The 72,089-nt window shown below is 40.3% G+C and overlaps 1 protein-coding gene and 4 pseudogenes across 1 annotated transcript; 2 read left to right on the plus strand and 3 right to left on the minus strand.

Annotated features, from left to right (window-relative positions):
- Positions 1 to 13,959: 13,959 nt before the first annotated feature.
- On the minus strand, positions 13,960 to 14,736 carry Rhoay-ps2 (ras homolog A translocated to the Y, pseudogene 2; annotated as a pseudogene).
- Gm2316 (predicted gene 2316) lies at positions 33,378 to 34,222 on the plus strand (annotated as a pseudogene).
- On the plus strand, positions 38,599 to 50,197 carry Gm3376 (predicted gene 3376). The gene is made up of 9 exons (NM_001270512.1): positions 38,599 to 38,670; positions 41,727 to 41,839; positions 42,287 to 42,393; positions 43,507 to 43,684; positions 45,304 to 45,456; positions 46,262 to 46,370; positions 47,739 to 47,819; positions 49,250 to 49,338; positions 49,520 to 50,197. The coding sequence occupies exons 2-9, from the start codon at positions 41,731 to 41,733 to the stop codon at positions 49,834 to 49,836; spliced, it is 1,143 nt and encodes a 380-aa protein (NP_001257441.1). The 5' UTR covers positions 38,599 to 38,670; positions 41,727 to 41,730; the 3' UTR covers positions 49,837 to 50,197.
- Positions 50,198 to 70,849: 20,652 nt separating this feature from the next.
- On the minus strand, positions 70,850 to 71,706 carry Gm2325 (predicted gene 2325; annotated as a pseudogene).
- Gm28649 overlaps positions 71,797 to 72,089 on the minus strand; it is a 48,404-nt pseudogene continuing 48,111 nt past the window's right edge.

Here is a 72,089-nt window from a genome sequence, read left to right on the forward strand (position 1 = left end):
GGATGGATGGATAGATGGTTGGATGGATGGATGCACACACATGTGTGAAGTTGTTGATGCTTGCTTTGCTTCATCCACTCTGTTTGTGTGTGTTTGTGGGGGTGTGTGTGCGGGGTGTGGGTGTTTATGAATTTTCTCTTTCCATTACTTTTTTGATGACCCCTAATAGTTAAAGGAATTTAGAGTTTCTTGCTGGCCACTGACTGGGAGTGCCTAGTCCCAATGAATCAAGGTTTGCTTCCTAGCAGGAAAGTCTGCTGAGTGATTTCTCTAATCACTAGCTGCCAGCAGCAGCAGGTTGCTATTCCAACAGTGATTTCTCTAATCACTGCTGTCTATCAGCCCCAAACCCCAGCCAGCTGACTCAGTGAGCTCTGATCAGCACTGACTGTGATCACAAACCCCATACCTTGCTGCCTGCCTCAGTTTATCCTGTGGTGTCAAAGCTGGTCTTTGACATCCTTAACAGATTTTATACCAGGAGGTAGGGAGTATGGGGTTTTAAAAAGACAGATAATTTTTCTAAGAGAACTGATGCATCAAGGGCTATATTTCACCAGCATATATGGACAGCATTGATTGGGACCTCTCTAACACTTAATGTGTCAAGAATGGGCAGTGAGCCTAGACTGGTTGTTACCAGGTCACCTACTACATACGACAAACTCTCATTAATTTCTTAAGTGGCTCATCAGCCATCTTAGGCAATTTTTTTCTGCCTGGATCCACATATATTTTCTAATATTTACCTTTTCTCTTACACCATGTGTCTTAGTCAGGGTTTCTATTCCTGCACAAACATCATGACCAAGAAGCAAGTTGGGGAGGAAAAAGTTTATTCGGCTTACACTTCCATGCTGCTGTTCATCACCAAAGGAAGTCAGGACTGGAACTCAAGCAGGTCAGGGAGCAGGAGCTGATGCAGAGGCCATGGAGGGATGTTCTTTACTGGCTTGCCTCACCTGGCTTGCTCAGCCTGCTTTCTTATAGAACCAAGACTACCAGCACAGAGATGGTCCCACCCACAAGGGGCCTTTCCCCCTTGATCACTAATTGAGAAAATGCCTTACAATTGCATCTCATGGAGGCATTTCCTCAACTGAAGCTCCTTTCTCTGTGATAACTCCAGCTGTGTCAAGTTGACACAAAACTAGCCAGTACAATTGACCCCTTGTCAACTTGACACACAAAAACATCACTAGTAAGCCTCAACCCTTACAATCTTATTCATCCCCATTCTAAATAACTTTAAAAGTCCCACAGTCTTTACATATTCTTAAAATTTCAATCTCTTTAAAATATCCATCTCTTTTAAAATTCAAAGTCTTTTTACAATTAAAAGTCTCTTAACTGTGGGCTCCACTAAAACAGTTTCTTCCTTCAAGAGGGAAAATATCAGGGCACAGTCACAATCAAAAGCAAAAGTCAATCTCCAACTGTCCAATGTCTGGGATCCAACTCACGATCTTCTGGGCTCCTCCAAGGGCTTGGGTCACTTCTCCAGCCAGGCCCTTTGTAGCACACACATCATCCTCTAGGCTCCAGATGCCTGTACTCCACTGCTGCTGCTGCTCTTGGTGGTCATCTCATGGTACTGGCATCTCCAAAACACTGCATGACCCCTTCAGTCCTGGGCCATCAATTGCAAATGAGGCTGGACTTTCACCAATGGCCTTCCATGGCCTCTCACAGTGCCAAGCCTCAGCTGCTCTGCTCAACTCCTTCATGCCTTCAAAAACAGTACCACCTGGGTGACTCTTACACATTACCAAGTCCAGCCACAGCACAAGGTACAACTTTGGCTATATCTGGAACACAGCCACTGTGCTCTCAGAAAACACTTCCCAGAAGATGTCACCTCAATGATGCTGGTCTGTTCTTAATCACCGCTAATTTCTTAGCTCCAGCTAACCAGCATCAATAGTCCCAGTAATGCAAAGTTTTTGCTTTAGTAGTTCTGGTATCTTGTTAATCACAGCTGATTCTTCAGCCCCAGCTAACCAGAACTACAGAATCTTCACAATCAAAACAGCAATGGCCCTGAAAAGAGTCTTTAATTTTCCCTCTGAAATTTCACAAGCCAGGCCTCCATCTTCTGCACTGTTCTCAACATTATCTTCCAAGCTCCTACCACAACATCCCACAGAGCTCTTAACAACAAATGGATCTTCAAGACCAAAGTTCCAAAGTCCTTCCACAGACCTCCCCAAAACATGGTCAGGTTGTCACATGAATACCCCACTCCTGGTACCAATTTGTCTTAGTCAGGGTTTCTATTCCTGCACAAACATCATGACCAAGAAGCAAGTTGGGGAGGAAAAAGTTTATTCGGCTTACACTTCCATACTGCTGTTCATCACCAAGGAAGTCAGGACTGGAACTCAAGCAGGTCAGAAAGCAGGAGCCAATGCAGAGGCCATGGAGGGATGTTCTTTACTGGCTTGCCTCACCTGGCTTGCTCAGCCTGCTTTCTTATAGAACCAAGACTACCAGCACAGAGATGGTCCCACCCACAAGGGGCCTTTCCCCCTTGATCACTAATTGAGAAAATGCCTTACAATTGCATCTCATGGAGGCATTTCCTCAACTGAAGCTCCTTTCTCTGTGATAACTCCAGCTGTGTCAAGTTGACACAAAACTAGCCAGTACACCATGGATCTTGGAAACTGACCCAGAGATTGGTACACCATAATACCATAGGCAGATAGTTTATTTTCCTTCCTTAGGTGACTAGTGATTGCACAGGCTTGTAGTTACTGCCTCTGGTACATATTTCTTGATACCACAAGCCTCCCCCTTTGAGAAAATGTCATTAGTTGGGTATATATACGTCAGGAAAAGAGGCTTTCTGTGTATACAGAACAACCAGACTTTCAGTAGCTGGGAGGATTAAGTAGATGTGTTATGAATTTTCTCTTTTCTATGAACAAATACCTGACAGCAAGCAACAAAAAAAAGAAAGCAATCAATTCCACATCATGGAGTTCCAATATATGTCCATATAGACATGTTCCACATCTATGTGTTCCAATATAGAGGGACTATACTTAATATAGTCCTTCATGGTGGAGATGTCTGTGTGGCTAAAGAGGGATGTGTAGTTAAGATTATTCATCTCAGCTTAACAGGGATCAGAGTATTTTTATAATAGTCTATGTTACAGGTGCTATAAAATTTGACAGGCATGAAATAGTGATTGACATACTTCATAAGTTATCAGTATATGAGTATAAATCCTGAGCGCCAGAAATGTGCCACAGCTGAGGAGATGGCTCACTTGTTATTTACTAACACCCAGGTATCTTCGCCTTTCTTCCACTCCCAGTTTAATATCTGTCAAAGGTCTCATTCTTGCTATTTGCACTTCCTTTTCTTTTGTCAACACACTTTGTCATAGCCCTTTCTCGTTTTGGCTGACGATAATCTCTTTGTTACAATGAGAGACGACGATGTATGGTAAATGATAAAAACTCTTTCCTATTTGTACAAGTCACAGTCCAAGGCCCATGTCCTCACCCCCATGGGGATACATGACCAGACAAGATTAGTCATAAGATCCAATATAGTCCAGTCAATCAGCAATGTCCCATTTCTGAAGTGAGTCAGGAACCTTTGCTTGCAATATAAACAGAGGTCTGGTAGAATGGTTTTATATCATGTAAGGTAAATTGTTTAACCTTATATAATAATGCTAATAATGATCTCATATGAGAGAATAACATTATAAAATTCAAGTTGATATACTAGTCAATAGACAAAGTGTTACTTGGGGCTAGAAAATCAGAGATACAGCTCCTAAGGTGTAAACAATCTAGCTGGAGATGTCAGGCTGTATGTATACTTACTGTATACATCTTAAATAGTTGGGGAAAAAACACATGAAAGAAACCACTCTTTGCCCTGATCTGGGCAGCAATACACTTCCCTAGTATTAATTACCTCCCTAAACCTTTCTGCAGGTACCTGCCTAAAAGACCTGTGGCTTCAGGGTGTTTATGTACTCAGAGAATACATTCCATCTCATTTTACTATCTTCCAACGCATTCTTATAGTTTGTATTACAAACCTCAAAGATTCAGGCTCTTTTCATTTCCTTTAACAAGGACTGGGGCTCTCCTCAACTTGAGCTGTGGACTGTGAGACATATATACCCTTCAAGGGTTTAATTATAGACAAATAAATAAGACAACTTTAGAAATATTCACAAATAACAAAATACAGATGTTTATGCCCTGCTATGAACTCAGGTCTATAGCTTATAGTTTCTTACTTCTTTTAAGAACTGCTATACTTCTTTCCCCACAATTTTTCACAGCCACATATCTTACCCCCTTTCTTCAAGTATGTGGGCAAAATTTTGAGAAGAATTTCAGGAAGCTACACATGATCTTTTCATTATAATGTCCACTGAAAAACCTTCCTCTCTATACCTTTCTTCTTCAGTACATCATGACACTCTCAATAGCTGTGTCGCTAACCTAGAGCAGAAACCAAAGTTTCAAACAAGAGTCCTAATTTTAAATGTGTGTGGGCTCCTCTATAAGAAGCTGTGGGAATATGAGTTTCTCCTTTAACATAGCTATTCTTTTCAGATCTCTGATTGAAAACTGTTCTGACTTCCTGTTCCATGCCCTAAGTTACAGGTTAATACCCAGGTAGGGAGCATCTCCAGTACTGATTTTCTTTCAAGTCTAGTTATGGTTACCATACCAGGGCATATCTCTCCTTAGCATTCTTTCAACTGTAACATCTGATTCCAATAAATGATTCACATAATAGATTTCAGATAGGAAATCACAATGGCTTGAGAAGTATAGTGAAGTTCTACTTAGCCAACTAATGGCAAGTGTGTACTACCAACACACATTTCTGGATAGGGAAATGGCAATGCCTCTTTCCTACTTACTTGGTCTCATGGGATACATACCAGGAGACTCTGGGCCCCAGGGCAGGGTAGTGGTGGAGTCACAGAGTAGGACTCTGGAGATGGCTTTAAAGTCTGAGGGTCTCCTGGCTTTCTAGCTCTCTAATTGTACTGAAATGCTGAGGATAACACCTAAAAAGCCCTAAAAACTTTCTTGCTCTTTCTTATGGTAAAAGACTGCTGTTTTAGGCGATTCACACCTGTAGCCTAACAGCAGAGGATTAAGCAACACAGCCTTTGTTCTATCTCAGCCTGAACTGCTGGGCTCTAACTAGTCAGAGGTCACAGGAAGAGAAGACACATAGAAAAGTGATTATATAATTTATTACTAAGTTGTAAAAGTACCCTATAAAAGCTACCTAAGGGGAAATGTGAAAAGACCCTAAGTAGGGAAAAGGAAAAATTCTCTTAGTGAGGAAAAGGAAAAGATTCTAGCCTAAGTGGGGAAAGGCAACAACAACAAAAAAAAGTCTCATCTATTGATCTTTCTCATCTCTTTGTCCTCCATACTTGTACATCTTTCAGAACATATGGTCACAGGTTACAAAGTTCATGACAAATTCACACAGAAAATCAAATCACAAATTGAAATAGACGTTTACAACAGAGAAGCTTTACATGCATAATGCATATCGATCAGGAGTAATTAGCTAAACATCCACCACCTGTCTCAGCTGCACAGGTTCACTGAAGGTGTAAAACCCTAAATTATTAGTGAAGTTTTGTATAGATAAATGTAACTTCCTTCCAGCCTAGCCAGGCTGGCTCAGACCATCTGCCACTGGGGCAGAGCCACCTGCTGTGCTGCTTCTCATCCCTCTCCTTTGATGTGCCACTACCTGCTACCTGCCTGAGGCTGAACTCTTTCTCCAAGATCTTCCGGAGTTAACACTGAATGGTGATTTCCCTGCTAAAAGCCAATTCTGACAACTTCACAAGAACCTTGGCGTGACTAAGGATGGGCTTCCCTCTTTATAAAGTACAGATTATCATTAAACATTTGAGTCTTGATCAGAATACAGTCTTGACTCCATTTCTCTCTCTACCCACCTAGATTCTCTCCTTTCTTTCAGTTCCAAGATGCATCCCAGGCTCAAACCCAGACATGAGAGCCGTAGGCAGGCCCCAACAGATAAACACAGTCAATACTTTTTCTTCTGTCCTAACACCTCTAATAAATCATTAGTTCCCTTTTAATGACCTTTGGTTAATTGTTTTACAAACTCTTAGAATGTGCTCTGAGTAGGAGAAGGTCTGGTTACCATCTAAGAGCAATTAACTGGTGACCCTTGGGAGACTGACAGAGTTCTCATTGCAGCTTTGATTACCAGAAAAGGACTTACTAGCAGTACCATTAATTTAAAAAGTTTAATAATCACAGATATAATTTTAGGAATTCTTATAGGATCATCATTAAGACTTGAGTCTATGTAGCATTACTACAATATAGTACATATTCGTGGATGTGTGTGCTATTACTTAGTGATTGTTATATATGTACAATAATAACAGGAAAATCATATTAATAGCAGGAACCTTTCCTAAAATGAGTCCCTCACAGCCTTGCTTAATGAGGGCTCACCTGTCACAGATTATATTATATTCCGAGGCAGGCCACTTCAGGATGATCACCTGTTGGTTATTAGCTTGTCCCATTATGGCTCCTGACATCTTTTTCCTTCGAATAACATAAATGAAGCGTATATATCTCCCTTTGAGCAGCATATCCTAAGCGCTTGAAGATGACTGGAAGAAGAAACAGAAGCAGAATAACCAATCCTATAATAATTCCCAAAGTTATAAGAAAATTCCATAAAGAATTATTTTTAACAAAGTTTATGATTGAATTTGAAAAACAATTAGCCAATTCTGCTACTGAAGAACTCTTCAGTCTGGAGTGACTGATGGCACTGATCTGGGAATGTAAAGTATCCATATCAAGAGCAAGCTGTGAAATGTTCCACACACCATGAAGATGTGCTTGTATCTGTTCTGTTCCCAGAACATTTCTGACCTATAGTAGGGCAGACGGGTGATACAAATCCATTTAAAATTGGCATGACATGAGATAGTTAAATGGGTTTTTAAATTATGAACCTGAGTTCCTATGTAAAGGATGGCAAGCATTTTCTATCTGTCAAACCCCTATCAATTCTATCCTGAGTAAACAGTGCTAAAGAAGTATTTTTTGTCAAGGAATAAACATGATTAGCAGTATGTACCTGTTGGACTAGAGAGGCAGCAGAAGCTGCAACTGACCACAAGATAGAAATTAAGGTTGTAATGTCTAAGATAACTTCAGCTTAGGCAAATCTCTTAGGTCATCAAAGAGAATTAACAGTCTGTACCAAGGCAAACAAAACAAAAGCATTACATCAGGACTGAGAAAGTAATTGCTGACAAAGCATAAGGTAGCTAGGATACAATGAGAAAAAGCGTTAAGACACATGGTGAAGTTATATAATTGGTCAAATAGCATTCTGGTAGGAAATGATACGTATAGATTTATATTTAACAATTTTATATCCCCTTTATCTGTGGGTATAGCGTTTATAGTCCAATCAGATGCAACCAGGACACACATCTTTGGTGTCTTCTTTTTATTTTTTATTTTTTGGGGTTTTTTTTGAGACAGTGTTTCTCTGTATAGCTCTGGCTGTCTGGAACTCACTTTGTAGAACAGGCTAGCCTTGAACTCAGAAATCGGCCTGCCTCTACCTTCCATGTTCTGGGATTAAAAGTGTGCAACACCACTGCCCAGCCTTCAGTGTCTTCTTTTGCTGGGGTCTCTGGCATGGTGGAGAGTCTGCAAATGATGATAGATTTCAGATAGGAAAATTTTAGTTCAACCTCTGAAGTAGGCTTGAAGGAAATGCTCTGAAGTAGACTTGAAGGAAGGGGCAAGTGTAGAAGTCTCTGTCCATGGAGAAGGACTGGCACAGTCAGCTGGTCAGGCAATCTACAGGTTCCTGTAAATATATAAACAGAGCTTCTCCGGGAAAAACATCCAATCTTTTTATTATTCAGTTAGTATGTCTTTATTTTCTTGAGGTTAGGAAATTTGAAAATATATACTTATTTATTCTATAAAGTGTCATAAGGAGATGATAAATTATAATTTTACTTTGTAATTTAGATGTCTATATCTTTTAAGTTCTGATGAGCTCACTGTACAATAGTATGACCTTGTGAATTATAGGGGATGTCAGTGAGAAACTAAGAGTCAGTCAAACACCAATTTTTAAGGGCTTTTTAAGTTTAGGCAAGGGCATTGCCTGATTTTTAAGCCCTTGGTATTATAAACTATTGAAACAAATACTGTATCATATCTTTGATACAGTAAAAGTTTTCCCAAGTTAGTAAAAGACATAAATAGCAATGAGAATTAAGTGTACATACCTACAGGAGTAAAGGCTACATTGGACACGCAAACTTTATATGCCCCAGTACAGGGGAACGCCAGGGCCAAAAAGTGGGAATGGGTGGGTAGGGGAGTGGGGTGGGGGGGTATGGGGGACTTTTGGGATAGCATTGGAAATGTATTTGAGGAAAATACGTAATAAAAAAATATTAAAAAAAAAAGAGGAGTAAAGGCTAACTTTCCAAAAGACAGGACATATGTAACTTTTGTCTGCTTTAAATCACAATGATATAGGCTCATCAGGGGTTAATTTTCAAGCTTAGCTGACAGCTCTGCAGGAATGCAGGAGCAATTTCTCTGAGCTCAATGGTGATTTGTAATGTAAGATCATGCTAAGGTACCTTCTCAGGAAAAGCAACAAGCTTTTGTTAAGAAATTAAATTAATCCTTAACTCCTCTTATAGGACCAGGAAGCATAGAATGAACTTGAACGTGTCCAATAGAGAAAAGGTAATTTCTAAATAGAAGCAAGACTTGTAATTCTGAAAGTCGGGGCTAAAATTGTAAAATAGCTGTAAAACAGTTACACGTTTTTTAAAAGGGGGATTGTCCTTCATATTTAAAGGAAAAATGGCTATTGTCATTAGCACAACAATCTTTGGTTGTACAAAGATTTCTGGTGTAAGGAAAATTTCTTTTAAGATCTTAAAAGTTGTAGAGGCAGTGGTGGCACATGCCTTTAATCCCAGCACTTGGGAAGCAGAGGCAGGCAGATTTCTGAGTTCAAGGCTAGCCTGGTCTACAGAGTGAGTTCCAGGACAGCCAGTGCTATACAGAGAAAGCCTGTCTTGAAACTGCCAGCCTCCTCAAAAAAAAAAAAAAAAATTATTTTTTTAATTTTTTTACTAGATATTTTCTTCATTTGCATTTCAAATGCTATCCTGAAAGTCCCCTATACCCTCCCCGCTCCCTGCTCCCCTACCTACCCACTCCCTCCTCTTGGCCCTGGCCTTCCCCTGTACTGGGGCATATAAAGTTTGCAAGACCAAGGGGCCTCTCTTCCCAGTGATGGCCGACCAGGCCATCTTCTGCTACATATACATGAGCTCTGGGGGTACTGGTTAGTTCATATTGTTGTTCTTCCTATAGGGTTGCAGATCCCTTCAGATCCTTGGGTACTTTCTCTAGCTCCTCCATTGGGAGCTATCCAATTAATTCTATCCAATTAAAGAGAGAGAGAGAGAGAGAGAGAGAGAGAGAGAGAGAGAGAGAGAGAGAGAGAGAGAGAGAAAGAGAGAGATCTTAAAAGTTACTGTTCTACTACTTAAAAGAGGAACACATCTGTTTGAGCAGAAGTCTTGAGTAAATATTTTGTGGAAGAGGTACAGTCCTGTGCTACCTGCAGCTGTTGGAGAGTCTTTCTTTGATAAATGGCTTGGTCACCTGAGGCTGTTGAATTACCTCTATTGTTTGAGGGGCCAGAGGTAGGTCCCTCACAGTTTCCCTGGTTTGATAAAATTTCTGTATTATTAAGGATTATAGTAGCACCAGATAAGGCAGTACCATTTTTATGAAAGTTAGTTTGGCATTCCTTATGCCAGTGGTAGTCTTTCAGACAACTATGACACCCCGTTGGATTTTTGCTTTGAGTGGGGCCAGGAACGTTAAAATTTATGGCACCTCCTGCTTTACCAGGACATTGTTTGCTGATAAGTCCAGGCTTCTTATTTGAATAACTTTTGTGAGCCAAGTCTGATTTATTAAATGTTTTCTGTCCTTGATTAGTACGATTTTGGATAGTGCCCTAACCTTGTGAGGTTGTTGTAATGGGTACACTTTGAAAATATGAAGTAGCAACCTCAATGCTTTAAATAAATTTCCAGATGTTTTTAATTGTCTTTAGAAGAGATAGAAAAGTGGGTGCAGCATTCTCAAAGGCCAGTTGTTTTAAAACAATATCTTTTGCTTCAGAGCTAAGAACTATGATATTCTCTACTGCCTCCATTGAGAGAGCAACCTTTGTCAGAGAATCAACCATACAGTTACCCTCATGAGTAGGACCAGGAAGCATTGTATAAACTTGAACATGTCCTACCAAAAAAAGGACACTCTCTAGATTGAGTTAACACCTGTAGTTTTGAAAGTAGAGCGAAGATTGTGGAGTGGCTAGATGGCAGTGGAGCTGTCTCGATATACGGAAATAATCTGACAATATACTGAGAGTCTGTATATAAGTTAAAGGACTTGTTTTTAAGTATTTTAAAGGCAATGATTGTTGTTTTTAATTGCACTTGCTCAGCAGAAGTTTCTTGCCTAGGGAAAGATTCTTTGTTGCTATCAATAATCAAAGCAGCCTGCCCTGAACCTGAGCCTTCAGTAAACACCATTGCTGCTTGGGGGAGGCATGGAGGTTGACTCAGTTCTGAGAGGAAAGATGACTTGATGTCCTATAATGAAATATAATAAGGGGTGATTAGGCAAGTGATTAGAATAGGTCCCTGTATATCCTAATTGTGCAATCTGCCATTGCTCAGATTCATAAGACAAAATGTTATGTTGGTCTGCAGTATAAGGAGTAACCATATCTCTCTTTACCCCTTTTCTCCCTTTACCTAATAATGTGGCTACCAGGGAGGAATAAGCAATGACTATTCCTTTTTGTGCCACTGGCAAATATAACCATTCTAATATACCCTACTGCCATAAACGAGGATTGGCATAGCCGTTGGTCCTGAAAAGGAAACAAAAGGGCAAACCCACAAAGGAGCACCAGTGACCAGATCTTTCCACATTATGATATATGGGATCTGGTCGGTGTGCCTCTTAGAGCCAGAGCCAAAAATGTGCCTCTTGACAGCCAATATAAGAGGCAGTGAGAATGAACAATCAGGAGGCTATCCAATATGAAAGGTAGGCCACTCTGAGAAGCAAAAAGTAATCTATTTATTTTTCTTTACATCTACTGAAAGATTGTGAGCTCTAGTCTCAACCTCCTTCCAGTGTTGTAAGTAAAGCTAAGAGGGGTGGAAGGTCCATGTCCCAATCTGTCCAAAAATAACGTCAGTCCTAGTCCACACACAAAAAGAGAAATGAAAAATAAAATACCAGTGTGCTCCTGCCATGAGTACCACAGAAGACACACTGAATAACTTGGTAGTGGTCTCTTTGCCACTAACCCCAGATGAAGTCGAACTCTCTTGGATCCGACTTCCCACTGAGAGTCTGGAGCATCCTCCAGGACTCTCCTTGCCACGGCCTTATGGCAAGTCTCCCAACCACTTCTGGCAACTCCTGACAGACAACTCCTTCATGGAGTCTTCAGAACCAAAACCAAGCTGATCAGCAGCTGATTAGAGTCAGAGAAAGTAGAGAGGCACACACAAGACAAACATGGTAACTGCTCAAGCGGTCCTCTGATCTCCAGTCACTGGTCCTGGAGAAGGACAGCCCTTTTCTCTTCCTGTCTCCCAGCCATCTGAATAGTCTCCATACTCTGACTTAAAACATTTATTAATATTCTCCGCTCTACTCCTTAGCACTGTTCTCATTCTGTTGTATAAAATCTTTTAAATCCTTTCCCAAGCCTCCTGGGTTTTTCCCCAGGGCACTGTTTTCTGTGTTGTTGTTGTTGTTTTGTGAAGACATAGCAAATGAAGATACAAATGAAACTTAAGATAGTAGTAATGATATCTTGCAAAATGCACATTTTCCTTTAAATCCACCCTTTGCAAATATTCAAAATAACATCACATACAATCCAAGAGCAGTTTGCCATCTTTTGCTGTCTTTTATTTTCTTCTCTAGAAAACTGCCTATATACTATTAGTTGGAGAAATTAACTGGTTCAGAAAGAAGTATAGTCAGATGGAGAGGAGAGGTCCCTCTAGCCCCACCCAAAGCAACCCATAAGAACTGGTGGCTCCTCTGGGAGGCAACTTGGATATAGTGCGGAGAAAGGAGCACTGTGACTTAGAGCTAGACCCTGAAATCCACCTTAGAAGGGCTATGCCACCTCCAAAGTATAAATGCTTCAGGGGTCAAATTCCTATTTATTTAGTCCAGTCTGGAAAGGAGTACTGGAATGATATATACGGTTGAAGTGGGGAGGTGTGGCCATATTTTATCAGGGAAATTGACAAAATGAGAATTTTAAAACTAAACTTTCCATCTGACTTTTTTTTCCAAATGCCCTTGAAAGAAAGAAAGACAGAAAGACAGAAAGACAGAAAGAGAAGAAGCAGCAATACAGTTTCTGTGGGGATCACAAATAGCAGTATTAGGAAATCCAATTATAAAAATAAACTGCATCTAGTCTGGGGCAGATATACTTATTTTTTGGTAACATACATTAAGTGGCACAATTACACAGTAACTATAAGGTAAGTAACAAAAGACTACAGAACTGTGTAACTCTGCTACAGCTGCAGTGGTCTTGGGCATTTCTGGCTGAGCAAGTTTTCAAAAACTGGATGCCCACCCCAGAGCTCTGCCGGTGGAGACTGTTCAGAAGTAAAGTAAAGTAAAGTAAAGTAAAGTAAAGTAAAGTAAAGTAAAGTAAAGTAAAGTAAAGTAAAGTAAAGTAAAGTAAAGTAAAGTAAGTAAAGTGAAGTGAAGTGAAGTGAAGTGAAGTGAAGTGAAGTGAAGTAAAGTAAAGTAAAGTAAAGTAAAGTAAAGTAAAGTAAAGTAAAGTAAAGTAGTGACTCACCAGAGTTCTTGCAGCTGACAGAAAATAGGCAGAATATGTTGAGTATAAAGCAGTTACAGCCCAGTTCACAAAACTTACCAACTGTTTCTCTTTCTAGAAAGAAGCAAGAAGTTAAGAAATTCTTTGAACACATGAACCTCAAGAAGAAGGAAGACCAAAGTGTGGACACTTTGATCCTTCTTAGAAGGGGGAACAAAATACCCATGAAAGGAGTTACAAAGACAAAATTTGGAGCAGAGACTGAAGGAATGACCATCCAGAGATTGCACCACCTGGGGATCCATTCCACAAACAACCACCAAACCCAGACACTAGGCAGATGCCAACAAGTGCTTTCTGTCATTAGCCAGATATAGCTGTCTCCTGAGAGGCTCTGCCAGTGCCTGACAAATACAGAGGCAGATGCTCACAGGCATCCATTGGACAGAACACAGGGTCTCCAGTGAAGGAGCTAGAGAAAGTACCCAAAAGCTGAAGGGGTTTCTGTCCCATAGGAAGAACAACAATATGAACTAACGAGTAACCCAAGAGTTCCCAGGGACTAAACCAAGAACCAAAGAGTACTCATGGTGGGACTCATGGCTCCAGTTGCATATGTAGCAGAGGATGGCCTAGACGGTCATCAATGGGAGGACCTGTGAAGATTCTATGCCCCAGTATAGGGGAATGCCAGGGCCAGGAAGTGGGAGTGGGTGGTTGGGTGAGCAGGGTGGGGGATGGGGAATGGGATAGGGTAGATTTCAGAAGGAAAATGAGGAAAGGGGATAAAATTTGAAATGTAAATAAGGAAAATATCTAATAAAACAGAAAACTTAAAAAAAAAACAGAAAGGAAATTTTTTCAATTAGCGTCTAATGTTAGGTGGAGTACAGAGAGGGCAGTTAAAGCAGTGTCAGAAGGACCCTGTCTAGTCAGACAGGTTGGACATCATTAATAATCATGCTTGGCCTGTAAATACTGGTAGCCAGATGACTTCTGATTTGCAATCTTAGGTAAATTATAGATAAATGAAAAGACCAGTAAGCAGACACCAAGATTAATAACCAGCACTTGCAATTAACTGCAAGAAGCTGTGCTTCCAAGGATTCAGACGATGAGGCACCCAGACTTATTCTTCTCACGTCTAGCTTGCAGAGGAGCTCTCCTGGCTATCTGCAAAACCTCTCTCCCTCCATCACTGGGTGTTCTTGTTGAACACACCATGTACCCGAAAGTGCCAATCCTGCTTGCCATATCTCTGCCTTTGTTAGGTTTTACCAGCTCCTGCTTCAATTTGACTAACTCCTGTCTTGTGTGTTCTTCATTCCAAAGATCCTTCCTGTTCGCAACTAGGATGATGGTAACATTTGGACAGAAATGCTTGACTTCTGGAGTCCATTTTTCTGGGATGTTTTCTAAAGTATCAGTGCTGTCAATGGAAAAACACATCAGTATAACATCAGTGTCTGCATAGGAGAGAGGCCTCAGGCAGTCATAATCTCCCTGTCCAGCTGTGTCCCATAAAGCCAACTCTACCTGCTTTCCATCCACTTCAATATCTGCCACGTAGTTTTCATACACTGTGGGTACATAAACTTCTGGAAACTGGTCCTTGCTGAGGACTATGAGCAAGCATGTCTTATTCCACAAGCTCCATCACCAACAATAGTCGTCCAGATGGCAGCCATCACTTATGAAGGTGCTGAAAACACACAGCTTCTGGGATGCAGTTGTACAAACTACCTGGAACGTCTCAGATGCAAGGCTCAAGGCGACTACTCTGAGTCCAGCCTCTTTGAGCTGAGGACGCCTGTCCTAGAGTCCGGGATTCTGCCAGTCAGCCAGTCCACAGGTAAGCTAGTCCGCCGGTCCGCCACGGGTCAGCGAGTCCACCAGTTCTCGATTCCGCCAGTTCTCCAGTCCACAAGTACTGAGACAAGGACTAGCACCTCTTTGGCAGACAGATGACTAAAGAGAGAATCGCTGTTGGGGTAGCGGGGTGAGAGCACGAGTGGTCGTCCTTTTATTTTTTATCATTATTTTCATTTCAAGTGTTAACCCCTTTCCCGGTTTCCCTTCTGGAAGCCCCTATCCCATCCTCCCTCCCCCTGCTTCTGTGAGGGTGTTCTTCCACCCACTTACCCACTCCCTCCTTCCTGCCCTATCAATGTGGAATTCTTATTCTTGGACCTGGAGCTTCTTGTTCCTTTGTCTGCCTCCCTCTGGTGTTTGATTGAGGACATTGCAGTCCTTTCCGATTCTTTTTATGCTAAGCCAGAGGCTGACTGTTGAAAGACCCTTGGCTTCTGTACATCTGAGCTTTAGCGTGTCTTTTGTCTGGGCTGCTGCCTGCAGCTTGTGTACCACCGATCTCAGGCAGCCTACAAGAAAAGAAGTAGTCGGGAGAAGGGGTCTGGCTGCACAGTGTCCTACACAAACTTGGGGATAAGGAAAATGAGCAAGAGAAGCCTGAAGCCTGACTAGGGGCAGAGATGCCCAGATCAGACCCCTATGCCTGTGAGAAGGATTGGAAATTTAGCTGCATATTTTACAGCTGTTGATCCTCAGCTGTGAAGGCTGCATCTCAGGCAGCCGGCCCCAGTGTCCCTGGTCTTTCTCTCAGCCCCAGGCAACCCCAGACTGTGTTTGTGGCACTGGCACCACCTCATGTCTTGGTCCTGCCTCCTATTGGAGCATAGGCAGTGGGGAGGGAGCCTCACAGTTATCTCTCTGTACACCTCTTAGACCCACTCCACACTTTATTTCCACCGTCTGCAGCTTTAGAGCACAACCCTAGTTGTTTATATTCAGGAGTGTGGGAGGCTTTTATCTCAGGTTAGCTCAGTTCTAAGCCAGACATTTAGTGTGCCAATTTGTTACAGACCTTTGTCATCCTACTAAGATTGCATACAAGACACACAATCTAGATACTTTCATTGTAAACCATATGCTTAGACTGAGCAGATCTAGGACTATACTAGCTTATTCCACTGCTCTATTTATTTGCTGTTTTTATTTGCTGTTTCTCCTGACCACGTGTTTCTGTTCCATGGGGGCTTCCCCCTACTCTGTCTTCTTCTTCTTCTTCTCTTCCATATCTCTCTCTATCTGCAAGCCTCTTTGGAGCCTCCAATCCCTCCTTTCCATTCCACTGCCCAAGCATAGGCTCTATCTAGTATTCCGTTGTCCAGTTAAAATGGGGAGAAATGGTAACACTTGAGTACTAGATGGTCTGCTCTTGGGGTGGGGGTGAGGGAACTACCTCTTATAGAATCAGTAGAGGTGTTAGAATACAAGTAGAATCAGGCCAACCCACTACAGCCAACACTTAATAAACAGGACCTCATCGAACAGAAAAGCTTCAATAAGTCTAAGGACACCTTTAATAGGACAAAATTACATGCTACAGATTGGGAAACTATCTTCACTAACGCTATATCTGACAGAGCCAATATCCAATTGTATAAAGAACTCAGGAAGTTAGGTACCAACTAATCAAATAACCCAATTTAAAAATGGGTACAGAGCTAAACAGAGAAATCCCAAGTGGTGAGCAATCTCGAATGGACGAGAAGCACTTAAAGAAATGTTCAGTGACCTTAGTCATCAGGGGAATGCAAATCAAAACTACCCAGATTCCCCCTTACGCTCATCAGAATGGCTAACATCAAAAACTCAGTGTGTCAGGGTCCGAATATCACTGAAAGAAGACCCCAAACTCAGATGGTATGCAAAGACAGAGTGTTTCCTGCAGAAACAACCAGCAGGCAGGAGTCAACCATCTTTTATATGGCAACTCTAGATGCAGGCCTTCTTAAATGGGTTAGTGGAATTTTGTAGAAGGACTAGGTAATCTAACATTTCACTGGTGGGTGTTACAGGAGTCACACGGGATGGCTTCTGACTGGCTTGTGCCAGGTGAATCCAGTGGTCTGCATTCAAATGTCATGAACATTTAGACCACTGAATGAGATAGCGCTGCCAAGCAGAGATGGCCCATGCTTGAGATAAGATATTTTTCAATTCTGGTGGTTATGCCCAGGCTGTCCTTTGGGAGGAGGTTTTATGAACTTCTTCCTGGATTTTATCACCTGTTCCTGGAGCTGGTGCCTTGTGATCTCCTTTTTGAAACAGGACTGGTCCTTAAATGGAGGCAGATAGGGTTTATATCAGCCTTTCAAAGTAACAGCACAGGCTGTGTTTGTAGGGTAAGGAAAACACACCTACACTCCTGGTGAGAGTACCAACTTGTACAACCTCTGTGGAAATAAAGTTGCCACTTCCTCAAAATATTGGGAATAATTCTCTCCTGGGCATATACCCAAAAGTTGCTCCACCATTCCAAAAGGACACGTACTCTACTATGATCATAGCAGCTTTATTCATAATAACCAGAAACTGAAAACAACCTAGATAACCTTCAACTGAGGAACACATGAAGAAAACGTGGCTCATTGACACAATTGAAGGCTACTCAGCTATTAAAAACAAGGAAATCAGGGGTTTCACAGGCACAGAAGATATCATCCTGAGTGAGGTAACCCCCAGACTCAATAGCACAGGCATGTTATATAACTAAAAAATAAGTATATATTAGCAATAAAGTATAGGATAACTACATTATAATCAACTATCCCAAAGAAGCCAAGTAACAAGGTGAGCCCAAGTAAGGATGTTTGAATCTTCCTCAGGAGAAGAAACAAGAGAGATATAGGAGGCAGAGGAACTGAGGGAACTGGTCAGGAGAGGGGCTGGGGACAGGAGTGTAGGAGGTCAGGGGTAGATCAGACATAAGGAGATTAGGGGAGAGAGAAGACAAATCTGCGCCCTCTCTCTCTCTCTCTCTCTCTCTCTCTCTCTGTCTCTCTCTCTCTCTCTCTCTCTCTCTCTCTTTGTGTGTGTGTGTGTGTCTGTAGGTGTGTGTGTCTGTGTGTCTGTGGGTGTCTCTGTGTGTATGTGTGTGTCTGTGTATGGAGGGAGTGAGCAACCTTGAGGATATAGGAATGACCTGGGATGGGTGGAGACCCCAGGGAGTCTATGGGGGCAACTAGCTGAGACTCCTAGCAGTGGGGAATATGGACCCAGAAGTGGACACTTCCACTAGAGGCAGTAGAGGGAAAAGGACAATTTCCCACACACAAAAGCTTGGACCCCAAATTCCTCCCAACGACAACAAGTGTAGAAACAAATACATAGAGACTTAGGGAATTGCCAAAGAATGACTGGCCCAACTTGAAATCTATCCTATGAACAAGAACCAATCCCTGAGTAGTAATGATTATCTGTTACATTTGCAGATAGGAACCTAGCAAAACTCTCCCCTGGAGGTTAATCCTAAGAGCTCACTGGAACAGATGTAGGGGACCCATAGCCAAACATTAGATGGAGTTTGGGAAGTGTGGAAAAATTGGTGGAAGGGCTGAGGGACCCTTAGAGGGCAGGGACCCCAACAGGAAGACCAACAGAGTCAATTCATGTAGACCCTGGGCTTGGGGTGTTGGTTCCCAATGCCAAACAAACAAACAAACAAACAAACAACAAAATAAACAAACAAAACCAAAAGGCAAACAAAAAAACAATAGGTGAGCATGGCCTGGACATAGAATGCCTGCATACTTAGCAAATGAGCAGTCAAGGCTTCATGCAGGTCTCCCAACAACTGGAGCAGGGGCTGTCTTTCAGTCTGCTAGATGCGCATCTGTGGTTCCTGTTCCCCTAAATGGTGTGAGTTGTCTGGCTTAAGAAGGAGAAGATGTGCCTAGTCCTACAGAGACTTGATCTGATTCAGGTGGGAGGGTACTCTGGGGAGCACCCAGAGGTCGGTTTTTCCTTGGGAAAGGAGAAGGGGAGGGGAAATGGGCAGAAAATCTCATGAGGGGCACTCGAGGAGCAGGGAAGCTGATATTGCACTATAAAGTGAATGAATAGATAAATAAATTAATTAACAACAACAACAACAATAATAAAAAGGAATGTAAGTTGGTGCATGTTCTGGATTGCCCTGGTGCTGTTGGTATTTTGTTGCTAATTCTGTTTCCTCAAGATAGGTTGCCCCAAGGAAGAGTGGATAACACACTCAGGTGACTTCATATGAAGTTTCTCCCCATTTTAACTGGTCAAATAAAAGCTAGAGCCTGTGGAAGGGAAACGTGGGGCTGGAGGTTTTGGAGAAGGAGAAGAAAGGAAGGAGGAGAGGGGATGAAGAGACAGAGCAGTCAGAGGAAGACTGAGAAAGATCAGCAGAACCACATGGCCTAGAGAAGCTACAAGTAGCAAGAGATCTCATAGCTGGGAAATAGAGTAGTGGTAAATCTGTTTAACTTAGCTGTGCAGCTTATATGTATTATAACTGAGATGTGTGTTCTTCACATGGCCTGATTTGGGTTGGAGATTTATTTACTGCAACAAGTAGGTGCCCAACATCTCGATTAGAACAAAACTAAGAGTTGGGCAGTGGCGGTGCATGCCTTTAATCTCAGCAATTGGGAGGCAGAGGCAGGCAGATTTCTGCATTTGAGGCCAGCCTGGTCTACAGAGTGAGTCCCAGGACAGCCAAAGCTACACAGAGCAACCCTGTCTAGAAAAAGAAAAACCAGGTATCTGTCTAGGAAACTGTCCATTTCATCTAGGTTTTCCAGTTTTGTTGAGTATAGCCTTTTGTAGTAGGGTCTGATGATGTTTTGGATTTCCTCAGGTTCAGTTGTTATGTCTCCTTTTCCTTTTTTGATTTTGTAAATTAGGATACTGTCCCTGTGCCCTCCAGTTCGTCTGGCTAAAGGTTTATCTATCTTGTTGATTTTTCTCAAAGAACCAGCTCCTGATTTCGTTGATTATTTGAATAGTTCTTTTTGTTTCCACTTGGTTGGTTTCAGCCCTAAGATTGATTATTTCCAGTCTTCTACTCTTCTTGGGTAAATTTGCTTCCTTTCATTCTAGAGCTTCTAGGTGTGCTGTGTATGCTCAGGCTGCTAGTGTATGCTCTCTCTAGTTTCTTTTTGGAGGCACTCAGGGCTATGAGTTTTCCTCTTAGGACTGCCTTCATTGTGTCCCATAAGTTTGGGTATGTTGTGGCTTCATTTTCATTAAACTCTAAAAAGTCTTTAATATCTTTTTTTATTTCTTCCTTGACCAAGGTATCATTGAGTAGAGTGTTGTTCAGTTTCCACGTAAATGTTGCCTTTCTATTATTTATGCTGTTATTGAAGATCAGCCTTAGTTCATGGTGATCTGATAGGATGCATGGGATAATTTTAATAATTTTGTATCTGTTGAGGCCTGTTTTGTGATCGATTATATGGTCAATTTTGGCAGAGGTACCATGAGGTACTAAGAAGAAAGTATATCCTTTTGTTTTAGGATAAAATGTTTTGTAGATATCTGCTAAATCCATTTGGTTCATAACTTCTGTTAGTTTCCCATGTGTAACTGTTTAGTTTCTGTTTCCAGGATCTCTCCATTGGTGAGAGTGGGGTGTTGAAGTCTCCCACTATTATTGTGTGAGGTGCAGATGATATGATAGTATATATAAGTGACCCCCAAAATTCTATCAGAGAACTCCTAAACCTGATAAACAGCTTCAGTGCAGTAGCTGGATATGGAATTAACTCAAACATATCACTGGCCTTTCTCTACACAAAGGATTGTCAGGATGAGAGAGAAATTAGGGAAACAAGACCCTTCACTATAGTCACAAATAACATAAAATACCTTGGTGTGAGTCTAACTAAGGAAGTGAAAGATCTGTATGATAAGAACTTCAAGTCTCTGAAGAAAGAAATTGAAGAAGATCTCAGAAGATGGAAAGATCTCCAGTACTCATGGTTTGGCAGGACTAATATAGTCAAAATGGCTATCCTGCCAAAAGCAATCTACAGATTCAATGCAATCCCCATCAAAATTCCAACTCAATTCTTCATACAGTTAGAAAGGGCAATTTGCAAATTCATCTGGAATAACAAAAAACCTAAGATTGCAAAAACTATTCTCAACAATAAAAAAACCTCTGGTGGAATCACCATGCCTAACATTAAGCTGTACTACAGAGCAATTGTGATAACAACTGCATGGAACTGGTACAGCGCGAGACAAGTAGATCAATGGAATAGAATTCAAGACCCAGAAATGAACTCACACACCTATGGTCACTTGATCTTTGACAAGGGAGCTAAAACCATGCAGTGGAAAAAAAAATGACAGCATTTTCAACAATTGGTGCTGGTACAACAGGCAGTTATCACGTAGACAAATGCGAATTGATCCATTCTTATCTCTTTGTACAAAGCTGAAGTCTAAGTGGATCAAAGAACTCCACATAAAACCAGAGACACTCAAATTTATAGAGGAGAAAGTGGGGGAAAGTCTTGAAGATATGGCCACAGGGGAAACATTACTGAACAGAACATCAATGGCTTGTGTTGTAAGATCAAGAATCAACAAATGGGACCTCATAAAATTGCAAAGCTTCTGTAATGCAAAACATACTGTCAATAAGACAAAAGGGCCATCAACAGATTGGGAAAGGATTTTTACCAATTTTTATCAGATTTTACCTAAATCTGATAGGGAACTAATATCCAATATATACAAAGAGCTCAAGAAGCTGGACTCCAGAAATTTGAATAACCCCATTGAAATATGGGGTACATAGCTAAACAAAGAATTCTCAACTGAGGAATACCAAAGGGCTGAGAAGCACCTGAAAAAATGTTCAACATCCTTAATCTTCAGGGAAATGCAAATCAAAACAACCCTGAGATACCACCACCTCAGTCAAAATGGCTAAGATCAAAAATTCAGGTGAGAGCAGGTGCTGGCAAGGATGTGGAGAAAGAGGAAAACTCCTCCATTGCTGGTGGGATTGCAAGCTTGTACAACCACTCTGGAAATCATTCTGGCGGTTCCTCAGAAAATTGGACATAGTACTACTGGAAGATTCAGCCATACTGCTACTGGGCATATACCCAGAAGATGTTACAACTGGTAATAAAGACACATGTTCATATTTATAATAGCCATAAACTGGAAAGAACCCAGATGTCCCTCAACAGAGGAATGGATACAGAAAATGTGGTACTCCATTTACACAATGGAGTACTACTCAGCTGTTACAAAAAATGAATTTATGAAATTCTTAGGCAAATGGGTGTATATGGAAGATATCATCCCAAGTGAGTTAACCCAAATACAAAAGAACTCACTTGATATGCACTCACTGATAAGTGGATATTAGCCCAGAAACTTAGAATACCCAAGATGGAATGTGCAAAATACAAGATAGTCAAGAGGAAGGAAGATGAACACATGGATAGCTCATCCCTCTTTAGAACAGGGAACAAAATACCAATGGAAGTAGCTACAGAGACAATGTTTGGAGCTATGACAAAAGGATGGACTGCCCCACCTGGGATCCATCCCATAATCAGTGACCAATGCAGACACTATGGCATATGCCAGCAATGAGCTCTTGTAGGGGTCTGCAACCCTCTAGGTTGAACAACAAAGTCCAATTGGGCCAAAGACCTCATAAAAAAACTGGATACACTTTGTCTGATAGAAGAGAAAGCAGGGAAGAGCCTTGAACACATTGGTACATGAAACAACTTTCTGAACAGAACACCAACAGCTCAGGCATGAAGATCAACAATTGATAAATGAGACTGAAAAGCTCATGAAACTGAAAAGCTTCTATAAGGAAAAGGACACCATTGATAGGACAAAACTACAGCCTACAGATTGGGAAAGAATCTTCACCAACCTTACATCTGACAGAGGGGTCATATATAATACATAAAGAATTCAAGAATTAGATACCAACAAATAAAATAACCCAATTACATTATGAGGTATAGAGCTAAACAGAGAATTCACCACAGGGGAATCTTGAATGACCAAGAAGCACTTAAAGAAGTGTTCAAAGTCGATAGTCATCAGGGACATACAAATCAAAGCTACTCTTGGATTTCACCTTACACCCATTACAATTGCTAACATGAAATACTCAAGGGAACAGCACATGATGTTGAGGATGTGGAGCAAGGGGAAAACTCTCTCATTCTTGCTGCAAATGCAAAGAGGTGTAAACACTCTAGAAATCAATTTGATCATTTCTCAGAAAATCTGAAATTCTACCTCACATCCCAGCTATACCACTGCAGGGAATACATATACCCAAAAGATCCCCCACCATACCACAAGAGTCTACCTGCTCCAATATGATTATAGCAGTTTTATTCAAAGTAGACAGAAACTGGAAATAACTTAGATGTCCTCAAATGGACAATGTACACACACACACACACACACACACACACACACACACACACACACACACACACACAGGCACATAGGCATGTACCCATGGGAGGGAGTTCATGTATCCCTGTGTGTGTACATGCATGGTATTTACTTACAATAAAGTACAGAATATTCATGTTATAATCCACAGGCACATAGAAGCTAAATAATAGGAAGGGCATAAGGGAAGATTTTTGAATTTTAGACAGAAGTGGAGATAAATTGTCATTATAGGCGAATTACTGGTAGGAAGGTTCTGGAAAAAGGTGTAGAGGGAATGGGGAAGAGAACAGAGAGGGTGATCAGATGTAGGGAGAGCTTGGAAGAGAGGACCAGGAGAGTGAGTGGAAATTGGAGCAGCATGGGTGGACTTTTCATCCCAGAGATCACAAGTCCTCTTAGAGTCCAAAATGTACCCGGACAGAATTTTAATGATCAGTCCCAATTCCTGCACTCCTCAGGGTCAGGAGTGAGCAAGGCACCCCCGCTACGGCAGGGAGAATCTCATGTATGTCTTTCATGACCTTTGCAAACAAGCAAATCTTAACTTTTGCTATGAGAGTTTAGTATAAACACATTGTTACAAACACTAGGTTTTTGGTTGTGTTTTGTTTTGTTTGTTTTGTTTTGTTTTACCTCATTGTCATCCACCAGTTTGGGAGAGCTTCTTTTTCAGGTCAAGTCCACCAGGTTCTCAGGAGGACTTGGTGGTCCCTTAGTTTGAAGAACAGTCTGAGCAGTAGGAACCTAAGTCTCACTTTACTGAGAAATACAAATACAAATCCCAAGACTTTGGAAAAATGGCTGCAAGCTGAACAATAAGGAAAAGGGAGGTCCTGTCACTTTTAACCCAGAGTAAAATCAGTAGTGAAGGCAGAAATGGTGGATTCAGCTTCTAATACCAGTGTCCTAAGCCCAGTGCTTGTTTGGATAAATGTGCAGTATAATCTGGACACCACTGGGAAAAGATGGTCTCATGGTACAAGTTAAGAACATAGATCCTCAAAGCAGTAAACAAAAGGGATCCAAAACACATACTCCCTGGGGAGCATGGACAAGCAACATTTTGGGAGAAATGGAGCAAAATAAACATAAGCAAACCTTCATAGTAACAACATACACAAATACACACACACACACACACACACACACACACACACAGCCTCACAACACAGGTATACATGTTTACCTAGGGTCACTCAGAATTGTAAACTACAAGTGTGTTCTGCAAAGAGCCACTGCTCCTTACAGTAAACTATACAGAAGCAGGTGTTTTATTCCCTGAAGTGCTAATAAGCATATTCAGGTTAAAGGCCAGGCTGTCCAGAAGCCAACGTAGCAGTGGGAGGGGACAAAACTGCTGGACATTTGGTTATGAGGGTCACAGGCAGGAATTAGGCCCCAGGAGTTCAGCTGGTCCAAGAAATTCTCCAATCTTGCCAGGCTCCAAAGTAAGACCAGGATGGTCCATTAAGAGTATTTCCTTGTCATGTCTAAACCTTCATTGCCTAGGACTGTGTTAAGTTCCCAAAAGAAACCAGTTTGGAGATAGCTTTCTATAGAGTTCTTCATTTTTCCAAATCCTTACAAGATAATAATTATTACCCAGGAAAGTTCCAAGAGTGCCTAATGGTGTTTTTTTTTTCTCTAAACTTTCCTTCCCGGGAAATATCCTCTACCTCCCCCCATTCATATGCTCTCTCTCTCTCTCTCTCTCTCTCTCTCTCTCTCTCTCTCTCTCTCTCTCTCTCTCTCTCTCTCTCTCTCTCTCTCTCTCTCTCTCTGTCCTTCTGTGTGTCTATAAGTGAGTGTGTGTATAAATATGTTTATTTTTTTTCTATGCCAATTCCTCTAGTTTTGTGTATTTACAGCAGACAAGGACTGATTCATGATCTTTTTTTTGATGGCTGATGTGGAAGGGTCTAGCTGACTATGGGTAGGGTCATCCCCCATGAAGTGGATGTACACAGTGTGGTGGGGACCATGGAGGGGACTGACAAGGATTTTTTTTTTGAAGAACTGAAGATCTTTGTGGCATGACCAATTAAAGTGTCCTCTAATTTCTAAGTAAGTTCAATACTTATCTGTGTTCAGTATTCTGTCTACTCATATTTCAAAAGGAAAATTGCCTCCTCTATTTCATCCTGTTTTACTTCATTTAATCTATGAAATTCCTTGTAACCAGAAAGGGTGGTAAATTTTAAAGACCTTTAAAATATGACTGGTAGATATCGGGTTGGTTTAAGTTCATGTCAACTTTGTAATCAGGCCCTAGAGGTAAGTTTTCCTTGCACTTTGCAAAGAATTCATGATTGTCATTGACTTCAATACAAGGTATTTAATCCTGTAAATTACAGCTTTTTTTTTTTTTTAATAAAAGTGGTCATCCTCTAACTGTGGATTTTCATAAGGGGAATTTTGGTGCTGCCTCAAAGAGTCTAGCAACATTTTTGATATGAAGAACAGCTTAAAGATAACAAAGGGAAAGATTGGAACAGGGAAAATAACCACCAAGGATGTTGGTGAGTCAGAAACTGAAGACTTTCACAGAAAGAAAATAAAAACAAAAACAAAACAAAACAAAAACCAAACAAATCAACAAAAACAAACAAACAAACAAGCAAACAAACAATAAAAAGAATGTAAAAGCCATCTACTTGGGCAGAATGTGACTGAGGTCATCAGGCCATTTCAGTAGGAATTTCATTTTGTATTTCTAGGAGACCATATGAAAAGGTAAAGCCTAGATGCTGAAAGTTACTGAGTTTAACTAGGGATGGAACCATCCTGAGAGGGGTTCTATGATGTAAGCTGAGCTAGGGTGATCACAGAGCACTGGCTGGAGGTTGCACATCTATTCTACTTGGAGGTGCTAGATTCCCTTGTAGGTGGGTTCACTATCTTTGCAGTGGTGTGTGAAAGCCAAGTCAGCTCCTGAACCACAAAGTTGTTCAACAGGCTTTTGGTGCCTGGCCTGTTTCAGAAGACAGAATCTTGATGACTAGGACATTTTCTTTGGGTAAGTATATTTATGAAGTAATTGGGACCCTCATAGCTCCAGAAAGCTAAAAGTTTTCCCTCCTACAGTGAGTAACTGTACATTCTAATTTCTCCCATGTTTGGGAGTTAGGGGCATGGATAGTCTAGGTTAGTTATCTCCTGAGTTTATTATCCTTGCTAACAATATCTAGTTCACAATTCCATTAAAATGCCAAAGCTCCTCTTTGTCCTTGTGCATTTTAGAAGATATTAGTTCTAAATGGCTGATATTGCCTGGACTTGTTGAGGTCTTGTTGAGGTTGGAGATAAAATGGCTTCACCAAATAATCCTGAGGCTGGGTCAGGAGACACAATAGAGAAGGCCAGTGGTGTGCTGTGTCCCTAGGCAGATATTTGTGAATGTAGCCACCTAGCTCATCAGAGCTTGCAGGTAGAAGAGAGGTGTGGTGACCATTCTGATTCATTTTTTTAAAAATTCTGTTCTGCTTGCTCATTGGGGGGTGACAGGCATACCAACTCCCACACTGACCTAGCCATTCAAGGAGAGGTTCCTCAGCAGAGGCAAATTAGCTCAGGGCTGAAGAAATGTATATCTGAGTATGTTATTCTGAGCTCTAGAGAATTACTTGTTAATTTCCCTATGTTTACTTCCTTGCTTCCCTTGTTTGATTAAAGCCCTCAGGGTCCAATCACTTTTCAGAATGTATATTGTACTACCTATGAACTTTGTACGGTGGACCAAAGCCTTCCTCAAAGACCCATGACTGACATTTCAAACCCATTTCACCACAGCATTCTTTATGTGACACAAAGTGATAGGATCCATCTATCTCTTTAAGGATATCTCTGTCTAGCAGTTCCAAATGGACAATGTTCAGGCTAACAGGATCAGCACCCCCAGGAGGTTTTATAAATATGAGTTCAAGAAGAAGAAAAATTCAATGCAGTTTCAGGATCTTGATCCCCATCCCTGCATCTTAATCCCATAGGGTGGAGTCAGAAGGTTAGGTCAGAAGTCTAAACTTCACCTATACTACAACCAACTGTGAAGATTTCTAGCCATCTCCTGTTTCTGTCTGGTACTTAGTCACACCAAGTCTGCCTTAAGGCATACTGCAAGTCTAGTGTGAGATAGTGCCAGCAGATGATTGTAAAAACCCACTATGTGTTGACTTGTACATAAAATGAGACATCTATAATATAGACACACACGTACATACACACATACTCACAGAAAGAGGTAAGAAGTGGAGAAGCTGAGTCTTAGGAACCCTCAAGGAAGAGAGAGTAGAAATCTTGTAAGGCACAGAGGTCTGTGTCTATCTGCACAAAATCGGGTTATTCTGGCTTCCATTATGGAGTGGGAGGGCCTCACTATCCCTCATCCTTATCTGAGAAAGTATGGACAGTTGTTGGGGGAGGGAGAGTCAGTTTTCATCAAAGGTATGGCCTTTGAAAGTGATAGGTTGTCCATGCTCTAGTGGTAGCTCCATGTCCAAGAGTTTATGGGCAACACAAATGGTTTAAATGGGTTGTAACAAAGGGGAGAAGAGGAGATGTGAAGTTGGGAGGAGGAGTTAGGTGGGGATGGGTCTGGTTCTGGTCTGGGAGGAGTTACTAAGAGAATTGGAAAGTAAATTCCATCAAAATATATTGTATGAAATTCTCAAGGAATTAATGAAAGTGGTTCTTAATATACCACGTCTGTACTGAAGATATAGAGACCACTTATTTTGCCATCTCCTAAATAACAACTCCTTGTATAGAAGAAATGTTCAGTATCCTTAGTCATCAGGGAAATACAAATCAAAACAACCCTGATTTCCCCTTACACCCATCAGAAGGGCTAACATCAAAAACTCAGGGTGGCATGGTCTGAATATCACTGAAGGAAGACCCCAAACTCAAATGGTATGCAAAGACAGAGTGTTTCCTGCAGAAACAACCAGCAGGCAGGAGTTAAACATCTTTTAAATGGCAACCCCAGACAAAGGCATGCAGGCCTTCTTAAAGGGATTAGGGGAATTTTGTAGAAGGACTAGGTAATCTAACATTTCATTGGTGGGTGCTACACAAGTCACAGGGGATGGCTTCTGATTGGCTTGTGCCAGGTGAATACAGTGGTCTGCATTCACATGTCATGAGCATTTAGACCACAGACTGAGATAGGGCTGCCAAGCAGAGTTGGTCCATGCTTGGCATAAGATATTTTCCCATTCTTGTGGTTTTGCCCAGGTTGTCTTTGGGAGAAGATTGTGTGAACTTCTTCCTGGATTTTATCATGTGTTCCTGGAGTTGGTGCCTTGTGGTCTCCTTTTTGAAACAGGACTGGTCCTTAAATGGATACAGATGGGGTTTATGTTGGCCTTTCAAAGCGACAGCACAGGCTGCAGATTTTTTTAGGGCAAGGGAAACACACCTCCACTGCTTGTGAGAGTAAAAAACTTGTAAAACCTCTGTGGAAATAAAGTTGCCACTTTCACAAAATATTGGGAATAATTGTCTCCTGGGCATATACTCAAAAGTTGCTCCACCATTCCACAAAGACCCATGCTCTACTATGACCATAGCAGCTTTATTCATAATAACCAGAAACTGAAAACAACCTAGATAACCTTCAACTGAAGAACACATGAAGACAATGTGGTTCATTTACACAATTGAAGGCTACTCATCCATTAAAAACAAGGAAATCAGAGGTTTCACAGGCAACTGTATGGAACTAGAAGATATCATCTTGAGTGAGGAAACCCAGACTCAATAGCACAAGCATGTTATGTACTCACAGATGAGTGCATATTAACAATAAAGTATAGGATAACCACATTATAATCAACAGTCCCAAAGAAGCCAAGTAACAAGGTGAGCCCAAGGAAGGATGGTTGAATCTTCCTCAGAAGAAGAAACAAGACAGACATAGGAGGCCAAGGAACAGAGGGAAATGGTCTGAAGAGGGGATGCGGACAGGAGTGTAGGAGGTCATGGGTAGATCAGATGAAGGCAGATTAGGGGAGAAAGACGACAAATCTAGTGTGTGTGTGTGTGTGTGTGTGTGTGTGTGTGTGTGTGTGTGTCTGTGTGTGTGTGTGTCTCTGTGTGTGTCTGTGTGTGTGTGTGTCTGTGTGTGTGTGTCTGTGTGTGTGTGTGTCTGTGTGTGTGTTTGTCTGTGTGTGTGTGTGTGTCTGTGTGTGTGTGTCTGTGGGTGTATGTGTCTGTGTGTTTCTGTGTGTGTCTGTGTGTTTTGTTGGGTGGAGGGAGCCTGCAAACTCTAGAATATACCAAAGACCTGGGATGGGTGGAAACCCCAGGGAGTCTATGGAGACAACTAGCTGAGACTCCTAGCAGTGGGGATATGGACACAGAAGTGGTCACTTCCACTAGAGGCAGTAGAGGGAAAAGGACAATATTCCACCCTCAAAACCTTGGACCCCAAATTCATCCCAACTCCAACAAGTGTAGGGACATATATGGAGCAATGACTTAGGGAATTGCCAAAGAATGACTGGCCCAACTTGACATCCATCCCATGGACAAGAACCAATCCCTGAGTAGTAGTGATTCTCTCTTAAGTTTGCAAAATGGAACCTAGCATAACTCTCACCTGGAGGTTAATCCCAATGGCTCATTTAAATAGATGTAGGGACCATAGCCAAACATTAGATGGAGTACATAGGCTGTCTGCATACATAGCAAATGACCAGTCAAGGCTTCATGCAGGTCCCCAACAACTGTGGCAGGGGCTGTCTTTCAGTCTTCTAGCTGCCTGTCTGTGGTTCCTGTTCCCCTAAATGGTCTGAGTTCTCTGGCTTCAGAAGGAGAAGATGTGCCTAGTCCTGCAGAGACTGGATCTGCTACAGGTTGGAGGGTAGTCTGGGGTGAACGCATAGGCAGAGGTGGGTTCTTCCTTGGGGAAGGAGAAGGGGAGGGGGAATCAGCAGAGAATCTCATGAGGGGCACTCCGAGGACCAGGTCAGCTGATACTGGAATATAAAGTGAAAAAATAGCAACAACAACAACAATAAAGGAATGCAAGTTAGTGCACTTTATGGATAAACCTGATGCTGTAGGTATTTTGATGCTATTTCATCAGATAGGTTGCCCCAAGGAAGAGTGGATAACACACTCAGGTGACTTCATATAAAGTTTTTCCCCATTTTAAATGGTCAAATAAAGGCTAGATCCCGTGATTCCCCAGTGGAAAAGAGGGGTGTGGCTGGAGGTGGTGGAGAGGGAGAAAAGGAAGGAAGAGAGGGGATGAAGGGAGAGAGCAATCAGAGAAAGACTGAGGAATAGGAGGTCAAAGTAAAATCAGCAGAATCACATAGGGCAAATGGGTGATACAAATCCATTTAAAATTGGCATGACATGAGATAGTTAAATGGGTTTTTAAATTATGAACCTGAGTTCCTATGTAAAGGATGGCAAGCATTTTCTAGATAGATCTGTCAAAACTCTATCAATTCTATCCTGTTTCTTTTACATATATTATATTGTGTCCTTGTGTTTGGGGCATAGATGTTCAGAATTGAGATACCCTCTTGGTAGAATTTTCCTTTGATGAGTGTAAGGTGTCCTTCACTATCTCTTTAGATTAATTTTGGTTGAAAATCTATATATTAGATATTAAAATGTCTACTACAGCTTGTATCTTTGGTCTGTTTGCTAGGAAAAAAATTTTTTCAGCCCTTTACTGTGAGGAAATTGGCTATGTTTATTGCTGAGGTATGTTTCTTGTATGTAGCATAATGATGGATCCTGTTTTCACATCTAGTCCCTTAACCTTGATCATCATCTTCTTTCTTTTCTTTTCTTTCCTTTTCTTTTTTTTTGTTTTGTTTTGTTGTTTTTTTTTTTTTGTTTTGTTTTTTTGTTTTTTTGACACAGGGTTTTTCTGTGTAGCCCTGGCTCTCCTAGAACTCACTCTGTAGACCAGGCTGGCCTCGAACTGAGGAATCTCCCTGCCTCTGCCTCCCAAGTGGTGCTGGGATTAAAGACATGTGCCACCACTGCCAGGTGACCCTGGGTCTTCTTAGTGGAGAATTGAGTCCATTGATGTTGAGAGATGTTAATGACCAATGATTGTTAATTACTGTTATTTTAATGTTGTTATTGTTGTTGCTGGTGGTGATGTGTGTATTTGTGTCTGTGCACTTTCTTTGCTTTTGATGGTATGGAATTATTTCCTGGGTTTTCTTGGATACATCTGACTATAATTATCCTTCTTAGGTTAGAGTTTTCCTTCTAATATTTTTAGTAGGGTTGTTTAAATTTGTATTTGTCTTGATATATCTTGTTTTCTCCATTGATGGTGATTGAGAGTTTTGCAAGGTATAGTAGTCTAGGTTTACATCTCTCATTTTCTAGAGTTTGCAGGATAGATTTTAGAGTCTACGTTATGAAGTTGGGTGTAATTCTGATAGGTATGCCTTTGTGTGTTACCTGGCCTTTCCCCTTGTCATTTTAATATTCTTTCTTTTTTTAATATTAGTTTATTTTTCTCACATTCTTTATATGTAGACTTTGTGTTTTGATTTTTATGTAGTGGGAGAAGTTTCTTTTCTGGTCCAGGGTAACTGGTGTTCTCTAAGTGCCTTTGGCTTTGGCATCCATATGGTGGGTAAACCAAGCCAGGCTTGGGGGTCAGTTCTTAGAGCTGCTGACCTGGGTAGATCCACATTCCTTGGTCAATCCAGGAGCCTCCAAAGGCAGACAGGGATTAGAAGAGGTTACTCAGCAGACTTTTTTTTTTTTTTTTTTTCTGAGAGAACAAAACTTAATTTACTGGTGCTGGCAATTTCTGGCCAACAGAAAAACTATGAAATCTTTTAACTCTCCAGGGCTCAGGAGAAAGAAGAGGAGAGAGAGAAAATTTACACAGACACACACTCACACTGAATGTTGGGAAAAAACGGCAGAGTCTGCTAATTTCATATACATACATACATACATACATACATACATACATACATACATACACACACACATACATGCATATATGCATACATACACACATATATAAATGTATACAGACCTACAGACAGACATACAAATACTCACACATAGATTGGTTAGAGCAGAGCTCCAAAACCAGCCACTAAGTATTCCATACATACATATATGTGAATTAGTAGATAGATGGAACAATGTACATCTCCCTTTTGCACAAACTTTACACATACACACATAGTTGATGGATGGGTGAGACTATACTCCAGCCATGTCACACCATGTGTTTTTTTTTTCTTCCATATCTTATATATCCTAGCAAAATCTTTCAAGCAGCATACAATTACAATGTGATTACATTTTAGTTTTCTTCTAGTAAGTGATTATGATAAAATAGTGTGTTTCCCAACACCTTTACAAGTAATAACATTACACAGTTCAGGTAAAAAAACCAAATTATTCTATTAAGCTCACATACGTTAGTTATAGATTATCAAGTTATGGATGAAACAAAAGGCAGAATCCAATAACTTCATACAAACAAACATGCACACATGCATTCATATATAGAGACCTACAGACAGACATATACATATTCACACAAGGATGCAAGCTAGTTTTTCAGCCAGTTTCTACTACTGGCAGGTAGCAATTTGTGGTTACAAAGGAAAAAGAATTTATTTTATTGTTTATCTTTAAAGGAAATCTTATAAAAATCTGAAAAGAACCACAAATCTAAATGTTCTATAAAAATCAGTCATATGCACCTTAAATCCGCAAAATGTGTATCTTCTCATCAGCCATTTTCAATAAATCATATCGTGAAGCTGAGAGCAAAAATGGGTATAAGAAATAAATTATAACCAGTCCAGCCACAGTGAGAGTCAGATCAGCTAGTGCTGCCATTATCCTTGTTGCCTGGCCATAAAGGGTCTCCTAGGTTAAAAAATAAGAGTGAGCCTTTCTGACTTCATTTTGTCCAGTAGGATATTTTATATCAGAGCCAGTAATAAAAACATCTGGAAGAAGTCACTGCCTTTTCTCCTACCCTGCCTTGCGAGGCTGTGGCACACAATTAAAGAATGTCATGAGTTCCATTGTGGGGAGTCCTCCTGAGGATTGTCATCCAGCATACAGATGCTCACAATAAGATACAGGAGGAGTCTGACATGTGGAATTTCAGAGAACTACAGAAGCCTGTGAAGGATGCTTACCAGGGGACCAGAAGGAACAGAGTACCCAACATGTCAAGTCAGATGAGAAGTGATGGTTTTGATGAAGAAAGTCAGAGACTACTGGAGGTCAAAGAGTGAAATTTCTTGGGTCCTGGAAGATGATTTTCTTAAGGCAAAATCCGGGAACAAGAGGTTATATGATTATGAATCCAATACAAGGGGCAGATGGGGTCAAAGTGGTTATATAGAGTTGTATCCTGAAGAATTTGAAACAGACAGTAGTGATCAGCAAGACATTACCAATGGGGAGAAATACATCTCCCCTGGTAAAATCATTTGCACCTGAAAACCCAAAACATAAGTCAAAGAAATCCCATTAGAAGAAGCAGAAAAAAAACTCTCTCTTTCTCTCTGTCTCTGTCTCTGTCTCTGTCTCTGTCTCTGTCTCTGTCTCTGTCTCTCTCTCTCTCTCTCTCTCTGTGTTTCACAAATAAATAAATAAATAAATAAATAAATAAATAAATAAATAAATAAATAAATAAATAAATAAATAAATAACAGAAGAAAAATAAAAAAAAAGCTATGGACATAACAGCAGATTCCTCAGGTGTGTTCTCTGAGGAAACTGGAGCTTCTAATACCAGGAAAATAAGCAACCACACAAGAGCAAGAAAAAAATCCAGGAAAAAGTCTCCTACAAAATCTTTACCTTTGGAGGAAAAGTGATACTTCTCAGTCAGATGATTTCCCATCTAGCATCTAGCAGTTCTGAGGAACTCAAGGAAAGTGACACTAAGAAACCCAAAAGGAAAAAGAAAGAGAAGAGTGACTATGTTCCCCTGCCTGACCCTGAGGTACAGGAACTGGAAGGTGGCTATTGGTGCCAGGTCTGCTGAGATCTCAGAGGATGTCTAAGTGGGAGAGCTGCAGTCCTGTTTCACACTGATTCTTAAAGAGGGATGCAGGTGACTCCAGCATCACAGAGATCTGACATCAGTCAGAGCTGTCCTGCCACAGATGCCTTTTTTCCTATTTTGGCTTGTTAATCTCCATACCCTCCCCCAACCTTTTTCTTCTAATTCTATTAATGCATTTTAGATTTTCCCTGAAACCAATGGAATCAATTCCACAATGAAACGTACTTCTCAGGGGCATACTAACTTGCCAGTTTGACTTTGTGTGAATAAATTCTCAATCTATTTTCAAAACAAGAAAAGATAATTTAAAAATAAATTCCCAAGACATGGCCTCTTCCAGTAACTTGGCAATATCTAAGTTTAGAACCTAACAAGCTCTTCCTGCAATTCCAAGTTAAAAAAGATGAACACAATAAAATTTGGTTAAAAAGATTTGTAAAATTTTTGAGGTAATGTAACTATTAATTAAAATAGTTGGTTGGTCACTATAAAAACATACCAAACTAGAGCTGCACAGAGTAGCACATCCCTGTAATCCCAGCACTCAGGAGGTAGAGGCTAGAGAGAGGTGAACTCTGGAAGTCTGAGGCTCGCCCAGTCTGATAGGGAGTGTTAGAATAGCCTGAGAAACATAATAGAAAGAACTTGTCTCAAAAAAAGAGGAGTACCAAGCCTCTCCTCATTATTTATAAGGTTTTTATTTAAATATATTGTTATATATAGTTGCAATAGGCGACCTATACTAAAAACAAAAAACAAAACCTAACAAACAAAAAAAAAAAAAACAGCCCAATCAAACCATAATAAGAAAACACACATTTTGTTAGAGTGACAGAATTTAATACTAATTAGTAAGAATCATAGCCATGAGATTTAGTGAACTAAGAAAAATCTAACTGCCCATAAAGAAACCTACTGAAAAGTATTCCATTACTGTTGTATATAGCAAGTGTGCTAATATTTCTTGACAGCAGAAGGAAGATATAAATACTTATAATCATTCAATAAATTTACCTACAAAAATTTCGTGATAAATTTTCTTTTCATTATATGTAATCTTGTGAAGATAGGAAATAAATGACAGACCAAGAAATTACAGTGACAATCTGGTGCCCAAAAATTATGTGCAGTAGACTAAATACCCAACTTATTTCCAATTTCTATTTTGATGATCTGTGATAGTTCACAGTGAAATTTATACTAAAAGTAGTTAAACAATAGGTTGATAATCTCCCTTGCTAGTGATGCATACGGAACAGCTTTATATTCCATTAACTTCACTTAGAGTCCGTGGATTTATTTTTTGACGCAATATTTTTTTTTGCCTATATATACACCTACAAGTATTTTTTTCATATTAATGAAGTATGTAAGAGGAAACTATTTTAATTGATATATAGGAAATTCCCTTTTTAGTAATATCATTTACTATTATGAAACATACCAACTTTCTGAAAATGTGTTGGCTATTTGGTGGTCACATTTCAGATATATAATCTGACTATACTACTAGGAGGCTTATTCTACATGTGTTTCTGTGAAAGTTAAATTTTCTGCCAATTCGGGATCGCAATGGAGGGTGAATTCAAAGCATTGCACATAGCAAATATTCTACGCCCAATTTAGATGACCAGTCTCTTTGAATTTTTTTAATTGCTAATTTTTAATTGCAATTTTTAATTGCTAATTGCTAATTGTCTTGCTAGTCCTAGGAAAGGACTGGCCTTGCTAGGGAGGACTTGAATTTGGGGTCTTCCTGCCTCAGCCTCCTCAATAGCTTTCTGTATTACAACTGTATTATTAAGATTAGTTTGTATTTTTTTGTGTTCTGGTGTTTTGCCTGTATGTATGTGTATCAGTGCACCACTTGAGTGCAGTGCACAGGGAGACAGTGGTAAGTAAGTATGTGAATAGTAGGAATTAAATCCAGGTCCTCTGCAAGAGGAACTAGTATTCTTACCTGCTGATCGATCTCTTCAGCCCCACAATTTCACTGTATAAAAACGATAACTGTATAAAATATGTTTACCATTTAGTCATAGATCATCTGCGGTGTTATTTTACCTGACAGAAAAGTTTTGAAAGTTTAAATGAAGATGCAATTGACAATAAAACATTAGTATAGTGTATGTAGAATTTACAAGCAATAAACGGTAAGAATAAAAAGAGTATATTAATTGGCAAAAAATATCTTTAAGATCTGTGGAAACTTCTAATCTGTCAGTAAAATCCTTATAATACAAGTACAAAAATTTGTATGATGCCCTATACCAATCTTTAGCTGATGTGCTTATGAGTACAATTCAGAAGAGATTGCGGGTTAATCCTTGAAACGTGATGGCCAGTTTGCCAGGGTTAGTTGCCATGCCACAGGTTCCAGTGAGAGACTCTGTCTCAAAAAACACAGTAGACATCTCCTAGGGAATGATACCAGAGTTTTACTTCTGGTCCCCATACTTATGTACACACCAGTGTACATATATGCTCCTTTATAAACTGAACGTCAATATACGAATATTATGCATAACATGATGTCCATAAATAACAAGATATTAACTACTGAAAAATGGTAGTTAGGTACTAAAATACAATTACGTTTCTTGACATACAGGACACTCAAAAAAAGCTCCACAAATCACAAAAAAGGTAGAAAAAAATACAAGCAAAAGACATTAAGACAAAAATCTTCAAAGAAAACAATACAAAACAAAAAGTCTGCAAAAATTCTGTAGCTCATTTTGTGTTGGCAAACTACTCCTTCAGGCCTACCCTGATTGAGATTAGTATACCCATCTAGATTCAGTTGGAGAAAACTAATTTTTTTCTTTGAAATCATGTATTAATAAAAGACAGGAGTGGGAGTCTGTGTCTACTTCTTGTTCAGTGTCGAGAGCCTGTATAGCTGAATTAAACCTATGGAGGCATACAGTAATATTTTTAAGTGGAAAAAAAAGTTCCTTACTGTCATACACTACAGGGATTAAAGAAATCTGTAAAAAAAAAAAAAAACAAATATGGCCTGTCTTAAGTAAGTCTCAATTTTTTTTGTTAATTTTGAAAATTTGTGTCAAATTATTACAAAGATTTACTAAATGAAGAGAATTAATAATTTAAAAATCCAAAGTAGGAAAACAAAACATGTGTGTGTGTGTGTGTGTGTGTGTGTGTGTGTGTCTGTGTGTGTGTGTGTGTGTGTGTGTGTGTGTGTGTGTGCCTGTGTGGGTATGTGTGTGTTCTTTTTCATGTATGGTAGTGTATGTCCATGCAAACACTCCTCACCTTTATTTTCAGATAGTCTTTCACTAACCTTCAGATTACTGATTTGGTAAAATGGACTGGTTAACAAGCCCTGAGATTCCTTCTCTTAACTCTACCTAACTCCTGACTTTCTACAGTTGTAGTTGGGATCTGAAATCAAGTTCTTACATTATAGAGCAAACCTTTTATCCACTGGAGCTTTTATCCATGGCCTTCTCTAGTCCCCAGAAACGATCAGCTTTCAATTTGTAATCTTTAAATTTTTTCTCCGTTTTTATTTTTTAGTATTTTGTACGAATCATCCATGTATATATATTTTTTCCTTTTATAATGTTGGAAAACTCAATTCTACACAATGTGGCCCGCCCAGTATTTTATCAATATTTTGGGTGGACGATAAGTAGTAGAAATTTTATAATGGCTTTTAAATAAAAGATTAATTTACCGTATTTCATGTATATGAGTACACTGTAGCTGTACAGATGGTTGTGAGGCCTCACGTACGCACAGGGTTGCTGGGAATTGAACTCAGGACCTTCAGAAGACCAGTCAGTGCTCTTACCAGCTGAGCCATTTAACCAGCACCAGAATGGTTTTTATTCGCTAGGTAAGAAAAGAAAATAGGGGGGGAAATCATGCAAATTAGTAAACATATGTTGGTCTTTTAAATGTTTTAAATGGACAACAGCGATGTGCTTGCTATATCCCGGGCTCAGAGCTGTGGTCTAAAACTGGTAACTGCTATCTCGGGTGTAATGGGGGCATGGACTTGCAATAGGAGGCCTCTGCAGGTAGCTGCCCTAACAACTCCCTCCATTCACCAATTCTTATCTGCTATTCAATTAATTTTTATCTGCTTTGTTCATACTTATCAAGTACTGTGTCCATTTCTGACTCTGAAGCCCAATACCACACTACGCCCACCCCTCAACCAGCCAGTCTCTTGGTTCAATCCTCCACATCATCCCTACTTCCTTTGCGGTTGGTGACATCAGGGTCTCTCCGCCTACTTAAATTGGTTGCGACTTGGGCGCGAGTGGTCATTTTGGAGTCGGAGTTGTTGCAGGACGGTGTGATCCATTAAAGCTGAGAAAATAGAAAATCAAGAAAAGGTAATGAATTCTGAATTTTAATTGTAACCAACAATTTTATACCTTAGGAAAAACGAATGGCTATGACGGAGAAATTAATTCAGAGTAATCTTCTGTCATACGTTTGTACAAAATTTTAAAAATGCCATATTAGTAGCCTGGCGGGGTGGCACACGCCTTTAATCCCAGCACTTGGGAGGCAGAGGCAGGCGAATTTCTGAGTTCGAGGCCAGCCTGGTCTACAGAGTGAGTTTCAGGACAGCCAGGGCTACAAAGAGAGACCCTGTCTCAACCCCCCCACCCACCCCCACCCTCCAAAAAAAACAACAACAACAAAAAAAAAAAAACCAAAAAACAAAAAAAAGCTGTATTAGTAAATTATATGTAAATTGGAACATGTATGGACGTAAAGGAGTTCTGTTATCCTATCAAAAGGGGGAAAAGCGCTTTCATTTGGAAGAGTAATATTGCTTGAGCAGAGGAAATTAGGATTTAAATTATATATTTCTAAAAACCAGGTAGGTAATATCCTTTGAGTTATTTGCCTCTGTTTGTGGTGGTTTAATTTACATTTGAGGTAAACTATTTGCCTCTCTTTGTGATGATTTAATTTTAGATTTGAGGAGGGTGGCGGTGTTTGGCGTGAAATGTTTGGCGTAGGTATGAAAATTTTAGGCACCATTTTGTTTCGATCGCGGCGCGCCGTGCCGCAGCCTTTGTTCCACAGGAGCATCTGTCCGCTATTGCTTTTCTACCTCAAAATACCGGAACTGTACTTTAAAGGTCCTACGGCTCTACGGACAACAGTTATTAGTGCCATAGTCTGTTTGTCCTGATGTCGCCATCAGTGCAGGTCTCTGTTAGGCTACCAGCTACTGTTGGTTAGGTCCAACATCACAAGGCCCACCCTGGTAGGCCCATTGAACAGGGCTTCCTCACAGGGGCAAGCCCGGGCTATGCCACTACGCCACTACGCCACTACGTTGATAGGTCAGTGATCAGAACCACGCCTGCTTAGAGTTGGACTCCACCTACTGAAAGGGCAGGCTCAAGCTATTCTACCATCCTGATTGGTCAGACACTATAAAGATGTCATTGGTGCCGCAGCAGCCCACTTGGTAGAGCAAGTTTGCTGCTAACTTCTGAGGGTAGGCTAGTGGGATACGAGAGGAGAGCCTGAGTAGATCCGAATTCTGAGAATGAACATGCTTGGTTAAGGTGCAGGGTAGGCTTGGATTATTTGACTTCCCAATCATCTCTTCCTTCCTGCTCTGCTCTGGTCTCGTATCTGTCTCCTCTCCAGTTGGTATTTCTTATAATCGAAAAATATAGGCAAAAGTTTAAGGATGATTTAAATTTCACTCCTAAAGGAAAATCTTTGCGTGTACAGCTCACAGGTGTTTACATTTCAAATGCCAACATCTCTGGAAATCTTTCCTTTTGAATTTGCCTCCATAGAAGACACAATTCGAATGTTTTAGACTTGACACATTAAATGTGTGTATGCTTGTGTCTCTGCCTCTGCCTGCCTGCACGCCTGCCTCTCCCTATCCTCTCCCTCTCCCTCCCCCTCTCCCTCTTCCTGTCTCCCTCTTCCTGTCTCCTTCTGCATCTCCCTCTCCCTTTTCCTGTCTCCCTTTGCCTATCAATCTACGTCTCCCTCTCCCTCTTCCTGTCTCCCTCTCCTTCTCCCTCTTCCTGTCTCCCTCTCCCTCTCCCTGTCTCCCTCTCCCTCTCCCTGTCTCCCTCTCCCTCTTCCTGTCTCCCTCTCCTTCTTCATGTCTCCCACTCCCTCTCCCTCTCCCTCTCCCTGTGTCTCTCTCCCTGTGTCTCTCTCCCTGTCTCTCTCTCCCTGTCTCTCTCTCTCTCTCTCTCTCTCTCTTCCTGTCTCCCTCTCCTTCTCCCTGTCCCTCTGCCTCTCCCTCTTCCTGTCTCCCTCTCCATCTTCCTGTCTACCTCTCCCTCTTCCTGTCTCCCTCTCCTTCTTCCTCTCTCCCTCTCCCTCTCCCTCTCCCTCTCCCTCTCCCTCTCCCTCTCCCTCTCCCTCTCCCTCTCCCTCTCCCTCTCCCTCTCCCTCTCCCTCTCCCTCTCCCTCTCCCTCTCCCTCTCCCTCTCCCTCTCCCTCTACCTTTCCCTCTACCTCTCTGTCTGTCTGTCTGTCTTTGATAAGGGGAAAATCTAAGCACAATATTAGTGTGTATAATAAGTGTTTTACATTTTGTATTTTTTTCTAAATTCTGAGTGTAGTCTTCCCTATATAATCGGGGCGGGGGGGCGGGGGGCTGCTACGTTCTATGCCGAGCAGGAAATTGTGACAATCTCCCAAATTTGTCCTGGGACTATAAGCATGTGGAGCTGTCAGACTCAATTACTTCGATAAAGTTCCGTTTCTTTAGATGTTTTCTGCAAGTATTTTATTAATCTGTTTGTAGGCTACAACAACTTTGTAACATTTGTAACTTTTTTTAATAACCAACAACTATACAATAAGACTACCACTGTACATGGAAATTTATCACTGCAAGAAAACACAAGAATAATATTATGTATCATTCTACAGTAAACAGCATACATCTCATCAGTGTGAGTATTTTTAAGTGAAAAAGAATAAAGTTTAGTAATTACAACCTTTCCCATACTTAATAAAAACTAGACCTGTTACAGTATGCTAATTGACCTTTTGCTTTCTTTCATTAAACAGTGCTGCACACCAGTAAGCTGAGTGGTAGATGTGTAGAAGCAAGAAGGGCCAGTTTCAGCTAAATAGAAAACGGTCATAAATAAAAAGGGGAAGGAAAAAACATTAGGATGTCAGGCTCTGTGGTTCCCTTTAGTTGTATTTTCTTATGTATATGAATCTTTTGTCTGCATATATGTCTGTGCAACATGTATTATATGATGTTCGTATGTGGAAGGCAGCAGTCCCCTTGAGCTGGAATTACTTTGAACCACCATGTATGTTGTTCTGGGAATCAGATCTCAATCTTCTGGAAGGGCAGTCAGTGTTCTTTAACTGAGCTATTTGTCCAGCTTTAAAAGTTTTAAGCATGCTATTTTATCCTTTTCTCTACTTATAGAAAAATGGCAGAAACTGATCAGCCTGGGAAAATTTTTATAGGAGGCCTCAACATAAAGACCAGACAAAAGACACTTCAAGAAATATTTGGGAGATTTGGACCAGTAGCACGTGGTAATTCTTTAAAAGAAACTGTATGTCTCTTCAGAGTAAATATAAAGTATTTCTATGATATGTTCAATTTTGGAACATGGATGATTATTTTTATGTTTATTTGACAACTACTCATTGCAATGGATAATGTTGCTCAATTAGTGTAATGTGCATGTGTGTGCATGTGTGTTTGTGTGTGCATGCATGCCTTGCACACTCTAGGTGTATGACAAAATGCAACAAAGGCTGACATTAATTTATTAATTTTGTTGACATTGAGAATGCAAGTAAAAATATGAAATGTAAGATTTTGGGTTTTATTTAAGATTTGACTAGAATGATTGGTATAGTGTTTTACTTAGAATGTCAAATTAAGGGTCCTATGAGTAACAGTTTAAAAAAATGTCAATTTGGAAGTAGAAAAAAATTTTATGTAGTTTTGTAAGTAAAAGTTTACATATATTGCAGTTATTTTGATGAGAGATCGTGAAACTAAGAAGTCTAGAGGCTTTGCTTTCCTTACTTTCCGACGCCCTGCAGATGCTAAGAATGCTGTCAAAGAAATGAATGGAGTGGTAAGAATGTAGTAACAATATATTGCTCCTTTCCAGTAGTTAATGACATTAGTTGGTGTGTTTAGTTTGCTGAAAAATGAGCAAAACTTCCTTGGGTTTTTTTTTTTTTAACTAATGCCAAAATTATGGCTAGTAGAATATTTCAACATTGTCACATATATTACATCTGTATCAAGTTCATATTATACTTTAAGAGTAAATAGGATATAATCTTTACAAGCAACAGAAAAAAAGGAAACCATAGTTTGGGAAAACTGGGAAAAGCAGTTTTTCAATTCATGGAAGAAATTATAAAGGAAAATATTCTGGAGAAAGTTATGTTCAAGTAAATCCAGCTCTAAACAGATTACAAGACTTAACAGCAATAAAAGTCAAATTGCTTTTATTGATTGTCATAATAAATAGAGTTCCTACCTTAACTAATTTATTTTTACCAACTTGGAATTCTCTTTTGTCTTTGAAAACTAGCTATGAGTGATTTTTAGTTTATAGTAGTGTTTTTGAGATTTTTATTCAACAGATGCTCTTTGTTATCCTGCATCAAAAATTTTAGAAATTGCATATTCTATAGGAAACACGATATATTTTTATGATTACTTTAAAGGTAATTTTTCTCCATTTTTTTCAAGTAACTTTTAAAAATTGTTTCCTTTATTTGAGGAGGGTAATAGTATAATTTGTCATCTTTTTTTTTTCTCTTTCCACTTCTTCCGGTTTTTTTTTTCATTAGTTTATCACATACATATACAGTACATATACAGTACATATATACTCCTAAATACATACCAATACAGCTTGCTCAGTGTGTATAATGTTACTTGTACGTAGTTTTTAAGATTGATTATTTTGAATTGGACAATCTACTTACAAGTGCTGTTCTTCCAGCACTGAAATGATTTTATTCTTTGGGCTCTCAACATGCCATTCTGTATTTTAAGCTTTATTGTGCAGATTGTAAAATACTACAATTCTCTTGTTTCTGTCTCAATTTTTTTCCTTTCTGATAAAACAAACTGGTATATATTTCCATTAAGAAAGACGTTCTAAACCTCATGTTTGACTCAGTAAAAGGTAATGTATGTAAGTTAAATTTGGTTCTGTTGTCTTTTTCAGATTTTGGATGGAAAAAGAATTAAAGTAAAACAAGCCAGGAGACCATCATCACTTGAAAGTGGTAGCAAGAAGAGACCACCATCCTTTTCAAGAACCAGAGGTGCTTCAAGAATTCTGAAATGTGGAAGAGGAGGAAGAAGCAGAGCAAGAAGTGGTCCTTCATGTGAAGGGAACTTGGGTAACTGTACATAGTAAAAGCAGTGTGACTGATAATTAGTAAGATAATATAAGTAGAAACACTACGACTTTTATTTACATTCTCATGAGTAGAGCAGTTACCTTCAATTAGAAAAATTAAAAGCACTGTATGATTAATATAAGTAACAGATGCCTTAATTAAAAATTGAATTTATACCAGAGTGTCAATTGCAAAAGAGTTCTTTTAGGATATTCAGTATTTGTCCTGATGTAGTCAACAGAAATTTTGCAAGATTTGTTTTATGTGCATTGCTATTTTGCCTCTGTGTGTATGTCTGTATGAAGGTTTCATATCCTAGAGTTATATTTTTTAGCTGTTAGTGAATTGAACACAGGTCCTCGGGAGAACTTCAGTACCCCTACACTGAGTAGCAAGATTTATTTCTAATCTTGTTTTTTAGTTTTGCTCTTTAGAGGCCAGTATTGCGTGTGAGTTGTAATTCTAACACTTTGGGAAGTTAAAACTATACCAATAGGAAAAATAAAATTGACTTAAAGTGTCCAGAACTCAGAAGTACATTTCAAATAAATAGAATTGATCAGACAATATTTATTGCTGTATATTTATCTGAAAACTGTTCATTTCTTCTTTTGATGACAGATTGTATATAAGCCTATTGAACACTAATTTATCCTTCCTGAATTATCTAAACCTTGCAAGTTTTAAGACTGTTTCAGACTCTGGAAGAGTTTAAAAGAAACAGAACATTTTAACGTTAACTTTTACATGTTACCTTTTGATGTGTGATGAGAAGATGACGACTCATTAGAATGCTTTTTAGGCAATCTTCAAGAGTATTTTACTACTTTTGAAAATAAATAAATAAATTCAAATTTTATTCTTAAAAATCTATAATTTTTTGTTTTAACCAAACTTAAATATCCAAGTAAGGGCTGTTAGATAAGATAGGTGATATTTCTCAAGTAGATTTACATTTTATAATGCTCTCCAAATGATCTTAATGGTTAAATCTAAGTTTTTATTCTCACCTGTATGTAAATACAAAGTTTATTCATAATTGCGTACTAGATGTATATTGATTTTTTAAGCTAAAATGATTATATCATATTTGATATGCATTTCATAGAGAGTCCGAGTTTGTCAATTATAATAATTGCTCAGCATGTCTATGTATTAATAGTATTATATGAAATTTTTTATTTTTTAATTGATATTGGGGCTTATATTTGCGTGAAAGTTTATTTCATAGATGGATCTTGCAAAGTGTTGAGACTAGAAATATATTAAAATCTGCTTTCTAATAATGAAGTGATTATTTTATCTGAAATATAGACATATTTAATTGACAGATTTTTGTTCCCTTTCACTCCAGTTCTCTGTCATTTCTTTAAACACAGTGTAGTGTTCAAACTGTGCTATAAATGTTAAAGCCATCTTTACATACTGTTTGAATTATAGTTACAAAAGTAAATAGTATTTTTACCAATAAATACTAGTAATAGTAAATTTTACCAATTTAGAAAAAAATACTAATTGCTGAGAATACAGTATTGTTTAACGAAGATTTGCAAGTGATAATTAGAACTTACTCATTGAAGTATTGATTCCCTTTAGCTAAGATGTTTCTTTAAATACAGGTGGTGATAGATATACTCCTAATTTCAATGTGAGTTCTTCTGGGAGACACTTTGCAGTTAAAAGAAATCCATCTTCAAAAAGGGATGGTCCCCCTTCTAAAAGATCTGCAACTTCTGCTCAGACAAGAAGCAATACTGGACTAAGAGGACGAGGTAAAAACATGCCAAGCAGACATTTTTGTGGAAATGCAGTTTATAATGAATGAGAAACATTTAAACAATTGCCTATGAGTTTTTGACCATCACAGTCTTAGAAGACAACCACACACATGTACGTACTTAGGAAAATTTTACATTTGTAGATCTAGCTAAAGATTTTAGGCGGAATGATAGTGAAATGTAACAGCCAAACAGTGGTGGCAGACACCTTTACTTTCCAGCACTCAGGAGACAGAGTCAGGCAGATTTCTGACTTTGAGGCCAGCCTGGTCTACAGAGTTAGTTCCTGGACAGCCAGGGTTATACAGAAAAACACTTTCTTGGAAAAAAAAGAAGAAAGGTATGAAGGAGGGAAGGGGGGAGGAAGAGAGAGACACAGAGAGAGAGAGAGAGAGAGAAAGAGAGAGAGAGAGAGAGAGAGAGAGAGAGAAAGGAGGAGAGAGAGAAACAGAGAGAGAAATTTGAATATTAGAGTATTTATGTGTTACAGTATCAACATAATGAAGTATGTTGTAAGCAAAATTTGAGTAAAGACCATTAAAATACAAATGTAAGATGTGAAATTTGAATAACAAGAGAGACTTATCCATAAAATAAAAGGCAGATTGATGTTTGATTACACTGACAACAGTCTGTTTATATTGCATTTGTGAAGTAGTTTACTAATACAGCTTCATTAAAGAATGAAGTATGCCTTGTAAAAGGTATTTTGCAGAGAAAAGTGCAGTGTTTTTATTACTACTTTGAAACATCTGCAACTTGAAATACTTGTATAGTAATTTTTAAACTTAATGTCCAGAACCACATCGAAGAGAGATTTCTAGAAATATGCCAAGAGGAGAGCCGGCGTCTTCCAGAAGAGATGAGTATCCATTACCAAGGGATTATGGCCAGTCTTCTAATGATAGGTAAAGAAAAAAAGAGCAAAATGGTTAAATTTCCCATTGTGGAAGGAAAAATGCTTTAATTATTGTACTTAGTTTCATACAGGAACATTTTATGTAGTGTCAAAACCTTTTATATCCTTTCTCATTAAGTCTGTTTTCCAAGGCTAGTGAAATGGCTTAACAAGTTGAGTAACTTTCATGAGACCTAAGAAGATGTCCAAATGCCACAACAACTTGGGAAAAAAAACAAAACAAGGCAGGTTTTCTGGGTTCTATATACACAGTGAATAAGTAGATAAATGCATACAAAATTTTCTGCAAATTATCTTCTAGAATGAGAAAGGTGGTTCAGTTGTGGAAGTATTTACTTCTTAAGATGAAGACCTGTATTCATATACTCAGAACCAATGAAAAAGTTAGGCATAAAACCTATAATCTCACCTGTGTTAATTGATCAACTCTTATGTTGGTTGGAAGACTCTCATGGGTCTGACAGCATTACGTGGAAAAATTTCAGGACAGTTAGAGACACTGTTCAAATAGAATGTGGAAAGGACCTGAGAACCAACATTTGAGGATATCCTTTGATAATCACGCTCATTTCCTAAGTCTGACTAATCTCAAAAGTATACTACCTACTTTAGTACACAAAGTAAATACCTTCCAATTATACAATCAGTTTCAATTCTGTAAATACAGAGAGGGTATGAATGGAATCACGGTTTACTGTATACTTATTTGATCTACATAATTTTCAGATTTAATCCTTTTGTAAGGTTTAGTCTTTTTTAAGATTTATTTATTGTATTTTATGTGAATACACCATTTCTCTCTTCCGACACACCAGAAGAGAGCATCAGATCCCATCCCATAAATTAATTTTATTTAATATTTATTAAATATGTATATTAAGTACATATTACGTTCTCATGTATGTCATTTTAAAGCTATGATTTTGTGTTGTAGCAGTGCTAAGGACATTCATATACGGTTAATAGAGTTCTTACTTTCAGTTTTTTTAGGTGTATTGTAGTTGAATTGCTGGGCAATATGGTAATGTAGTATATAGAACCCTTTTACATTCCTGTCAATGATGGTCAAAGTTTTAATTTTTATGAAGTTTCTTCCTCTCCAAATACTGTATCGTTTGTTTGTTAAATTTTAGCAATCCTAATAGCAGTATTTCATTAGCATATTTGATGGAGTAGCAGTCATGTATCCTAGTTATGTTTGGGACCATTGTCTTAGCTTACTTGGAGAAGTGCCCATTGATATTTTGCCAGGTATCATGTATTCACTGGCCAGTTAGCTAATTGGCCAGTTCCAGGACAGTGAGAAACTCTCACATAAAAGTTTGGATGGTTATTTTTAGTTTCTAATTTATTCAAGGAAATATGAATCAACATCCAGAGGATACTGTGACTATGGCAATTACCACTCTCGGGAAGAAAGTGCATCTAAAGTCTTCAGGTATTACAATTTCTTTCTTCTCTCTTCCCTCCCCTTCCTTCCCCTACCCTCCTCTTTCTTCCTGCCCTTCCCTTCCCTTCGCTTCCCCTTCCCTTTCCCTTTCCCTTTCCCTTATTCCCTTATTCCCTTATTCCCTTATTCCCTTATTCCCTTATTCCCTTATTCCCTTATTCCCTTATTCCCTTATTCCCTTATTCCCTTATTCTCTTTTATTCCCTTTTATTCCCTTTTTTCCTTTCCCTTTCTCCCTTTTTACTTTTCCATTTTTCCCTTTCCCTCTTTTCCCTTTCCCTTTTCCTCTTTCCCTCTTTTCCCTTTTCCTTTTTCCTTTTCCCTCTTTTCCCTTTCCCTTTTTCTCTTTCCATCTTTTCCCTTTCCTTTTTCCCTTTCACTTTTTCCCCTCCCCCCTCCTCTCCCCTCCCCTCTCCTCTCCTCCCTCTCCTCTTTTCTCCTTTGTCACCTCTTTCCTCCTCTCCTCCCACTCCTCCCTCTACTCCCTCTCCCCTCTCCTCGGCCCTCTTTCTCTTTTTTCTTTCTTTCTTTCTTTCTTTCTTTCTTTCTTTCTTTCTTTCTTTCTTTCTTTCTTTCTTTCTTTCTTTTCCTTTTTTCTTCCTTTTTTCCTTCCTTCTTTCCTTCCTTCCTTCCTTCCTTCCTTCCATCCTTCCTTCCTTCCTACCTTCATTCCTCCTCTTCTTTCTCCCTTCTCCCTTTCCATTTCCCTTTCTCCCTTTCCCTTCCCCCTTTCCCTGTTTCTCTTTCCCTTTCCCTCTTTTCCTTTCTCCCTTTCCCTCTCTCCCTTTCCCTTATTCCCTTTCCTTCTTTTCCCTTCGCTTTTTCCCTTTCCCTCTTTTCCCTTTTCTTTTTTCCTTTCTTTTTTCCCTTTCTCTTTTCCCTCCCCCTCCCCTCCTCTGCCCTCTCCTCACTCTCCTCTCCCCTCCCCTCTCCTTTCCCCTTCCCTCCCCTCTCCTCTCCCATCCCCTCCCCTCACCTCTCCTCCCCTCTCATCACCTCTCCTCTTGTTTTTTCTCCTCTACTTTCCTCCCTCTCCTCTTTTCTCCTATTTCTCCTCTCCTCTCCTCTCCTCTCCTCTCGCCTCTCCTCTCCTCTCCTCCCCTCCCCTCCTCTCCTCTCCTCTCCTCTCCTCCCCTCCCCTCCCCTCCCCTCCCCTCTCTCCTATCTCTTCTCTCTCTCTCTCTCTCTCTCTCTTTCTTTCTCTCTCTCTTTCTTTCTTTCGTTCTTTTGTTCTTTCTCTTTTTCAAGACATGATTTCTCTGTGCCTGTCTGGGAAAGCTCTTTGTAGACCATGCTGGCCTCAAACTTAAAAATCCACCTGCCTCTGCCTCCCAAGTGCTGGGATTAAAGGTGTGTGCCACCAAACCTGGCAAAACTGTTAGTTCTTATGTTAATTAAAACTTCCTTTTAAAACTTAGTGATCATGCTGGCTATCTTGGAGGACGTGATAGAGATTTCTCTGAATATTTAAGTGGAAATTCATACAGAGATACATACAGAAGTTATGGTAAGAGTCCTATTTTACTTGGTAAATAAATGCCATCTTAGTGAATTTTACACATACAGACAAATGTAACATGGGTTATACATTAATTAGGTGGTTGGAGTATTTGCTATTGCAGTGTTCTTAACTGACTAAATGGGCAGTCTTAAGGCTGTTTTCTTACTTGGTCATTTATCTACTTTAGGAAGATTCCATGAGGCACCATCTGCAAGAGGTGGAAACAACCGCTATGATGACTATAGTAACTCACAAGATGGATATGGTGGAAGAGGAGAACCATACATAAGCAACCGAAGTAACATATACTCAAGTGACTATGAACGTAGTGGTAGACAAGAAGTGCTTCCACCACCTATTGATAGGGAATACTTTGACCGTGAGGGCAGACAGGAAAGAGGGCATTCACCTAAGGATGGGCTGTATAGTGCATCTCGTGAATCATACAGTAGTAATACCAAGATTTGGGGGATCCCATGGAGGTCGTGGAGAAAGCAGATATAAAGTGGAGGCAGGTACTAAAGTCTTAAGTTGTGTACCAAACAGCATTTCTAAGAAGAAAAATAAGATGTTATTCCTATGTTCTCCAAATGTTAAAAGAAATATGTTGATTTAGGAGATAAGGCAAATAGTAAGTTTTACTGCCTTACCCGAATACGGAAATACATTGTTTTGGGGGGAAGTGAAATAATGACTAACATTCCACCCATGAATTCTTCTAGAACATAAAACAAGGAAACTTTAACTGTTCAGAAATGATTCTTTGTTAAGAAAGACTTGTTAATGTTAAAGTAGAATTTACCAGTAGAGATGAAGTATTTGCATAGTCAAAAACAATCTGTCAATAAAAAGTAAAGCAAAGCCATTGTCTGACTTCGTTGTTGAGTAACAAAGTATTGCCTCCTTATTTTTGATGGCTTTTCCTTCAGCAGTGAATAACCACATCTGTATCTCCTTTTTCCAGTTTTAAAGCCTGGGATAGACCCTTTAGTTGAGCTTTGTGGGCTGAAGTTCCTGGCAGCAAAGCAGTTGTCCAAATAACAGAGTCCAAGCCCATTACTGCTGCCCCTGCATGTCTGATTCCATTCTGGATGACGCTGCTCCTATCCATTAAGTATATTCATCCCTCATCTGACCAGAGTATGACAATCAAGTCTGGCCTGACATTCTGGATGTATCCCAGTACTATAGAGCAATCATGCTGCATGTCTGAGGGTGGATCAGATAGCAGGGTGGCTGGCTTTAAGGCAGATGGTGAACCGGTTATATCTTATGTGAGGGGAATTCAAAAGTAGAGCCTGAAAGTGCACCAGTCTGGCACACCGGCTGGGTGGATTCCAGAGGGTCCCCTCAATAGCATTGGGGGTGGTGATAAGTTCCTGCCATGTGGTTATTTTGTCAGCATCCTTGTCTTGCAGGATGCTGGAAACTATGATCTAGAGGTAGACTGGCCATCCTTGGGCCACCGGGTCCAGCTTCTTAGATAAATAAGCCACAGATCTTTTCTATGATCCCAAAGTTTGGGTGAGCCACCCCCTTTTCTATCCCCTTTCTCTCATCCATATACAGGTGGAAAGGTTTGTGAATCTTCAGGAGGGCCAAAGCAGTCATCTCCAATAAGGCTCTTCTTAGAGTCTTAAAAGCCATGTCCATCTCAAGGGTCCGTTCTATGTTGTCTTCTTGGCCCTGAGAGTCCTCATAGAACAGTTTGGCTAACTCAGTGAACCCTGGCACCCAAAGTCTTCAAACCCATCATATCCCAGAAATTTCTGTACTTGCCTTTGGGTTATGTAACTGAGATGTTAAGTTTGGTTTGTTCCTGGTGTATGACAGCATGTGTTGGTCAGTCAGTCCCCTTTGAATATGTAGGTGACCTTAAGTTGACAAAGCTGGGCTTTCTTAGCAGATACTCAGTAGCCAAGTTGACTCTATTCCTGTAGGAGGCATCAAGTGGCCTCCTGACATGTCTCCAAGTCTGGAGCTCTCAATACATACTGGAGCACATTTATTTGGGGATGTGCCCACAGGTACTCATCTGAGTCCTCATACAGTGCCTCTTCAAAGGCAGTAAGTAGGTGGAGAGACCAAAATCTTTTAAATTCAGACTCCATTTTAGAGAACCTGACCTAAGTTTGAAGTCAGGTAAACTAACACGCTCCTACCTGGCATTAGTTTCCAAGTTACTTTGCCCCAACAAAACCCAAGCCTAGCTCCAGTCTCTAGGCTCTCACCCCAACAAGATCAGAGTTTCCAGGTTACACCCTGAACAAGACCAGCTACTCCAGGTTATTATCCCAACAGATCTGCACCCCCAGGTTACAAGCCCACACCTGCCTAATGATCACCAATATAGAGGGAAATAGAAATTAATTTTACAGTTTGAGTCCCAGCACCAGCCAATTATGCTAAAGACCATAGTAGCTTTCCAATTAGATGCTTGCAGTTATTCCTGGCCCCTGCCCCCAATATCCCCAGTACCGCCCCTCCCCACTCCCAGCCACCTGCTGCTTGCTAGAAAGCCTTGGATAGATGTTCATGGCTCCTCTCCCCACCATAACCTGTCCTGCCTGTCTGAGGTGAGCTGAGGGACTGAGCTAGCTTAACTAAAATAAATAATCTGCTGTGAGATTGCATCAGATCAGCTCCTGTCTGGTTTAACATTTTCCTGTCATTACAGGATGAGTGCTTGAATCCTTGAGGCAGGAGTGGCCAAGTCAGTTATCCCTTGAAGCTTCTCTCCAAGTCTTGCCAATTCAAAGTCAAATAGAAGCTGGCTTTAGGGTGCCAGAGACAGGCCACTAAGCCTTTCACTGGCTGTAGCTTCCAAAGGATGCTGCAGGTAGTTTGGTTAACAAAACCATGTTCACAGCAGAATGAAACTCTCTGGCTTCAGGGTCAAAAGCAGTGTAGGTTCTGTAGGTTTCAAAGTCTTCCTAGGTCTTCCCTGGGACTCTCATTCTTCCCCTGCATCACCTGGCTCACCTTAGATAAGATCGTGGGCCATCTGTTGGCCTCTCAGAGCCCCACCGCCACCCCCCATCATTATCTGGTGGTAGACCCAGCACCTCTCCTTACCTTTAAAATCCCAGTCCAAGGAAAGGCTGCATCTATATCAACCTGAACTTGAGTAGGCAGCCCATTTGCTACTGGAATCAATTCCCTGATGGGCCTCACAATGATCTCTCTCCTGTCACAAAGAGGACCTGGAGCAATTGCTGTCAGTCGTGCCAGGTGAGTCAGCATGATTGCATCTAGAAGACCTTTGAGAGCTAATGGTCTTTCTGAGAATGGGGATGGGGTATAGGGGAGGGAGATTATGCAACTTCCAGTTATTAACATCATTACTGGTAAATGGCACATATGCCACGAAATGTCTCCCCTGAGCATTTGGGATCTTGTAGCCCAGAGAGGTAAGGCTGTAGTAGACTTGGCTCTCTGGGTAGTGTGAGGTAGACTCCGAGGGGAGTCAGGGGCTGCTCCTTCCTCTGCCTGTGCTGGCTGGACATGGGTAGAAATATAAGGAGCTGGACAGAGATCCTACTGGTAGGTAGAAAGGGGGAGCAAGGCCCATAACAAAAATATCTCATCCAAACAGGGGGCTTCTCAACCAAGTATTGCCATGAGGTGATGTATGGCACTTGTCTCAGAAAGTAAACCTTCACCCTGTAAATGATGGGGCTCGGCAGGTGGAAAGTCTCCTCAGACCATAGGTGGGCCATTTATTCCTACAATGGTGGTGAGTTTACAGGACAAACAACCAGCCTCAAGTCTTTTGCAGTTCATTGAAAGTCCTTAGAATGGTGAAGGACAAGCCCAGTGGGATGCACTGTGCCTGTCCCATTCTAGGAATCAAAGAAAAAATTGTACAAGAGGACAAAAAGCACAAACGTAATACAACACAGACAGAAACAGGAGGATATTCCTGGGAAACCAAAACCAAAAGGCTGTCTAAGATGATCTTTCTCCCTGTGCATGGGAGGCCTATAAGACACACAGCTAGTTCAGAATTCAGATGAGAACTAGCAAGTTCTCCTGCTTCTAGTAGGGGTTGGGGAGTGTCCTCAATTGTCTCAGGCCAGTTGACAAAACATGCATCCACTTTGTCCCTCTAGGCCTCAAACAGAAAGATTAAACCCAAAGCACAAACACAGAGATGGACAAGACAAAAGACAACTGGGTGCCCAGAATTACTGATCAGAAAAACACTTCACTCTTTGGGTGGATATGGTCGTGAGGGGCAGGGGGGCGGGGTGGGGGGTGGCTCTCTAGCCAATCCTGGGTGAGAACTTCTAAATACAAAGATTTGAGATTTGTTGAAGAATGGTATCCAGGACTCAAATAGAATGGAAACACAAAGATCTTTTATTCTGCAGAAGTCCAGCATGCTGGGGGTTTCTCTCATTTCAAGATGGAGACCCCAAAGTGAGTTCAGGGGCCTGATTTAAAGCACATGAGGGGAATTCAGGGTAGATAACTTCTATCTTAATCTGTTGAGGCCACAAGCTTGCTTAAAATTCTTAAAATTCTTAAATGAAATGTGTATATACTTTTTATCTTTTTGATCTAGATTTTAGATCAGGTGTTTTACTCACTGGTAAAAGAGAAAATCCTTTCATATCTTTTACCATCTCTCAGGCTTGATGCAAAATCTCTGGGCTGGCAGACTTGTACCCTGACATTAAAGGAGTTAATTCTCTCTTGGAGATTGTAAATCCTCCTCATCAACCTCAGAAAGGAAGGAAGGAAGGAAGGAAGGAAGGAAGGAAGGAAGGAAGGAAGGAAGGAAGGAAGGAAGGAAGGAAGGAAGGAAGGGAGGGAGGGAGGGAGGGAGGGAGGGAGGGAGGGAGGGAGGGAGGGAGGGAGGGAGGGAGGGAAAGGAAGAAAGAAAGAAAGAAAGAAAGAAAGAAAGAAAGAAAGAAAGAAAAAGAAAGAAAGGAAGAGAGAAAAGAGAAAGCAAGCAAGCAAGCAAGCAAGCAATGAAAAAACTGGACATGATTCACACATTTTAGCAGCAGAGAAATTGGAGCTGCAGGTAAGGGAGTGATATCATAACAAGAAGGAAAAAAACAAAAACCAAAAAATCCTCCACCTTGTCACAGAGAGGCAGTAAATACTCTATCTGTAGTTTCTAATTTGGATTTTATTGCCAGTGTTAGTCTTGCTTTTTCCTGATCTTATTTATATTTTTATTTGTTTTTACTTTCTTATTTTGGGGTGGTGGTGGATTGAGAGAGGGTTTCTCTGTATATATAGCTCTGGATGTCTTGGAACTCACTCTGAAGACCAGGTTGGCCTCAAACTCAGAAATCCTCCTGCCTGTGCCTCCTGAGTGCCGGGATTAAAGGCATGCACCACTACCTCTTGGTTCAGTTTTAGTTTTAACTGTGTCAAATCTAGTATTGTTTCCTTTCTTTGCAAAACTGAAAAGCATCACTAGGAATTTCCTCTGGCCCCTTTGCATCAAATATTCTCTGAATTGTTTTGGTTTGTTTGTTTGTTTGTTTTTTGGTTTTCTAACAAGGACCAACTTCTTTTGAGGGAAAGATGACTGAAGTTCTCTAATAAATTCCAGGAATTTTATCAACTGATGACTTCCCTCTTACCTCCTTCCTCCAGCAACAAAGTTCGTAGAACTTCTCTGTCTTAGGTTTTCCTTTGCTGTGAACAGACACCACGACCAAGGTAACACTTATAAAGAAAAGCATTTAGTTGGCACTGGCTTACAGGTTCAGACCATCATCAAGGTAGGAAGCACGTCAGTGCTTTTAGATGGGAGTGGAAGGAACAGAGAGTTCTACATCTTGATCCAAAGGAAGGAAGAAGACTATTGTTTTTCAGACAGCTAGGAGGAGGGTCTCAAAGCCCACTCATACAGTGACACATTTCCTTCAACAAGGCTACACCTACTCCAACTAGGCTGTAATAGCACCTCCTAGTAGCACCATTCCCTGGGACAAGCATACTCAAATCACCACATTCTACAGACAAATGCTACTTCTTCAACACTGCCTGTTTTAACGTGAAAAACCTTTAACATATACCTCTCAAGGCAGCGAGGACAGACCAACTCCCTAGTTCTCTACAGTTACCCAGGTAACAGGACCCCCATATGACTGTTGCTCCTCATAGCAGGACATCTTATGAATTCAGTAAACTCAAGAGTCTGTTGGCAACCCACATGGATGGTGTGGACAGATATAGAAAGGCACCTTGCCAAATATGTCACAGATTGAGCAATCTGGGAACTTTCTATTCTTTCTTGAAGGATGCTTTTTGTACTGCAAGATCATCTGAGGCAAGCTTGTTAGGTAGTAAAGATATACTAAGTCTGGATACAAATGATGTATATTTCTTAAACTAAATCTGACTTTTTTCCAAAGCAAATGAGTTTTAGAAACACATTTGATCTTGTAATTGTTCTATCATTAGATCTTGGATCCAACTTGCTGCATCTTTCTGTCTGTAGTAGCTTTAACTTGTCTACTTTTGTGGTCCTAAAAAGACATCTCACAGTTTCTAAGAGGATCACAAGAGATAGCACACAGTCTGTAAAGTACTTTACTTGGATTTTTGCTGAGGCCCATGCAGGAGGAACAGTGAACAGCTTTCACTGCTCAGGGAATACAGCCTACTGGTTGGCACAGTCATGTTGGGCAGGTCACTGGGATACATGACCTCAAGGACTAAATGTTCTGAGGACTTCATGCTTTGGTGAGTTTTGCTCTGCCTGTTGCCGTCACACCCCTCTTAATCTAAGAATTGTATGAAAACTCTAAGGGGGTTTCCAGGCCCTCACTGGGCAGTGTCACTGGTACTCATAATAATCCAGTTTGATATCTTTCAGGCATTGCTGCTGAAACAGATTAATCATTCAGTCACTTCCTAGGAGATAATTTACAGATGTAGGTTGTCACCAATGACCATCACCCTTTAAAAAAATTAGGAAAAATAAAATTGTTAGTGAAGCTAGGTTGAGATGTTTTGACAACTCATTCTGATGTACAAAAGGCACACTCTTAATAGTTAAACCAATGACTTTTTGTGGTCAGGGAATAAGAACAATGGCAGCACTGCCTGATGTCAGTCTCACTGAGGCTGGACTGGTGATGGTTGACTTCTTAAACCTATTTCTGCCCTCGGCTTCCTGTTATGATTTAATAAGCGTTGCTGATGAGTAGATGTGTATTCTGAGATTTTAAGGTAAATATGGCTGATTTTATATAAAAGTTTGGGTTTGTGATTGTTTTCAGGTTCTTATGATAAGATAAATCAATTGATCCTTTTTGTAAACACAAATTGCTGCTTGCTCGTAAGAAAGACTGCCTGAGAAAAATATTTTGCTGCTCACACTTAGTCAACCTGAAACAAGTTACAAACGTATGTATATTCTTGGGAATAGTTTGTTTTCTTTACCTTTACCATGTGGTGTTTTATCATGTAAAGTTATGGGGAACATACTGTTTTTTTCATTAGCCATTTCCTAGAAGAAATATACAATGTAATCACGTTATCATTCTATATTGCTTGAAAGATTTTGCTAGGGTATATGAGTTGTGGGAGAAAAACAAAGTATGTGTTGAAGCCTATTTCCATCCCCCAAATGTGTATATGTGTAAAATACTTAGTGCCTGCTTGTTTGACATTTGTGAAATTCATTCAATCTGTGGATGGATGGATGGATGGATGGATGGATGGATGGATGGATGGATGGATGGATGGATGGATAGATGGTTGGATGGATGGATGCACACACCTGTGTGAAGTTGTTGATGCTTGCTTTGCTTCATCCACTCTGTTTGTGTGTGTTTGTGGGGGTGTGTGTGCGGGGTGTGGGTGTTTATGAATTTTCTCTTTCCATTACTTTTTTGATGACCCCTAATAGTTAAAGGAATTTAGAGTTTCTTGCTGGCCACTGACTGGGAGTGCCTAGTCCCAATGAATCAAGGTTTGCTTCCTAGCAGGAAAGTCTGCTGAGTGATTTCTCTAATCACTAGCTGCCAGCAGCAGCAGGTTGCTATTCCAACAGTGATTTCTCTAATCACTGCTGTCTATCAGCCCCAAACCCCAGCCAGCTGACTCAGTGAGCTCTGATCAGCACTGACTGTGATCACAAACCCCATACCTTGCTGCCTGCCTCAGTTTATCCTGTGGTGTCAAAGCTGGTCTTTGACATCCTTAACAGATTTTATACCAGGAGGTAGGGAGTATGGGGTTTTAAAAAGACAGATAATTTTTCTAAGAGAACTGATGCATCAAGGGCTATATTTCACCAGCATATATGGACAGCATTGATTGGGACCTCTCTAACACTTAATGTGTCAAGAATGGGCAGTGAGCCTAGACTGGTTGTTACCAGGTCACCTACTACATACGACAAACTCTCATTAATTTCTTAAGTGGCTCATCAGCCATCTTAGGCAATTTTTTTCTGCCTGGATCCACATATATTTTCTAATATTTACCTTTTCTCTTACACCATGTGTCTTAGTCAGGGTTTCTATTCCTGCACAAACATCATGACCAAGAAGCAAGTTGGGGAGGAAAAAGTTTATTCGGCTTACACTTCCATGCTGCTGTTCATCACCAAAGGAAGTCAGGACTGGAACTCAAGCAGGTCAGGGAGCAGGAGCTGATGCAGAGGCCATGGAGGGATGTTCTTTACTGGCTTGCCTCACCTGGCTTGCTCAGCCTGCTTTCTTATAGAACCAAGACTACCAGCACAGAGATGGTCCCACCCACAAGGGGCCTTTCCCCCTTGATCACTAATTGAGAAAATGCCTTACAATTGCATCTCATGGAGGCATTTCCTCAACTGAAGCTCCTTTCTCTGTGATAACTCCAGCTGTGTCAAGTTGACACAAAACTAGCCAGTACAATTGACCCCTTGTCAACTTGACACACAAAAACATCACTAGTAAGCCTCAACCCTTACAATCTTATTCATCCCCATTCTAAATAACTTTAAAAGTCCCACAGTCTTTACATATTCTTAAAATTTCAATCTCTTTAAAATATCCATCTCTTTTAAAATTCAAAGTCTTTTTACAATTAAAAGTCTCTTAACTGTGGGCTCCACTAAAACAGTTTCTTCCTTCAAGAGGGAAAATATCAGGGCACAGTCACAATCAAAAGCAAAAGTCAATCTCCAACTGTCCAATGTCTGGGATCCAACTCACGATCTTCTGGGCTCCTCCAAGGGCTTGGGTCACTTCTCCAGCCAGGCCCTTTGTAGCACACACATCATCCTCTAGGCTCCAGATGCCTGTACTCCACTGCTGCTGCTGCTCTTGGTGGTCATCTCATGGTACTGGCATCTCCAAAACACTGCATGACCCCTTCAGTCCTGGGCCATCAATTGCAAATGAGGCTGGACTTTCACCAATGGCCTTCCATGGCCTCTCACAGTGCCAAGCCTCAGCTGCTCTGCTCAACTCCTTCATGCCTTCAAAAACAGTACCACCTGGGTGACTCTTACACATTACCAAGTCCAGCCACAGCACAAGGTACAACTTTGGCTATATCTGGAACACAGCCACTGTGCTCTCAGAAAACACTTCCCAGAAGATGTCACCTCAATGATGCTGGTCTGTTCTTAATCACCGCTAATTTCTTAGCTCCAGCTAACCAGCATCAATAGTCCCAGTAATGCAAAGTTTTTGCTTTAGTAGTTCTGGTATCTTGTTAATCACAGCTGATTCTTCAGCCCCAGCTAACCAGAACTACAGAATCTTCACAATCAAAACAGCAATGGCCCTGAAAAGAGTCTTTAATTTTCCCTCTGAAATTTCACAAGCCAGGCCTCCATCTTCTGCACTGTTCTCAACATTATCTTCCAAGCTCCTACCACAACATCCCACAGAGCTCTTAACAACAAATGGATCTTCAAGACCAAAGTTCCAAAGTCCTTCCACAGACCTCCCCAAAACATGGTCAGGTTGTCACATGAATACCCCACTCCTGGTACCAATTTGTCTTAGTCAGGGTTTCTATTCCTGCACAAACATCATGACCAAGAAGCAAGTTGGGGAGGAAAAAGTTTATTCGGCTTACACTTCCATACTGCTGTTCATCACCAAGGAAGTCAGGACTGGAACTCAAGCAGGTCAGAAAGCAGGAGCCAATGCAGAGGCCATGGAGGGATGTTCTTTACTGGCTTGCCTCACCTGGCTTGCTCAGCCTGCTTTCTTATAGAACCAAGACTACCAGCACAGAGATGGTCCCACCCACAAGGGGCCTTTCCCCCTTGATCACTAATTGAGAAAATGCCTTACAATTGCATCTCATGGAGGCATTTCCTCAACTGAAGCTCCTTTCTCTGTGATAACTCCAGCTGTGTCAAGTTGACACAAAACTAGCCAGTACACCATGGATCTTGGAAACTGACCCAGAGATTGGTACACCATAATACCATAGGCAGATAGTTTATTTTCCTTCCTTAGGTGACTAGTGATTGCACAGGCTTGTAGTTACTGCCTCTGGTACATATTTCTTGATACCACAAGCCTCCCCCTTTGAGAAAATGTCATTAGTTGGGTATATATACGTCAGGAAAAGAGGCTTTCTGTGTATACAGAACAACCAGACTTTCAGTAGCTGGGAGGATTAAGTAGATGTGTTATGAATTTTCTCTTTTCTATGAACAAATACCTGACAGCAAGCAACAAAAAAAAGAAAGCAATCAATTCCACATCATGGAGTTCCAATATATGTCCATATAGACATGTTCCACATCTATGTGTTCCAATATAGAGGGACTATACTTAATATAGTCCTTCATGGTGGAGATGTCTGTGTGGCTAAAGAGGGATGTGTAGTTAAGATTATTCATCTCAGCTTAACAGGGATCAGAGTATTTTTATAATAGTCTATGTTACAGGTGCTATAAAATTTGACAGGCATGAAATAGTGATTGACATACTTCATAAGTTATCAGTATATGAGTATAAATCCTGAGCGCCAGAAATGTGCCACAGCTGAGGAGATGGCTCACTTGTTATTTACTAACACCCAGGTATCTTCGCCTTTCTTCCACTCCCAGTTTAATATCTGTCAAAGGTCTCATTCTTGCTATTTGCACTTCCTTTTCTTTTGTCAACACACTTTGTCATAGCCCTTTCTCGTTTTGGCTGACGATAATCTCTTTGTTACAATGAGAGACGACGATGTATGGTAAATGATAAAAACTCTTTCCTATTTGTACAAGTCACAGTCCAAGGCCCATGTCCTCACCCCCATGGGGATACATGACCAGACAAGATTAGTCATAAGATCCAATATAGTCCAGTCAATCAGCAATGTCCCATTTCTGAAGTGAGTCAGGAACCTTTGCTTGCAATATAAACAGAGGTCTGGTAGAATGGTTTTATATCATGTAAGGTAAATTGTTTAACCTTATATAATAATGCTAATAATGATCTCATATGAGAGAATAACATTATAAAATTCAAGTTGATATACTAGTCAATAGACAAAGTGTTACTTGGGGCTAGAAAATCAGAGATACAGCTCCTAAGGTGTAAACAATCTAGCTGGAGATGTCAGGCTGTATGTATACTTACTGTATACATCTTAAATAGTTGGGGAAAAAACACATGAAAGAAACCACTCTTTGCCCTGATCTGGGCAGCAATACACTTCCCTAGTATTAATTACCTCCCTAAACCTTTCTGCAGGTACCTGCCTAAAAGACCTGTGGCTTCAGGGTGTTTATGTACTCAGAGAATACATTCCATCTCATTTTACTATCTTCCAACGCATTCTTATAGTTTGTATTACAAACCTCAAAGATTCAGGCTCTTTTCATTTCCTTTAACAAGGACTGGGGCTCTCCTCAACTTGAGCTGTGGACTGTGAGACATATATACCCTTCAAGGGTTTAATTATAGACAAATAAATAAGACAACTTTAGAAATATTCACAAATAACAAAATACAGATGTTTATGCCCTGCTATGAACTCAGGTCTATAGCTTATAGTTTCTTACTTCTTTTAAGAACTGCTATACTTCTTTCCCCACAATTTTTCACAGCCACATATCTTACCCCCTTTCTTCAAGTATGTGGGCAAAATTTTGAGAAGAATTTCAGGAAGCTACACATGATCTTTTCATTATAATGTCCACTGAAAAACCTTCCTCTCTATACCTTTCTTCTTCAGTACATCATGACACTCTCAATAGCTGTGTCGCTAACCTAGAGCAGAAACCAAAGTTTCAAACAAGAGTCCTAATTTTAAATGTGTGTGGGCTCCTCTATAAGAAGCTGTGGGAATATGAGTTTCTCCTTTAACATAGCTATTCTTTTCAGATCTCTGATTGAAAACTGTTCTGACTTCCTGTTCCATGCCCTAAGTTACAGGTTAATACCCAGGTAGGGAGCATCTCCAGTACTGATTTTCTTTCAAGTCTAGTTATGGTTACCATACCAGGGCATATCTCTCCTTAGCATTCTTTCAACTGTAACATCTGATTCCAATAAATGATTCACATAATAGATTTCAGATAGGAAATCACAATGGCTTGAGAAGTATAGTGAAGTTCTACTTAGCCAACTAATGGCAAGTGTGTACTACCAACACACATTTCTGGATAGGGAAATGGCAATGCCTCTTTCCTACTTACTTGGTCTCATGGGATACATACCAGGAGACTCTGGGCCCCAGGGCAGGGTAGTGGTGGAGTCACAGAGTAGGACTCTGGAGATGGCTTTAAAGTCTGAGGGTCTCCTGGCTTTCTAGCTCTCTAATTGTACTGAAATGCTGAGGATAACACCTAAAAAGCCCTAAAAACTTTCTTGCTCTTTCTTATGGTAAAAGACTGCTGTTTTAGGCGATTCACACCTGTAGCCTAACAGCAGAGGATTAAGCAACACAGCCTTTGTTCTATCTCAGCCTGAACTGCTGGGCTCTAACTAGTCAGAGGTCACAGGAAGAGAAGACACATAGAAAAGTGATTATATAATTTATTACTAAGTTGTAAAAGTACCCTATAAAAGCTACCTAAGGGGAAATGTGAAAAGACCCTAAGTAGGGAAAAGGAAAAATTCTCTTAGTGAGGAAAAGGAAAAGATTCTAGCCTAAGTGGGGAAAGGCAACAACAACAAAAAAAAGTCTCATCTATTGATCTTTCTCATCTCTTTGTCCTCCATACTTGTACATCTTTCAGAACATATGGTCACAGGTTACAAAGTTCATGACAAATTCACACAGAAAATCAAATCACAAATTGAAATAGACGTTTACAACAGAGAAGCTTTACATGCATAATGCATATCGATCAGGAGTAATTAGCTAAACATCCACCACCTGTCTCAGCTGCACAGGTTCACTGAAGGTGTAAAACCCTAAATTATTAGTGAAGTTTTGTATAGATAAATGTAACTTCCTTCCAGCCTAGCCAGGCTGGCTCAGACCATCTGCCACTGGGGCAGAGCCACCTGCTGTGCTGCTTCTCATCCCTCTCCTTTGATGTGCCACTACCTGCTACCTGCCTGAGGCTGAACTCTTTCTCCAAGATCTTCCGGAGTTAACACTGAATGGTGATTTCCCTGCTAAAAGCCAATTCTGACAACTTCACAAGAACCTTGGCGTGACTAAGGATGGGCTTCCCTCTTTATAAAGTACAGATTATCATTAAACATTTGAGTCTTGATCAGAATACAGTCTTGACTCCATTTCTCTCTCTACCCACCTAGATTCTCTCCTTTCTTTCAGTTCCAAGATGCATCCCAGGCTCAAACCCAGACATGAGAGCCGTAGGCAGGCCCCAACAGATAAACACAGTCAATACTTTTTCTTCTGTCCTAACACCTCTAATAAATCATTAGTTCCCTTTTAATGACCTTTGGTTAATTGTTTTACAAACTCTTAGAATGTGCTCTGAGTAGGAGAAGGTCTGGTTACCATCTAAGAGCAATTAACTGGTGACCCTTGGGAGACTGACAGAGTTCTCATTGCAGCTTTGATTACCAGAAAAGGACTTACTAGCAGTACCATTAATTTAAAAAGTTTAATAATCACAGATATAATTTTAGGAATTCTTATAGGATCATCATTAAGACTTGAGTCTATGTAGCATTACTACAATATAGTACATATTCGTGGATGTGTGTGCTATTACTTAGTGATTGTTATATATGTACAATAATAACAGGAAAATCATATTAATAGCAGGAACCTTTCCTAAAATGAGTCCCTCACAGCCTTGCTTAATGAGGGCTCACCTGTCACAGATTATATTATATTCCGAGGCAGGCCACTTCAGGATGATCACCTGTTGGTTATTAGCTTGTCCCATTATGGCTCCTGACATCTTTTTCCTTCGAATAACATAAATGAAGCGTATATATCTCCCTTTGAGCAGCATATCCTAAGCGCTTGAAGATGACTGGAAGAAGAAACAGAAGCAGAATAACCAATCCTATAATAATTCCCAAAGTTATAAGAAAATTCCATAAAGAATTATTTTTAACAAAGTTTATGATTGAATTTGAAAAACAATTAGCCAATTCTGCTACTGAAGAACTCTTCAGTCTGGAGTGACTGATGGCACTGATCTGGGAATGTAAAGTATCCATATCAAGAGCAAGCTGTGAAATGTTCCACACACCATGAAGATGTGCTTGTATCTGTTCTGTTCCCAGAACATTTCTGACCTATAGTAGGGCAGACGGGTGATACAAATCCATTTAAAATTGGCATGACATGAGATAGTTAAATGGGTTTTTAAATTATGAACCTGAGTTCCTATGTAAAGGATGGCAAGCATTTTCTATCTGTCAAACCCCTATCAATTCTATCCTGAGTAAACAGTGCTAAAGAAGTATTTTTTGTCAAGGAATAAACATGATTAGCAGTATGTACCTGTTGGACTAGAGAGGCAGCAGAAGCTGCAACTGACCACAAGATAGAAATTAAGGTTGTAATGTCTAAGATAACTTCAGCTTAGGCAAATCTCTTAGGTCATCAAAGAGAATTAACAGTCTGTACCAAGGCAAACAAAACAAAAGCATTACATCAGGACTGAGAAAGTAATTGCTGACAAAGCATAAGGTAGCTAGGATACAATGAGAAAAAGCGTTAAGACACATGGTGAAGTTATATAATTGGTCAAATAGCATTCTGGTAGGAAATGATACGTATAGATTTATATTTAACAATTTTATATCCCCTTTATCTGTGGGTATAGCGTTTATAGTCCAATCAGATGCAACCAGGACACACATCTTTGGTGTCTTCTTTTTATTTTTTATTTTTTGGGGTTTTTTTTGAGACAGTGTTTCTCTGTATAGCTCTGGCTGTCTGGAACTCACTTTGTAGAACAGGCTAGCCTTGAACTCAGAAATCGGCCTGCCTCTACCTTCCATGTTCTGGGATTAAAAGTGTGCAACACCACTGCCCAGCCTTCAGTGTCTTCTTTTGCTGGGGTCTCTGGCATGGTGGAGAGTCTGCAAATGATGATAGATTTCAGATAGGAAAATTTTAGTTCAACCTCTGAAGTAGGCTTGAAGGAAATGCTCTGAAGTAGACTTGAAGGAAGGGGCAAGTGTAGAAGTCTCTGTCCATGGAGAAGGACTGGCACAGTCAGCTGGTCAGGCAATCTACAGGTTCCTGTAAATATATAAACAGAGCTTCTCCGGGAAAAACATCCAATCTTTTTATTATTCAGTTAGTATGTCTTTATTTTCTTGAGGTTAGGAAATTTGAAAATATATACTTATTTATTCTATAAAGTGTCATAAGGAGATGATAAATTATAATTTTACTTTGTAATTTAGATGTCTATATCTTTTAAGTTCTGATGAGCTCACTGTACAATAGTATGACCTTGTGAATTATAGGGGATGTCAGTGAGAAACTAAGAGTCAGTCAAACACCAATTTTTAAGGGCTTTTTAAGTTTAGGCAAGGGCATTGCCTGATTTTTAAGCCCTTGGTATTATAAACTATTGAAACAAATACTGTATCATATCTTTGATACAGTAAAAGTTTTCCCAAGTTAGTAAAAGACATAAATAGCAATGAGAATTAAGTGTACATACCTACAGGAGTAAAGGCTACATTGGACACGCAAACTTTATATGCCCCAGTACAGGGGAACGCCAGGGCCAAAAAGTGGGAATGGGTGGGTAGGGGAGTGGGGTGGGGGGGTATGGGGGACTTTTGGGATAGCATTGGAAATGTATTTGAGGAAAATACGTAATAAAAAAATATTAAAAAAAAAAGAGGAGTAAAGGCTAACTTTCCAAAAGACAGGACATATGTAACTTTTGTCTGCTTTAAATCACAATGATATAGGCTCATCAGGGGTTAATTTTCAAGCTTAGCTGACAGCTCTGCAGGAATGCAGGAGCAATTTCTCTGAGCTCAATGGTGATTTGTAATGTAAGATCATGCTAAGGTACCTTCTCAGGAAAAGCAACAAGCTTTTGTTAAGAAATTAAATTAATCCTTAACTCCTCTTATAGGACCAGGAAGCATAGAATGAACTTGAACGTGTCCAATAGAGAGAAGGTAATTTCTAAATAGAAGCAAGACTTGTAATTCTGAAAGTCGGGGCTAAAATTGTAAAATAGCTGTAAAACAGTTACACGTTTTTTAAAAGGGGGATTGTCCTTCATATTTAAAGGAAAAATGGCTATTGTCATTAGCACAACAATCTTTGGTTGTACAAAGATTTCTGGTGTAAGGAAAATTTCTTTTAAGATCTTAAAAGTTGTAGAGGCAGTGGTGGCACATGCCTTTAATCCCAGCACTTGGGAAGCAGAGGCAGGCAGATTTCTGAGTTCAAGGCTAGCCTGGTCTACAGAGTGAGTTCCAGGACAGCCAGTGCTATACAGAGAAAGCCTGTCTTGAAACTGCCAGCCTCCTCAAAAAAAAAAAAAAATTTATTTTTTTAATTTTTTTATTGGATATTTTCTTCATTTGCATTTCAAATGCTATCCTGAAAGTCCCCTATACCCTCCCCGCTCCCTGCTCCCCTACCTACCCACTCCCTCCTCTTGGCCCTGGCCTTCCCCTGTACTGGGGCATATAAAGTTTGCAAGACCAAGGGGCCTCTCTTCCCAGTGATGGCCGACCAGGCCATCTTCTGCTACATATACATGAGCTCTGGGGGTACTGGTTAGTTCATATTGTTGTTCTTCCTATAGGGTTGCAGATCCCTTCAGATCCTTGGGTACTTTCTCTAGCTCCTCCATTGGGAGCTATCCAATTAATTCTATCCAATTAAAGAGAGAGAGAGAGAGAGAGAGAGAGAGAGAGAGAGAGAGATCTTAAAAGTTACTGTTCTACTACTTAAAAGAGGAACACATCTGTTTGAGCAGAAGTCTTGAGTAAATATTTTGTGGAAGAGGTACAGTCCTGTGCTACCTGCAGCTGTTGGAGAGTCTTTCTTTGATAAATGGCTTGGCCACCTGAGGCTGTTGAATTACCTCTATTGTTTGAGGGGCCAGAGGTAGGTCCCTCACAGTTTCCCTGGTTTGATAAAATTTCTGTATTATTAAGGATTATAGTAGCACCAGATAAGGCAGTACCATTTTTATGAAAGTTAGTTTGGCATTCCTTATGCCAGTGGTAGTCTTTCAGACAACTATGACACCCCGTTGGATTTTTGCTTTGAGTGGGGCCAGGAACGTTAAAATTTATGGCACCTCCTGCTTTACCAGGACATTGTTTGCTGATAAGTCCAGGCTTCTTATTTGAATAACTTTTGTGAGCCAAGTCTGATTTATTAAATGTTTTCTGTCCTTGATTAGTACGATTTTGGATAGTGCCCTAACCTTGTGAGGTTGTTGTAATGGGTACACTTTGAAAATATGAAGTAGCAACCTCAATGCTTTAAATAAATTTCCAGATGTTTTTAATTGTCTTTAGAAGAGATAGAAAAGTGGGTGCAGCATTCTCAAAGGCCAGTTGTTTTAAAACAATATCTTTTGCTTCAGAGCTAAGAACTATGATATTCTCTACTGCCTCCATTGAGAGAGCAACCTTTGTCAGAGAATCAACCATACAGTTACCCTCATGAGTAGGACCAGGAAGCATTGTATAAACTTGAACATGTCCTACCAAAAAAAGGACACTCTCTAGATTGAGTTAACACCTGTAGTTTTGAAAGTAGAGCGAAGATTGTGGAGTGGCTAGATGGCAGTGGAGCTGTCTCGATATACGGAAATAATCTGACAATATACTGAGAGTCTGTATATAAGTTAAAGGACTTGTTTTTAAGTATTTTAAAGGCAATGATTGTTGTTTTTAATTGCACTTGCTCAGCAGAAGTTTCTTGCCTAGGGAAAGATTCTTTGTTGCTATCAATAATCAAAGCAGCCTGCCCTGAACCTGAGCCTTCAGTAAACACCATTGCTGCTTGGGGGAGGCATGGAGGTTGACTCAGTTCTGAGAGGAAAGATGACTTGATGTCCTATAATGAAATATAATAAGGGGTGATTAGGCAAGTGATTAGAATAGGTCCCTGTATATCCTAATTGTGCAATCTGCCATTGCTCAGATTCATAAGACAAAATGTTATGTTGGTCTGCAGTATAAGGAGTAACCATATCTCTCTTTACCCCTTTTCTCCCTTTACCTAATAATGTGGCTACCAGGGAGGAATAAGCAATGACTATTCCTTTTTGTGCCACTGGCAAATATAACCATTCTAATATACCCTACTGCCATAAACGAGGATTGGCATAGCCGTTGGTCCTGAAAAGGAAACAAAAGGGCAAACCCACAAAGGAGCACCAGTGACCAGATCTTTCCACATTATGATATATGGAATCTGGTCGGTGTGCCTCTTAGAGCCAGAGCCAAAAATGTGCCTCTTGACAGCCAATATAAGAGGCAGTGAGAATGAACAATCAGGAGGCTATCCAATATGAAAGGTAGGCCACTCTGAGAAGCAAAAAGTAATCTATTTATTTTTCTTTACATCTACTGAAAGATTGTGAGCTCTAGTCTCAACCTCCTTCCAGTGTTGTAAGTAAAGCTAAGAGGGGTGGAAGGTCCATGTCCCAATCTGTCCAAAAATAACGTCAGTCCTAGTCCACACACAAAAAGAGAAATGAAAAATAAAATACCAGTGTGCTCCTGCCATGAGTACCACAGAAGACACACTGAATAACTTGGTAGTGGTCTCTTTGCCACTAACCCCAGATGAAGTCGAACTCTCTTGGATCCGACTTCCCACTGAGAGTCTGGAGCATCCTCCAGGACTCTCCTTGCCACGGCCTTATGGCAAGTCTCCCAACCACTTCTGGCAACTCCTGACAGACAACTCCTTCATGGAGTCTTCAGAACCAAAACCAAGCTGATCAGCAGCTGATTAGAGTCAGAGAAAGTAGAGAGGCACACACAAGACAAACATGGTAACTGCTCAAGCGGTCCTCTGATCTCCAGTCACTGGTCCTGGAGAAGGACAGCCCTTTTCTCTTCCTGTCTCCCAGCCATCTGAATAGTCTCCATACTCTGACTTAAAACATTTATTAATATTCTCCGCTCTACTCCTTAGCACTGTTCTCATTCTGTTGTATAAAATCTTTTAAATCCTTTCCCAAGCCTCCTGGGTTTTTCCCCAGGGCACTGTTTTCTGTGTTGTTGTTGTTGTTTTGTGAAGACATAGCAAATGAAGATACAAATGAAACTTAAGATAGTAGTAATGATATCTTGCAAAATGCACATTTTCCTTTAAATCCACCCTTTGCAAATATTCAAAATAACATCACATACAATCCAAGAGCAGTTTGCCATCTTTTGCTGTCTTTTATTTTCTTCTCTAGAAAACTGCCTATATACTATTAGTTGGAGAAATTAACTGGTTCAGAAAGAAGTATAGTCAGATGGAGAGGAGAGGTCCCTCTAGCCCCACCCAAAGCAACCCATAAGAACTGGTGGCTCCTCTGGGAGGCAACTTGGATATAGTGCGGAGAAAGGAGCACTGTGACTTAGAGCTAGACCCTGAAATCCACCTTAGAAGGGCTATGCCACCTCCAAAGTATAAATGCTTCAGGGGTCAAATTCCTATTTATTTAGTCCAGTCTGGAAAGGAGTACTGGAATGATATATACGGTTGAAGTGGGGAGGTGTGGCCATATTTTATCAGGGAAATTGACAAAATGAGAATTTTAAAACTAAACTTTCCATCTGACTTTTTTTTCCAAATGCCCTTGAAAGAAAGAAAGACAGAAAGACAGAAAGACAGAAAGAGAAGAAGCAGCAATACAGTTTCTGTGGGGATCACAAATAGCAGTATTAGGAAATCCAATTATAAAAATAAACTGCATCTAGTCTGGGGCAGATATACTTATTTTTTGGTAACATACATTAAGTGGCACAATTACACAGTAACTATAAGGTAAGTAACAAAAGACTACAGAACTGTGTAACTCTGCTACAGCTGCAGTGGTCTTGGGCATTTCTGGCTGAGCAAGTTTTCAAAAACTGGATGCCCACCCCAGAGCTCTGCTGGTGGAGACTGTTCAGAAGTAAAGTAAAGTAAAGTAAAGTAAAGTAAAGTAAAGTAAAGTAAAGTAAAGTAAAGTAAAGTAAAGTAAAGTAAAGTAAAGAGTAAAGTAAAGTAAAGTAAAGTAAAGTAAAGTAAAGTAAAGTAAAGTAAAGTAAAGTAAAGTAGTGACTCACCAGAGTTCTTGCAGCTGACAGAAAATAGGCAGAATATGTTGAGTATAAAGCAGTTACAGCCCAGTTCACAAAACTTACCAACTGTTTCTCTTTCTAGAAAGAAGCAAGAAGTTAAGAAATTCTTTGAACACATGAACCTCAAGAAGAAGGAAGACCAAAGTGTGGACACTTTGATCCTTCTTAGAAGGGGGAACAAAATACCCATGAAAGGAGTTACAAAGACAAAATTTGGAGCAGAGACTGAAGGAATGACCATCCAGAGATTGCATCACCTAGGGATCCATTCCACAAACAACCACCAAACCCAGACACTAGGCAGATGCCAACAAGTGCTTTCTGTCATTAGCCAGATATAGCTGTCTCCTGAGAGGCTCTGCCAGTGCCTGACAAATACAGAGGCAGATGCTCACAGGCATCCATTGGACAGAACACAGGGTCTCCAGTGAAGGAGCTAGAGAAAGTACCCAAAAGCTGAAGGGGTTTCTGTCCCATAGGAAGAACAATATGAACTAACGAGTAACCCAAGAGTTCCCAGGGACTAAACCAAGAACCAAAGAGTACTCATGGTGGGACTCATGGCTCCAGTTGCATATGTAGCAGAGGATGGCCTAGACGGTCATCAATGGGAGGACCTGTGAAGATTCTATGCCCCAGTATAGGGGAATGCCAGGGCCAGGAAGTGGGAGTGGGTGGTTGGGTGAGCAGGGTGGGGGATGGGGAATGGGATAGGGTGGATTTCAGAAGGAAAATGAGGAAAGGGGATAAAATTTGAAATGTAAATAAGGAAAATATCTAATAAAACAGAAAACTTAAAAAAAAAAAAAGAAAGGAAATTTTTTCAATTAGCGTCTAATGTTAGGTGGAGTACAGAGAGGGCAGTTAAAGCAGTGTCAGAAGGACCCTGTCTAGTCAGACAGGTTGGACATCATTAATAATCATGCTTGGCCTGTAAATACTGGTAGCCAGATGACTTCTGATTTGCAATCTTAGGTAAATTATAGATAAATGAAAAGACCAGTAAGCAGACACCAAGATTAATAACCAGCACTTGCAATTAACTGCAAGAAGCTGTGCTTCCAAGGATTCAGACGATGAGGCACCCAGACTTATTCTTCTCACGTCTAGCTTGCAGAGGAGCTCTCCTGGCTATCTGCAAAACCTCTCTCCCTCCATCACTGGGTGTTCTTGTTGAACACACCATGTACCCGAAAGTGCCAATCCTGCTTGCCATATCTCTGCCTTTGTTAGGTTTTACCAGCTCCTGCTTCAATTTGACTAACTCCTGTCTTGTGTGTTCTTCATTCCAAAGATCCTTCCTGTTCGCAACTAGGATGATGGTAACATTTGGACAGAAATGCTTGACTTCTGGAGTCCATTTTTCTGGGATGTTTTCTAAAGTATCAGTGCTGTCAATGGAAAAACACATCAGTATAACATCAGTGTCTGCATAGGAGAGAGGCCTCAGGCAGTCATAATCTCCCTGTCCAGCTGTGTCCCATAAAGCCAACTCTACCTGCTTTCCATCCACTTCAATATCTGCCACGTAGTTTTCATACACTGTGGGTACATAAACTTCTGGAAACTGGTCCTTGCTGAGGACTATGAGCAAGCATGTCTTATTCCACAAGCTCCATCACCAACAATAGTCGTCCAGATGGCAGCCATCACTTATGAAGGTGCTGAAAACACACAGCTTCTGGGATGCAGTTGTACAAACTACCTGGAATGTCTCAGATGCAAGGCTCAAGGCGACTACTCTGAGTCCAGCCTCTTTGAGCTGAGGACGCCTGTCCTAGAGTCCGGGATTCTGCCAGTCAGCCAGTCCACAGGTAAGCTAGTCCGCCGGTCCGCCACGGGTCAGCGAGTCCACCAGTTCTCGATTCCGCCAGTTCTCCAGTCCACAAGTACTGAGACAAGGACTAGCACCTCTTTGGCAGACAGATGACTAAAGAGAGAATCGCTGTTGGGGTAGCGGGGTGAGAGCACGAGTGGTCGTCCTTTTATTTTTTATCATTATTTTCATTTCAAGTGTTAACCCCTTTCCCGGTTTCCCTTCTGGAAGCCCCTATCCCATCTTCCCTCCCCCTGCTTCTGTGAGGGTGTTCTTCCACCCACTTACCCACTCCC

This window comes from Mus musculus, chromosome Y (genome assembly GCF_000001635.26).
Source record: "Mus musculus strain C57BL/6J chromosome Y, GRCm38.p6 C57BL/6J".
NCBI lineage: Eukaryota > Metazoa > Chordata > Mammalia > Rodentia > Muridae > Mus > Mus musculus.

Coding starts and splice junctions, on each gene's coding strand:
- Gm3376 (NM_001270512.1), top strand. CDS start 41,731: ATGGCAGAAACTGATCAGCCTGGGAAAATTTTTATAGGAGGCCTCAAC. Junction 41,840..42,286: donor ATTTGGACCAGTAGCACGTG/GTAATTCTTTAA, acceptor CATATATTGCAG/TTATTTTGATGAGAGATCGT. Junction 45,457..46,261: donor TACTGGACTAAGAGGACGAG/GTAAAAACATGC, acceptor CTTAATGTCCAG/AACCACATCGAAGAGAGATT.